General features: G+C 44.7%; 3 protein-coding genes across 7 annotated transcripts in view; 2 read left to right on the top strand and 1 right to left on the bottom strand.

The window, feature by feature from the left end:
• The first annotated feature begins 13626 nt into the window (after positions 1–13626).
• On the top strand, positions 13627–28514 carry LOC125890856 (disabled homolog 2-interacting protein-like). Of its 2 annotated transcripts, none has more exons than XM_049579707.1 (18): positions 13627–13733; positions 22021–22165; positions 22266–22438; positions 22520–22791; positions 22911–23119; positions 23321–23465; positions 23585–23729; positions 24462–24698; positions 25104–25293; positions 25378–25613; positions 25881–25972; positions 26075–26563; positions 26828–27102; positions 27236–27349; positions 27437–27559; positions 27646–27725; positions 27808–27895; positions 28025–28514. In XM_049579707.1, exons 2-18 carry the CDS (start codon positions 22028–22030, stop codon positions 28193–28195), a joined length of 3177 nt encoding a protein of 1058 aa, XP_049435664.1. In that variant the 5' UTR covers positions 13627–13733; positions 22021–22027; the 3' UTR covers positions 28196–28514. The 2 variants fall into 2 exon arrangements, with proteins under 2 accessions (XP_049435664.1, XP_049435665.1); XM_049579708.1 differs by lacking the exon at positions 13627–13733 and adding an exon at positions 14896–15146.
• A 2085-nt stretch (positions 28515–30599) lies between these two features.
• On the bottom strand, positions 30600–48754 carry LOC125890863 (gelsolin-like). Its single transcript, XM_049579724.1, has 19 exons — positions 48692–48754; positions 46864–47064; positions 37399–37553; positions 37153–37314; positions 36079–36138; positions 35905–35994; positions 35687–35776; positions 35385–35517; positions 34880–34968; positions 34623–34751; positions 34448–34534; positions 34004–34137; positions 32935–33025; positions 32649–32819; positions 32120–32294; positions 31906–32027; positions 31151–31228; positions 31009–31069; positions 30600–30837 (listed from the first exon to the last, which is right to left on the bottom strand). Exons 2-19 carry the CDS (start codon positions 47054–47056, stop codon positions 30674–30676), a joined length of 2184 nt encoding a protein of 727 aa, XP_049435681.1. The 5' UTR covers positions 47057–47064; positions 48692–48754; the 3' UTR covers positions 30600–30673.
• Positions 48755–59171: 10417 nt separating this feature from the next.
• The window catches only part of fhip2b (FHF complex subunit HOOK interacting protein 2B), a 15616-nt gene continuing 3938 nt past the window's right edge, over positions 59172–70849 (top strand). The window contains exons 1-13 of one of the 4 annotated variants that reach the window (XM_049579729.1): positions 59172–59337; positions 63014–63092; positions 63264–63349; positions 63975–64058; positions 64257–64361; positions 65189–65308; positions 68232–68396; positions 68526–68725; positions 69014–69110; positions 69247–69323; positions 69879–70035; positions 70122–70291; positions 70415–70561. In XM_049579729.1, the coding sequence (XP_049435686.1) occupies positions 59287–59337; positions 63014–63092; positions 63264–63349; positions 63975–64058; positions 64257–64361; positions 65189–65308; positions 68232–68396; positions 68526–68725; positions 69014–69110; positions 69247–69323; positions 69879–70035; positions 70122–70291; positions 70415–70561 (1538 nt within the window). In that variant the 5' untranslated portion in view covers positions 59172–59286. Of the gene's footprint in view, positions 59338–63013; positions 63093–63263; positions 63350–63974; positions 64059–64256; positions 64362–65188; positions 65309–68231; positions 68397–68525; positions 68726–68992; positions 69111–69243; positions 69324–69878; positions 70036–70121; positions 70292–70414; positions 70562–70849 lie in introns of all 4 variants that reach the window. The other 3 variants (XM_049579728.1, XM_049579727.1, XM_049579725.1) reach the window with 3 other exon arrangements.

Raw genomic sequence — 70849 nt, 5'->3', positions numbered from 1 at the left:
CCTCAGGCTCCACTTCCGAGCCGGACTCAGTTAGCCTCCGCTAGTCTCTGAGCTAGCCCCGGCTCTCCGTTTGGATCCAACCGGAGCACCGAGCCCTGGTTTGTTATTCAGGTTAAAGTGGGAAGAAGCAGCGGGTTTATCGGGCAGCTGAGTGAAGTGGAGCCTGCGGAGGAAACACCGGGACCGTCTGGATGTAATAGTCCGTGGAGGTGCTGCGGTGCTCGGCTGCACAGATAGGAAACCCCTCGGCTGACAGGATGTACCACTCTCTCACTCCGCTCTCTCTCACGCAGGCGCAGAACGTACGTGCTACTTGGCCGTCGGATGTAGTCCGTGTAGTGTGTTCAAATGCAACTGACACAGGGCGACGTGAGGCGACGTGAGGCGACGTAGACGACGCAACAGTTGCTTTTGTCGCGGCTAGTTCTTTGATGTTGGTTTGGTGTGTCCGCACCTTTAAGTCTTTTATTGTTTGTATTTTACCTTTCAGCCTGTACATTCAGGTTTAATTCAACATGTCCCAACAGAGACTTCACATTTTGTACATCATGATTTTTTGGACACTGCACCATAAAACACACAGTGTGAAGTTTAGTTCTTCAGTTGTCTGATCATCTGAAGGGATATTTATCTTTATAGAATCGTAACAAACACAGAATATGAATTATTACAAACAAACTCTCCAGATAATAAAAGCTTCTGTAAACATCAGAGAGAGTATCAGAATATATAACAGTGTATCAGCTGTGACACAGTCAGAGAAATAATAATAACAGAAAATCAAATATCAAACTCAATCTGAACAGACTGATGATCAGCTGATGTTTGTTTGTTCAACGCTTCGACATCTGAATTTAAGTAAACGTTCTTTAAGTGTCCAGAAAATATTAACCCATGGGCGATAATGCTGAATTGTAAATCACAGTATAGCTGGTTCATATTGATCAATGACAATAATTATTGATAATTATTTTATAGCCTATTTAAAATAAGGACCAGGAGAAAATAAATATATTTTAACACATTTATTTTAAACTCAGTAGCTTTCTTCTGATTTCAATCACAGTCATCAGTCAGGGCACATGGAGGAAAATGTAATGTCAACACAACCATTAGAAAACACTCAAATAAATGAACATACACAAGATGGTATAAAAACTAAAATAAAAAATGAACAATTTTCTCTTAACATCAAGTAAAGCTAGTAAATATTTTCAGGCAAACATATCTGTAAAAATGAGCAGCTCAACTGAAGACTATGCACAGATGAATAAGTGATTCACATAGTGAGGAAAGTGCGTTGTAGAAATTAGTGCAAACCTGAGGTAGACTTGTAATGACATGTAACAGCTCTGCACACTGCCTTTGAATCATCCCCCTCTTGAAGTTGAATTGTTTAATCTTCTCTCTTTCTACAAACCTGTATTGTATTCTTTCCATATTTCGCCCACTTGTTAGTGAACCTCCATTAATTGCGCAATTTAAATGTGAAAAGTCTCATTGACTGACCGCCACCTGTGTGTATGTGGAGAAGGAGATGGGCGGAGGGAGCGGAGCTGTGGAAACATCCTGCAGGCCGACATACTATCATGCGTTTAAATAACTTATTAGACAGATATATAAAGAGAAAGGTGATGTTTAGACAGCAAGCCCAAATTAGCAACTCCACTTTAGAAACAAGCCCAAAAAACCGCATCCTGCAACTACCAATATTTGTAACCGACTTTACAGAAAAACAATCCCAAAGTCGCAGCTCATGAGCAGACCTAGCAACCCTGCTTGTGTTCACACACGAGGATGGCCCAACCAAACCTGACGTTGTTAGCTGTTTGCGTGACACCGTTGCTAGGTTACCAAAGAGCAAGCGAGTGTGTTCATGCAACCAACCTTGCACAGCCCAACTCCAAGTGTAACTTGTGCGGCTTTCCTTGTGTTTTTTCCCACAGAATACAGTAACATTATCAAATGTTATATTGAACGTTTTTTCTATCAACAGCACATAAGTGTTTATCACAAGATGATATTTTACAATTTTATTGCCCACCACTAAGCTGTCATCTCTGATATCTGTATCAATATCTGTATCAATGTCTCTATCAATATATCTCTATCTGTATAGATATCTATTAATATCTGTATCAATATCTGTATTGATATCTGTATTAATAGCTGCATTGATATCTGTATCGATATCTGTATTGGTATCTGTATCAATATCTGGAGTTACATGTGTCGTACAGTACAGGCCAAAAGTTTGGACACACCTTCTCATTCAATGCGTTTTCTTTATTTTCATGACTATTTACATTGTAGATTCTCACTGAAGGCATCAAAACTATGAATGAACACATGTGGAGTTATGTACTTAACAAAAAAAGGTGAAATAACTGAAAACATGTTTTATATTCTAGTTTCTTCAAAATAGCCACCCTTTGCTCTGATTACTGCTTTGCACACTCTTGGCAATCTCTCCATGAGCTTCAAGAGGTAGTCACCTGAAATGGTTTTCCAACAGTCTTGAAGGAGTTCCCAGAGGTGTTTAGCACTTGTTGGCCCCTTTGCCTTCACTCTGCGGTCCAGCTCACCCCAAACCATCTCGACTGGGTTCAGGTCCGGTGACTGTGGAGGCCAGGTCATCTGCCGCAGCACTCCATCACTCTCCTTCTTGGTCAAATAGCCCTTACACAGCCTGGAGGTGTGTTTGGGGTCATTGTCCTGTTGAAAAATAAATGATCATCCAACTAAACGCAAACCGGATGGGATGGCATGTCGCTGCAGGATGCTGTGGTAGCCATGCTGGTTCAGTGTGCCTTCAATTTTGAATAAATCCCCAACAGTGTCACCAGCAAAACACCCCCACACCATCACACCTCCTCCTCCATGCTTCACAGTGGGAACCAGGCATGTGGAATCCATCCGTCCACCTTTTCTGCGTCTCACAAAGACACGGCGGTTGGAACCAAAGATCTCAAATTTGGACTCATCAAACCAAAGCACAGATTTCCACTGGTCTAATGTCCATTCCTTGTGTTTCTTGGCCCAAACAAATCTCTTCTGCTTGTTGCCTCTCCTTAGCAGTGGTTTCCTAGCAGCTATTTGACCATGAAGGCCTGATTCGCGCAGTCTCCTCTTAACAGTTGTTCTAGAGATGGGTCTGCTGCTAGAACTCTGTGTGGCATTCATCTGGTCTCTGATCTGAGCTGCTGTTAACTTGTGATTTCTGAGGCTGGTGACTCGGATGAACTTATCCTCAGAAGCAGAGGTGACTCTTGGTCTTCCTTTCCTGGGTCGGTCCTCATGTGTGCCAGTTTCGTTGTAGCGCTTGATGGTTTTTGCGACTCCACTTGGGGACACATTTAAAGTTTTTGCAATTTTCCAGACTGACTGACCTTCATTTCTTAAAGTAATGATGGCCACTCGTTTTTCTTTAGTTAGCTGATTGGTTCTTGCCATAATATGAATTTTAACAGTTGTCCAATGGGCTGTCGGCTGTGTATTAACCTGACTTCTGCACAACACAACTGATGGTCCCAACCCCATTGATAAAGCAAGAAATTCCACTAATTAACCCTGATAAGGCACACCTGTGAAGTGGAAACCATTTCAGGTGACTACCTCTTGAAGCTCATGGAGAGAATGCCAAGAGTGTGCAAAGCAGTAATCAGAGCAAAGGGTGGCTATTTTGAAGAAACTAGAATATAAAACATGTTTTCAGTTATTTCACCTTTTTTCGTTAAGTACATAACTCCACATGTGTTCATTCATAGTTTTGATGCCTTCAGTGAGAATCTACAATGTAAATAGTCATGAAAATAAAGAAAACGCATTGAATGAGAAGGTGTGTCCAAACTTTTGGCCTGTACTGTATATCTGTATCGATATCTGTATCAGTATCTGTATTGATATCTGTATCAATATCTGTATTGATATCTGTATCGATATCTGTATTGATATCTGTATCGATATCTGGAGTTACATGTGTCATATATCTGTATTGATGTCTGTATCGATACCTGTATTGATATTTGTATCTGTATTAATATCTGTATCAATATCTGTATTAATATCTGTATCAATGCCTGTAATGATATCTGTATCAATAGCTGTATTGATATCTGGAGTTACATGTGTCGTATATCTGTATTGATATCTATATCAATATCTGTATCGATATCTGTATCAGTATCTGTATTGATATCTGTATTGATATCTGTATCGATATCTGGAGTTACATGTGTCATATATCTGTATTGATGTCTGTATCGATATCTGTATTGATATCTGTACAGATATCTGCATCTATCTTTATTAATGTCTGTATTAATATCTGTATCAATGTCTATAATGATATCTGTATCAATAGCTGCATTGATATCTGTATTGATATCTGGAGTTACATGTGTCATATATCTGTATTGATATCAATATCTGAATCAATATCTGTATCAATATCTTTATCAGTATCTGTATTGATATCTATCAATATCTGTATCAATATCTGGAGTCACATCTGTATTATATCTGTATTGATACCTGTATTGATATCTGTAGTTACATGTGTCGTATACCTGTATTGATATCTGTATCGATATCAATATCTGTATTGATGTCTGTATTGATATCTGGAGTTACATGTGTCGTATATCTGTATTGATATTTGTATCGATATCTAGAGTTACATGTGTCATATATCTGTATTGATACCTATATTGATATCTGTAGTTACATGTGTCGTATATCTGTATTGATATCTGTATCAATATCTGTATCGATATCTGTATCAGTATCTGTATTGATATCTGTATTGATATCTGTATCGATATCTGGAGTTACATGTGTCATATATCTGTATTGATGTCTGTATCGATATCTGTATTGATATCTGTACAGATATCTGCATCTATCTTTATTAATGTCTGTATTAATATCTGTATCAATGTCTATAATGATATCTGTATCAATAGCTGCATTGATATCTGTATTGATATCTGGAGTTACATGTGTCATATATCTGTATTGATATCAATATCTGAATCAATATCTGTATCGATATCTTTATCAGTATCTGTATTGATATCTATCAATATCTGTATCAATATCTGGAGTCACATCTGTATTATATCTGTATTGATACCTGTATTGATATCTGTAGTTACATGTGTCGTATACCTGTATTGATATCTGTATCGATATCAATATCTGTATTGATGTCTGTATTGATATCTGGAGTTACATGTGTCGTATATCTGTATTGATATTTGTATCGATATCTAGAGTTACATGTGTCATATATCTGTATTGATACCTATATTGATATCTGTAGTTACATGTGTCGTATATCTGTATTGATATCTGTATCAATATCTGTAGTTACATGTGTCGTATATCTGTATTGATATCTGTATCAATATCTGTAGTTACATGTGTCGTATATCTGCATTGATATCTGTATCGATATCAATATCTGTGTCAATATCTGGAGTTACATGTGTCGTATGTCTGTATTGATATCTGTATCGATATCTAGAGTTACATGTGTCATATATCTGTATTGATATCTATATTGATATCTGTAGTTACATGTGTCGTATATCTGTATTGATATCTGTATAAATATCAATATCTCTATCAATATCTGTATTGATACCTGTATTAATATCTGTACTGATATCTGGAGTTACATGTGTCGTATATCTGTCAGTCGTGTTCTTTGTGACATCACTGACGATGACTCTGATCTTCGTCCAGTCACCCAGCAGCAGGTGATCACAGTTGCGGCTGATAGTTAGTGATGGAGCTCAGTCTGAGAACATGTAGGTCGCCTTGGATACGAGGGGGAGGAGCTTAACTTCAGCTGTAACAGGAAGTCAGACTGACTGATGGTTCAGATTCACAGCTGCTGTTTTAATCAGCTCAAATCTCTGAATAAAAAGTTTGTTACAGTCGCGGCGGCTTTAAATAAAGAAACAGTTTCTGTTTCATTTAGAAACTGTTGAATCATCATCGTGTTTACGTGTTAATGTGACCTGGAGCTCAGGTGACTCGAGGATCACACCTGAACGACTCGTCACCTCAGGTTTAATCCAGGAGTTAAATTCATCAGGTGATTAAACAACATTTCTCTCACTTTGCGTTTATTAATTATAAAGACACAGGAAGTGATGTCGTTTATGAAAACACAGGAAGTGATGTTGGTTAAGGCAGAGTTATGTTTTTACTCTGGTTATTTACTTGTTGTTTTGTACTTTTACATATTTGGTTGGTTGGTTGTCTGTTAGGTTGTTCGCTGCTACTTATGTGTTTTAATCTTCTTGGATTGTGAAGCACCTTGAGAAGTCATGTGACTTGACTGTGTGCTATATAAATATCATTTATTATTATTATTATTATTATTATTGTGTGACTGATGGCTGCCTCTGAGCGTGGCGTGTCCAAGCTGACAGTGTCATGTTTCCACAGTGTGAACAGATACACACTTTGTTTACTGTCAACAACATGATGTGTTCAGTGTGACGTGTTTTTATTCAATGGTGTTGAAACATTTTGGTGACATCACTGACACAAACATCACACGTTCAGCTACAGCTGGTTACCATAGCAACAGCCATTGAGCTGTGAACACGGCTCACTGTCAGGACTACAAACACTCCCATGATGCTCTCTGTGTGTTCCAGATGTTCCAAAGAGAGGCGTCCGCCGACAGAGCATGCCCAGTGGCTCCACCATGGACACACCCACCGCCAGAGTGACTGTGAGCACACACACACACACACACACACCTCCTCCTCCTCCTCCTCCCAACTGGGCTCAGTCTGCTGTTTCCATGGTAACAGGGCTGAGCTGCTCTAGATCAGCTGACTGGCTCCACCTGCAGGTGAAACAGGTGGAGCACAGACTGAGGTCAGAGATCCTCATGATGACCTGACAGAGTGATCACTCTGTCAGGTCATCATGTAACACCTGTACGCAGCCTCGGAGAGGAGGCGACGCCATTTTGGACTGAAGAAGGAGCAACATGGTAAAAACAGTCATCACATGATCTGTTTTTACTGAGGACAGGAAATAATTCTGTTTATACTAGGGATCGACCAATAATTGGCACTGCCGATAATATCGACCGATATTCAGCATTTTTATGATAATCGGCATCTGCCGTTTTTTCCACCGATAGCTGATAAAATACGTTTATTTTAATTAAAACAAGCTCCTTTGGCTCTCATGCAGCCGTCTCTCTCTGCCTGTCTGCCTGAAGTCTGAATGTCCCACTGATTGGCTACACGGCACAGGTGAGTGACAGCCAGTCAACACTGAAGGTAGATGCAGCGCTGCAGCAGCACAGAGAGAGAGGAGCAGAGAGAGGATTGTCCGTGAAGCAGCAGTGTGATGTTTGAAGGCAACGCAACAGAAAATGTCGAAGTTGCAATAAGAAATTCTCTATGCTGAAGTTTTAAAGACACCACTGTTGATGCTTGATAAACATGCCATCTTCATACTGTATCTCAGTGTCTGTTCCCCCCCTCACGCGATTGTTCACAAGTCGCAACAGGCAGCCATTGGAAACAATAATGTTGTCTAAAACTACTTCACATCGGCTGCTAAAGCTAATGGACATGTAGAAGTTTACTTCAGTGCATTTCAGCTGTGTATGGTCAGTATGGTGCTTGCTTGCTTGCGTGTGTGTGTGTGTGTGTGTGTGTGTGTGTGTGTGTGTGTGTGTGTGTCACGCTGAGAAGAAACTGTTGTCTGTGTGCAGCTATGTTGACATGGACTGTGTGTGGGTGTGTGTGTGTGTGTGTGTCTGTGTACATGCACGCTAGCTTCAGCGACTGATGTGAAGTTGTTTTGCAGGCTTCATTAGTATAGAAGAATATCAATTAAATTTACTTGGCATTAAAGTAGAAGTACTTATTTTGCTGAAAAAAATGAAATGCGACTGGTATATTAAAAACATGTAATTACAAAATACTTTAATAAAAATAAGTCTGGCAACCACTGAAAGTGTAATCTTTATTTATAAACTAATTATGCTATTTGATGTAAAAAAAAAATAAATAAATAAATAAAAAAAGTAAAACTACTAAAGCTATCAATAAATGAAGTGAGCCGAGGTTCCTGTTCCTGCCACCCTCTTTATTGGTTTGCACTTAATCAGGCTGGATCAGATGTACCTGAGAGAGAACATAAGACATCATTAATTTACTGTTTTTATTTCAGTGAACTTTTATAAATGCTTCTAGAAGATACCTGAACGTTTTGTTTTTAGATAATTTAACTTATTGCCGAGACTCAAATTTCAGTAATGTGCAGTTAAATTTTTACTTTGATCTTATAAAAAAATCAGGGAGCCATTTCATTTTCAGTGAACTTTAAGAGATCTCTGCACTTTTCGTTTTTTATATAATAAAACAACCAGCCATTTCAACCAAGATTTGCGTCAGAGTTTGTGTTATTCTACAAAAGTTGAAGGTCTTTTTATCACAGATTTTCAGTGTACAAAAACAAACAGTATACTGTTGTATTCAGTCTAACCCCAGGTGTGTTATTCTAAATTTTGACACCAAAATTTTAATTTTTACTGCAAATGAATATCAGTTCTAAATATCGGTTATCGGTTTCCTTGACTACTAATAATTGGTAACAGTATCGGCCCTAAAAAACCCATATCGGTCGATCTGTAGTTTATACCTGTCAGAGAACGTCAGGTCACCTGTACCTGTCTGTAGCTGTCTGCAGCCTAACCTGTGACATCACTGTTTGTTTACCTGTAAAATCAACTCTGATTCGTCCACAGAGAGGAAGAGTTATGAAATATAACTGACAAACATCCTGATGAGTTTCAGAAACAAATTAATCTCCATCACTGGTTACAGACAGAAAACAAATCAAACTTTAATCAGACTGACGTTTTTCTAATAATTAAACAGCTGTTTGATTCGTCAGGTAAAAATAACAACATGTTTCAGACTGAATGTTTATCTCTGAATTATTGACGACTGATGATCAGAAATGATCAGTTTGTCTTTTGGTTTTCAGATCAGAAGGTGACGTTTTTCTCCATTTATTACTGTTCTATTAACGTTTAACAACGTGTAACGTTTTATTAATGTTTATTAACATTTTATTAATGTTTAACGTTTTATTCATGTTTATTAGTGTTTATTAACGTTTTATTAATTTTAACATTTTATTAATGTTTATTAACGTTTTATTCATGTTTAACATTTTATTAACGTTTATTAACGTTTTATTAATATTTATTAACGTTTTATTAATGTTTATTAACATTTTATTAATGTTCCATCAAGGTTTCATTAATATTTATTAACGTTTTATTAATGTTTATTGACGTTTTATTAATGTTTATTAACATTTTATTAATGTTCCATCAAGGTTTTATTAATGTAATAAAAACAGTAGGACTGTCCTGATTATAAACTGAAAGTTTCAAGAAATGTTCAAAAATGCAGTCCAAACTGAAAAGTCCGAGGCACTCCAGGGTAATATTAAAAATCCTTTATTAAGCACAAGGATATCAACGTGTTTCGACTCAACAAGTCTTCATCAGGATATGAGCCAGTCAAATTACAAACAGGTGTTTAAATCACATTAGGAATGTGTGAAAAGATCATGTGACTGGATCATGTGACAGATCAATCAGCCTATGCTGAGAACAGGAAGAAAATAAGTAAATAAATGTATAAATGACAACAATTGCATGACTATGTGTGAATCACAGCAATCGTCAGAATAATGAAAAATACAAATACAAAATTTGTACACGTGTGACTGTCAGATTACAACAACAATGGATAACAAGACATTGATGCAGAAATGTATAAGTAACGCAGAACCTGTGACCAGTCGTTCAGAATACGACCAAAAGTAGAGACAGGCAGGAATAGCACAACAACAAAGTTTAAAACATCATAAAAGGGTTGTCAAGCAGAGTGTACATAGACAACTATCACAAGACAGTCAGCACACTACATGTGTAAAAGGCCATTGGTATGCCACAAAAAACACAAAAAATATACTCAGTGCCAAAAAGGCTGTCTACAATAGGCAGAAGGGCAGAGAGACTAAATTTAGAGACTAAAAGACAGTCGTACTGCAAATCCAGAATAATGAAAATATTTAAACTGAATATTTTATAACAAAAACTACAGTGACTGAATGATCCATGTGACCCTGCAAATAAACAAATGATTCCTGTCACTTTAAATGTATTGAGTAGTCCATATAGTTAAACATATACACACCTGTAACAGAGAACAATAAATACAAGCAATATTACAAGAAGGGAGAAAAGTCTATCTCTTCATTGAGACCAGGATGAGCAGTGGCCTTCAATGTGCAAATCCAAAAGCTCTCACGCTGTAGGAGGCGCTTCAGTTTGTCCCCTCCTCTTAGGCTACTGGGGACTACCTCAATGGCCATGCATTTTAAAGTGTCAGGACTGGTGTGACCAGTAGTTTTGTAATGTTGGGCCATGGGGTAGTTTGGGTTTTGAGTTCGTATGGCGTATTTGTGTTCAGCCAGTCTTTCTTTGAGCTTTCGTTTTGTGCGGCCAACATAGAAGCAGCCATTCACACTCCAGTCGATACACAATATATGTTGTGTTACAATTAGCAAAACTGCGGCAATGAAATGTCTTTTGACTGGAAACATCAAAGAAGGCATTGACTCTTGAAGAGCCCACCCAACAACTCAACTACAGCAGACTTCTTGGCAGGAGGAGAGGAATTATCAGCCTCCTTTCTCTGCAAAGAATAAAACATAAAAACAAACAAAAAATGAATAAAACATAATTAATACAGATAAAAAAAATAATACCAATGACACTGCAGCAGAAAATTGTTCAAAGTAAGCAATGAAGACATTTATGCAAAATAAAATTAGCACAATACCTGTTCCTCCATGGTAATCTCAGTGATGAGATATTTTCGTAGATTCTGTTGCAGCAGGCGTTGTCCACATGGGGAAGGGACTTGAATCTTGGGTCAAGAGCTGCACATTTGTTGAGGAAGTCTTGAGTGTCCATGTCTGGGTATCTGCCCTCCAGGTTCTCCCTTATGGCCACTATGATGTCCCTCACAGTTGGACTGTCTTCATCATTGGGTTGCACAGCCATAAGCACTGTGGTTTTGGTGGGCAGGATCATTGATGCTGATGGTGACTTTGCTGTGCTAATTATTGTTGTGGCACTTTTGAGTGGCTTGAGTACCTTAATTATCTCCTCTGCCGGGTTCACATCCTGAGCAGACAGTGCAGCTGTGTTACTTTTCTTGAGGACTTTTTCAGTCAGGGCTGAGTACACTGGTACTTGCTGTTCCAGGTATCTCTCCAGCATATCATAGCTGGAGTTCCAGCGGGTGGGAACATCATGGATAAGCTTGTGTTTTTTTATGCCCAGCATCTCTTGTTTCGTCTGCAGTATGTGTGCTGCTGTTGTGCTGTGGTGAAAAAAGGACACAAGTTTTCTCACTCTTCCTAGCAGCCTGGACACTTGGTTGACAGCTGTTCCTTTTTGAGAAGCTAAATTGAATGTGTGAGCAAAACAACCAATTTGGGGCCCAAGTCCAGCTTCACTCACTGCTTTTACAATATTTCTTGCATTGTCAGTGGTAACTGTTATTGGTGATCCTGATCTCTCCAACTTCCACTCCATGACTGTGGCCTTAAGCTCTGCCAGGTTTGTGCTTGTGCGTTGGTCATATATAGGGCGAGTTTGCAGAACATGGCTTTTAATCTCCCACTCAGATGTGATGTGCTGTCACCGTTAAGAAGCCCTCTGTTGCTTGGGATGTCCACCCATCCGTTGTGAGTGCTACTGAGGGAGCCTTGGACAGATCGTGGACAACAGTGGCTTTAACGTGTTTATACAGACGTGGTATGATGACTTCACTCATGTAGTGACGAGAAGGCATTTTAAACCACGGCTCAATCACCTTCATCATGTGTATGAATCCTCTGTTTTCAACGACGGAGTACGGTCGCAGATCGGCTGCTATGAAAACTCCAGTGGCGTTGATTATTTCTTTAGCGCGATGGTCAGGGAAACGCTCTTTCTTTTTAAACGACGACGATATCGTAGTTTGCACCAAATTGCTTTTTCTAGTCGTGCCGGTAACGTTCAAACTGGGGTGGTGTTGCTTTAGATGCGTTAGCATGTTAGGCGTGTTTCCAAGTACATACCCGACCGCTGTTCTGCAGTGTCGGCACACTGCTTTGGTCTTGTCAACTTCTTTATTTCCATCTTCGTATTTTACCCTGAAACCAAAGTGTTCCCAAACGGAGGACTTAAGGTTTGCGGGTGGGTCTTCAAGTTTGTCAGGCTCACTTGCCATGTTGCGCTACACAAAGTGAAAGCGGAGATTTACGGTCGAACTCGGTCCGTCACTCAATTATGTCCATCGGGGAACTAGATATTTTAAATGGTTCGGCTCACAAAAACTGAATTAAAATGAAATAAAATAAAATAATATCCTGCACCTAATAATTCGGTACAGGGTCATGCCGAACCGGAAGTCGCGTACCGAACGGTTCGACACAAATACACGTACCGTTACGGCCCTATTATTAATGTTTAATTAATGTTTTATTAACGATTTATTAATGTTTATTAATGATTAATTAATGTTTTATTAATGCTTTATTAATGTTTATTAACGTTTAATTAATGTTTTTACACTTTATTAACGTTTTATTAATATTTATTAACATTTTAGTAACTTTTTATTAACATTTTATTAGTTTTTATTAACATCTTGTTAATGTTTTACTAATGTTTTATTAACTTTTTATTAACATTTTATTAGTGTTTATTAACGTCTTGTTAATGTTTTATTAACGTTGTGTCTGATGTTTCATAAGTGACACAAAGATGGTGAAACAGTTTTGTGTAATTTTTACCTTCCAAAATTTGTCTTCTACATTTTGGAGATTTTTCCAAATTGTGTCTTTTTTTTTTTTTTTTTTTTTTTTTAAAAAGCCAAAATAACCTAATTTATCAATGAGAAACTGTAAAAATAGAAATTATTGTGGGATTTTCAAATTTCAGATGGTCCGTGAACACACGTGCAACAAAACGCTTCATCACAAAAGAAACAAAATATTTTAAAATAGTGATATTATATAAAAATTCATGTTTCATTTAAAATTTGTCCAAAAACAAACTTTATGAATGAAAATGGTGAAAAACTGAAGGTTTTATCAGCTTTAAACATTCGACATCAAACGTGCCTGTGGAGGTTCAACCCACATCAGGACTGTGGTCACATGACATCACCAACAGTAGTGACATCATCAGCGGACTGATCAGGTGTTCCTCTGCTAAGACTCTGAAGTCAAACTGGTCCAGACCAGGTGAGGTCTGCAGCATCTATTACCATGGAGACAGACTCATGCTCAAAACACACTGATGTCATTTCCTGGTTCACTTGACATCACATGTTCAGAGGGGATTAATGTTTGATGATGTCATCAGTCAGAGCTCAGTGTTACTGATGAAAGACGAATGTCTGACTCTTTCCTCCTCTTCCTCTTCCTCCTCCTCTTCCTCTTCCTCCTCCTCCTTCTCCTCCTCCTCTTCCTCCTCCTCCTCCTCCTCCTCCTCCTCCTCAGGGTTTCCTGTCCCGGAGGTTGAAGCAGTCTCTCCGTCGGACTCGTTCTCAGCCCAAACTCAGTCGTCCTGGCAGCGTGAGGATTGACCAGACGTCCTCTGCTGACTCCAGGTAACTGATATATCACTGATAATCAATCAAAACCCTCCATCAGTGATCAATCAGCTCAGACCTGGACCCTGCTCAGACCTGGACCCAGCAGGGGGCCATGTGCCAGGTGAGTCCACCAACCTTACAGTGGATCCAAGGTGTTCAGAGTCCAGGTCTACCAAACATTCACAAACAGCCAAACAGGGTTCATCAGAGTCTCTGAAACTGGAACTACATTTCCCTCAACATGTCAGAGAACCTTATCACCTGAGACCACATGAACCTTATCACCTGAGACCACATGAACCTTATCACCTGAGACCACATGAACCCTATCACCTGAGACCACATGAACCCTATCACCTGAGACCACATGAACCCTATCACCTGAGACCACATGAACCCTATCACCTGAGACCACATGAACCCTATCACCTGAGACCACATGAACCTTATCACCTGAGACCACATGAACCCTATCACCTGAGACCACATGAACCCTATCACCTGAGACCACATGAACCAGACCTCGAGACCACCTTTTCAGGTGGACCCAGTCATGGGTTGACCTATCATGCTCTGGGGTCAGGCTGTTAAAACCTTCTCAGATTGTTGTACCTCTCTGTTGAGCTGACGGGGCAACATAGGTGTGTCATCAGGTGTATTGTCAGGTGTAGGCCTTGAGGTGCTGGCCCCGCCCCCTCGGGTGGAGAAGGAGACCTGGTGTGGGAGTCAGAGATGCGTTACTGTCTGGGGGGGGCACTGAGTAGTCTTGATGAACCAGACCAGAATCTGTGGTGTCCCTCAGAGAGGACCTCACCTGCATGGGGACGAACCATCACTGACACAGTGTTGAGAGGTTGTGATGATGTCACTGGATGGGTATCACCATGGTAACCATGAAAGAAGGGTTGACTGTTTTCCTACGAGCACGTTTAACAGGTTCAAGACAGAGAGGGCTGAGACCACATCTGTACAACAGGAACTGAGACAGGGTGGGGGAGCACTGAGAGGAAAGAGGAGAGGAGAGGAGATGAGGAGAGGAGATGAGGAGAGGAGAGGAGATGAGGAGAGGAGAGGGGAAGTAGGGCAGCCTCACTGCAGGGGAGGGGCCACTGCTGACAGAGAGGGAGGTCGAGGCTCATAGAGACAGAGCTGCTGAGCTGTGTAGCATTGATAGCAACGAACTGACAGACAGACACAGACAGACAGACAGACACAGACAGACAGTCTTCAGCGTTTCAACCAAACAACATCAGGATCAGCAGGTCCTCCATCTTCCTTCCTCTCTCCTCCTCCTCCTCCTCCTGCTGCTGCTGCTTGCTTCCGAAGGAGAACATGGATCCATAACCCCCCATCCTCCTCCTCCTCCTCTTCCTCCTCCTCCTCCTCTTCCTCCTCCTCCTCCTCCTCAGCATTCACACAGGATGCTCGGTGAGTATCTGCACAGACTCTGCATGCATTAAACAGCCTTTGTCCTCTGAACAGATAAATGAGCTGCAGTGTGTGTGTGTGTGTGTGTGTGTGTGTGTGGAGGGGGGGTGGCTGCGTTACCTGATTTGCATGACCATACATGCTGCGTTTGTGTGTGTGTGTGTGTGTGTGTGTGTTAGCCTTCAGTCTGCACACAGCTAGTCTGGTACATTAGCATGTGGCTAAGCTAGACACACGCTGTTAGCCAAAATGTTCAGCTAAACCATGTTAACACACACACACACACACACACACACACACACACACACACACACTCAGACGTCCCTGGCGAATTAGCTCAGTAAGCTGCTAACATTAAGCAGCTCGTTAAGATAATGACCAGAGCTAACAAGCTAACGGAGGGACAGCAGATCATCCTGAAGGCTTTAGACCTGTGTGTGTGTGTGTGTGTGTGTGTGTGTCAGAGGTCACAGTCCCCCCCCCCCCCGTCAGCTGTGTTTTTATAATCAGCTGTTTTAATTTGACAAAAAATGTTTGATTGTGTTTTTAAAGATATTAAATTTCATCTGACACATCTTTGTTGACTCGACATGACTTCATCTGAAAACATTAAAGCTGGGCTGTGACTACGTACAGATCAACACCGGGGCTGTGACTACGTACAGATCAACACCGGGGCTGTGACTACGTACAGATCAACACTGGGGCTGTGACTATGTACAGATCAACACTGGGGCTGTGACTATGTACAGATCAACACCGGGGCTGTGACTACGTACAGATCAACACCGGGGCTGTGACTACGTACAGATCAACACCGGGGCTGTGACTACGTACAGATTAACACCGGGGCTGTGACTACACACAGATTAACACCGGGGCTGTGACTACGTACAGATCAACACCGGAGCCGTGACTACATACAGATTAACACCGGGGCTGTGACTACGTACATCGGGGCCGTGACTACGTACAGATCAACACCGGGGCCGTTACTATGTACAGATCAACACCGGGGCCGTGACTACGTACAGATCAACACCGGGGCTGTGACTACGTACAGATTAACACCGGGGCTGTGACTACGTACACCGGGGCTGTGACTACGTACAGATTAACACTGGGGCTGTGACTACGTACAGAATAACACCGGGGCTGTGACTACGTACAGATCAACACCGCATCATGCCATCATTTCAAACTCAACACTTCCTGTATTTGTTTCAAATTAAAAGCCACTTATAATTTCAGAATTTTCTAAAAACGCTGTTATTGTGAAACATCTGCAGGAACTTCCTGTGGACGGACAGATTTTATGACTCCACCATCACCTGATCTGACACAGAGACTGTAGGAACAGACAAAGATGTGGTGTAGTTTGAACCTGGCGTTACTGTTGCAGTACTTTGCCTTTCTTTTTATTTCCTCTTCCTGTGTTTACTAAATGTTTACTGAATGTTTACTGGATGTTTATTTGATGCCCCAAACACCAAGGCAAATTCTGTGTAACTGAAAACCTACTTAATGATGAACCTTCTTCTTCAGACTGCTACACCCATGTGACAAATAACCAGCATACAGTCTGTTAGCTCCATGATAACATATTATGGGAGTTATCATTAATATGCTAACAGAAATTCGCATCTTGATCTTGATAATATAATTTTAAAAAACAATCAATTTTACTTCACATGCTAAACATGAAAATAACGTGTGCTCGTACTCACAAGACATATTTCCTTTTCTCTGTGGAAACAAACTGACGGCGACTGACTCCACATTATTATGTCTAAGGCTATGACTATGTAGGTATGAACAGTGGGGCTGTGACAACGTACGTACGTAGGTATTAACAGTGGGGCTGTGACTGTACATACGTAGGTATTAACAGTGGGGCTGTGACTACGTACGTACATATGTACGTACAGTACAGGCCAAAAGTTTGGACACACCTTCTCATTCAATGCGTTTTCTTTATTTTCATGACTATTTACATTGTAGATTCTCACTGTAGGCATCAAAACTATGAATGAACACATGTGGAGTTATGTACTTAACAAAAAAAGGTGAAATAACTGAAAACATGTTTTATATTCTAGTTTCTTCAAAATAGCCACCCTTTGCTCTGATTACTGCTTTGCACACTCTTGGCATTCTCTCCATGAGCTTCAAGAGGTAGTCACCTGAAATGGTTTTCCAACAGTCTTGAAGGAGTTCCCAGAGGTGTTTAGCACTTGTTGGCCCCTTTGCCTTCACTCTGCGGTCCAGCTCACCCCAAACCATCTCCATTGGGTTCAGGTCCGGTGACTGTGGAGGCCAGGTCATCTGCCGCAGCACTCCATCACTCTCCTTCTTGGTCAAATAGCCCTTACGCAGCCTGGAGGTGTGTTTGGGGTCATTGTCCTGTTGAAAAATAAATGATCGTCCAACGAAACGCAAACCGGATGGGATGGCATGTCGCTGCAGGATGCTGTGGTAGCCATGCTGGTTCAGTGTGCCTTCAATTTTGAATAAATCCCCAACAGTGTCACCAGCAAAACACCCCACACCATCACACCTCCTCCTCCATGCTTCACAGTGGGAACCAGGCATGTGGAATCCATCCGTTCACCTTTTCTGGCCTCACAAAGACACGGCGGTTGGAACCAAAGATCTCAAATTTGGACTCATCAGACCAAAGCACAGATTTCCACTGGTCTAATGTCCATTCCTTGTGTTTCTTGGCCCAAACAAATCTCTTCTGCTTGTTGCCTCTCCTTAGCAGTGGTTTCCTAGCAGCTATTTGACCATGAAGGCCTGATTCGCGCGTCTCCTCTTAACAGTTGTTCTAGAGATGGGTCTGCTGCTAGAACTCTGTGTGGCATTCATCTGGTCTCTGATCTGAGCTGCTGTTAACTTGCAATTTCTGAGGCTGGTGACTCGGATGAACTTATCCTCAGAAGCAGAGGTGACTCTTGGTCTTCCTTTCCTGGTCGGTCCTCATGTGTGCCAGTTTAGTTGTAGCGCTTGATGGTTTTGCGACTCCACTTGGGGACACATTTAAAGTTTTTGCAATTTTCGGACTGACTGACCTTCATTTCTTAAAGTAATGATGGCCACTCGTTTTTCTTTAGTTAGCTGATTGGTTCTTGCCATAATATGAATTTTAACAGTTGTCCAATAGGGCTGTCGGCTGTGTATTAACCTGACTTCTGCACAACACAACTGATGGTCCCAACCCCATTGATAAAGCAAGAAATTCCACTAATTAACCCTGATAAGGCACACCTGTGAAGTGGAAACCATTTCAGGTGACTACCTCTTGAAGCTCATGGAGAGAATGCCAAGAGTGTGCAAAGCAGTAATCAGAGCAAAGGGTGGCTATTTTGAAGAAACTAGAATATAAAACATGTTTTCAGTTATTTCAAGTACATAACTCCACATGTGTTCATTCATAGTTTTGATGCCTTCAGTGAGAATCTACAATGTAAATAGTCATGAAAATAAAGAAAACGCATTGAATGAGAAGGTGTGTCCAAACTTTTGGTCTGTACTGTAGGTATTAACAGTAGGGCTGTGACTACGTAGGTATAAACAGTGGGGCTGTGACTACGTAGGTATTAACAGTGGGGCTGTGACTACATACGTACGTAGGTATTAACAGTGGGGCTGTGACTACGTACATACGTAGGTATTAACAGTGGGGCTGTGACTACGTACGTATGTAGGTATTAACAGTGGGGCTGTGACTACGTAGGTATGAACAGTGGGGCCGTGACTATTGCTTACCGCAAAGTATCAGACACACATAACACGTGGGGCGGGTTGTATTGTCTTGGTGACATCCTGGTGGTTGGTGCTGTCATGAACAGGTCTCACTGTGCAGACATTACTTCAGTGGACAGTCCTGCTGACTGTGGAACACTGAGGGCCAATAATTTGTCTTAAAGAGGCAACAGATAGGATTTATTTTTTTTAGCTTGGCACCACCTAGCGTTAGCGGTGTTGCTCGCACTGTCGCAATGACCAAATTGACCGTGGGAATCAGAGGTAATCAATAAAATGTAGGCTGTAAAGCCACTAGTATATGTCTATGTATAGAATGAGAAGGTGTGTGGACACCAGTGGCGTGCACAGCCTTTTTGAAGGGCAGGGGCGAAAAGGAAAAAAAAGGGCTCTTTAGCGTGTGTCTCGGCTCCCAGGAGGGCACTTTAACGGGCGTTTTGGCTCCCAAGAGGGCACGTTAGCGTGTGTTTTGGCTCCCAGGAGGGCACTTTAGTGGGCCTTTTGGCTCCCAGGAGGGCACTTTAGCGTGCGTTTTGGCTCCCAGGAGGGCACTTTAGTGGGCCTTTTGGCTCCCAGGAGGACACTTTATCTTGCGTTTTGGCTCCCAGGAGGGCACTTTATCACGCGTTTTGGCTCCCAGGAGGGCACTTTAGCGTGAGTTTTGGCTTCCGGGATGGCACTTTAGCGTGCATTGTGGCTCCCAGAAGGGCACTTTAGTGGGCCTTTTTGCTCTCAGGAGGGCACTTTAGCGGGCCTTTTGGCTCCCAGGAGGACACTTTAGCATGCAGTTTGGCTCACAGGAGGGCACTTTATTATCGCGTGTTTTGTCTCCCAGGAGGACAACATTTCCCAGCAGCTGAGCGTTTTTTCCCTTTCACATAAGGGATAATGTATAGTGAGCCGGTGACTGTTGAAAAATAACTCCTGACAGGGGAATAGAACCCCAACGCACAACGAAGTTATTTTTCAACTGTCACCGGCTCACTATACATTATCCCGCTTAGAACATGGCTTACTACTAAAATATTCAAATGTTTCATCTGGCATCAATATTATTGAATTGCTGGCAGAGTGTTTTTGACAGAGGAGAGGCGTTCACCAGACAAATGGGAGCGGAGGAGAGGATTTTATTCCACTTCTCCCGGTCGGAGATGCTGGGTACCCAGTAGCTGCAAAGGCTGCCCTCACATTTATGGCCAGTGACCGACATGATTCCCCTGCTCTCCAGGCCAACTTCAGAGAGCTGTGTGGACTAACGTTAACTGATTTTGATGCTCCTCAGTCTAAGGCTGTTGCAGTGGAAAGTCCAGTGTTCCCTTAGCTGGGCGTAACTTAGCTGGGCGATGTCCGTGGATAGCTGCCTCCGTGAGAAGAGAACAGAAGGAAGGGACGGGGGTATCACTGTCCAAGGGCTGCCGTAGAATGGCAACCAGGATGTCAGCCGACCAACACTCGCTACCAGCTCCCTGGTTGCGGCGATTTGCGATGCTGGCCAGCTAGGAATGAACTAGCAGCCAGTACAGTCCAGTCCTCTCTGGTCTAGCTAACATTTAGCCGTGTTACTTACTGATCCATTAGAAAGAAAGCTAGCTGGACATGGGTTTTGAAGCCTCTTTGGTCACGGAGCTCCCTCCATCTCTTGAACGCCTGACTGAGGTTTACTCTTGTTTTTCCTCTTCTTTTATCACTCTCCTTTTTGCTCTTCTTTGCCTCCTCACACAGAGGAGCTCCTTTTCTTTTGCTAGGCCGTTTTTCACTTGTCTCCAAACTTTGTCCGTCTGCCATTGTGCTCGTGACTCAACTATCTCATGCCCAACTCCTCATAAGGACCAGCTCCAGTCCCTGATTGGCTGACCAACCAGTTTCGCAATACATGACGCGTTTCCTGCCGTAAAGCAGATTTTTTTCCGCGAAATTTCACCCCCGGTGGCAGAAGCTTATTGCAAAGATTGCAAAGCCACTAAGTAACCTATGTAAACACTGATAGTCTGATTTTACTGTGGATACTACCCTGTGCAACCCACATTATTTTCATCATGATATATTTAGGAAAAGTAGCTATCTGTTGCCTCTTTAACAGGTTAAAACAAAACGTCATCGAGCATCAAATGCACGTTAGGACGACAGGAAATAACCTGTTAACATGAACATTTCTGATGTCTGAACATGTTTAATATTGGGTGAAACCATTTCACCAGTTTCGGAGGGGAATCTGTTTTAATAGTATTTGGTATAAATTATGTTCCCATATCTGTCCACTCGATGGCACAATCAGAGTAGAGCACACTGGACTGAGTGTTTAGTCATCTGTTCTGAGTCTTAATGATTTACCTTCATTCTTTTATATCATGTAAAATGAATGGTATTTGTTTTACCACTACTTTATATGACTGATATTACTGAGCTCTGCTGCTGAATTCAGCGTCATGTTTCACTCAACTTAGTAAAACGCTGATTTATTAAGTCAGCAGTTATAAAAAGCCTATACTGTTATTAAGACAGACGATCTGGGTGTCAGCTGGTAAACATCGGGTTTTTTAACTTTACATGGGGCTAAAATTAAGTCTGAATTATGTAAACTGTCTGTGTCATGTGTTTCTGTCTGTTTATGAGTTATAAGACATCATAAATCATCTGATTGGAGTAGATGTTTACTGCGAGCTAGCTCAGGCTCTGTTAAATTTAACAATATACTAACGGAGCAGGGGAAGCTAATCGCTAACGCTTGGTTAAAAAGGAAAACAGCCGATGCTTTGAGACACCTGTCAGAGACGACAGAGATGTGATCACATTATACCGTCTGAGGTGGAACAGGAAGTGTGTTCCACATGTTTTATTTCACAATAGCTCCAGAAAAGAGGAATAGCATACTGTTAGCATACCGTTAGCGTACTGTTAGCGTACTGTTTTGAACAGCTACAATAGGAAAACACCTGTTCCAGTTCAGTGCTGGAAGCTGCGTCTATAATAACGTAAGGTATGATGGGAGAATAATGTGGAGACACAGCTCAGATCACCTGAGTAAAGTAAAGTATCACGTCACATATCAGTTATCAGTCCCCTACATTCCCTCTCCACCTCCTGTGATTGGCTGTTACCTGTCTTTCAGGTGTGTGATGCGGCGGCTGCGTTGTGGTAGCCAGGAGTCGTTGCTAAGCACCGGCTGTGTGTCGTCTCTGGAGCTCAGGATGGACCAATCAGTGATCATCAAACCCGTTCACTCATCCCTGCTGGGTCAGGACTACTGCTTCGAGGTGACATGCCCACCATGACCACAACCACATATCAGCCACGCCCATACCTTAACCACACCCCTTGTCTCCATGGTGATAACCTCCACCCTTTGTCTCCTAGGTAACCACCACCACAGGGACAAAGTGTTTCTCCTGTCGTTCGGCAGCAGAGCGAGACAAATGGATGGAGAACCTGAGACGAGCCGTCCACCCCAACAAGGACAACAGCAGGAGGGTGGAGAACGTCCTGACGGTGTGGGTCATCGAGGCCAAGGACCTGCCCGCTAAGAAAAGGTGGGGGCGCTACACCTTGCGTCTTTATAACATGTAGGAGGGGCTACACCCGTATGTGACAATAGTGTGTGTGTACTTCAGGTATTTCTGCGAGCTGTGTCTGGACGACAGTCTTTACGCTCGGACGTCATGTAAACTGAAGACAGACAACATCTTCTGGGGAGAACGATTCGACTTCAGTAGTCTGCCCTCCATCAACGCCGTCACGCTCCACCTGTACAAAGACACCGACAGGAAGAGGAAGAAGGATAAGAGCAGCTACGTCGGGTTGGTCAACATCCCTGTCGCCATGGTGACAGGCAGACAGCTGGTGGAGAAGTGGTACTCAGTGAGCACGCCCAGTACCAGCAGGGGTAGGTTGATCAGACTTTGTTTGTGTCACTGAAGTCAAAGGTCAAAAGGTTTTAGAGAATGAATCAAACTGAAAACAGGAAGTGAAGAAATGATCATTTTGAGGTGTTTCCTGTTTCAGGTAAGTCGTCGGTGCCGACGGTCCGGATCAAAGCTCGCTATCAGAGTATCGTCATCCTGCCGATGGAGCAGTACAAAGAGTTCGCAGAGTACATCAGCTCCAACTACCTGCTGCTCTGCAACACGCTGGAGGCCTCCATCAGTCTGAGAGCCAAAGAGGAGCTCGCCGCTGCGCTCGTCCACATCCTGCACAGCACTGGGAAGGCCAAGGTAAACCCGCCGATCACAATAACCCCGCCCCTTACACCTGACATACAGCCTGCCCACCACCATAACTCCGCCCCCCTACATCAGACATACACCCCGTCCATTTCACCTGATCAGACCACCGCACAAACTTCCTGTGACCTCATCACATCACATGACCTCTGTACGCCCACAGGCTTTGAATAAAGTTTTCCCTCTCTGCAGGACTTCCTGACTGACCTGATGATGTCAGAGGTGGACCGTTGCCGTGACAATGACCAGCTGATCTTCAGAGAGAACACGCTGGCGACAAAGAGCATCGAAGAATACCTGAAGCTAATTGGACAGAAGTACCTGCAGGATGCCCTCGGTACACAACACACAATATACTACACACAATACACAACAACATACTGCACACACACTGAGGCCGAGCTTTAACCTGAACCCTGTGTGTGTGTGTGTGTGTGTGTGTGTGTGTGTGTCCAGGTGAGTTCATCAAAGCTCTGTACGAGTCAGACGAGAACTGTGAGGTCGACCCGTCTCGCTGTGCAACCTCTGACCTCTCTGAGCATCAGGCCAACCTGAGGATGTGCTGCGAGCTCGCCTTCTGCAAGATCCTCGACTCCTACAGGTACACACACACTACACACACTACACACACTCTGAAACACACACTGTACACACACTACACTCTCTGTGATATACTCAGGTACACAGACACACACACACTACGCACTCTACAATACACAAGTACACACACTACACACTGTAATACACACAGTGTAAACACACACTACACTCTCTGTGATACACTCAGGTACACACACATACAGGTACACACACTACACACTCTGTAATACACACAGTGTAAACACACTACACTCTCTGTGATACACACAGTGTAAACACACACTACACTCTCTGTGATGCACACAGTGTAAACACACACTACACTCTCTGTGATGCACACAGTGTAAACACACACTACACTCTCTGTGATATACACAGGTACACACACTACACTCTCTGTGATGCACACAGTGTAAACACACACTACACTCTCTGTGATATACACAGGTACACACACTACACTCTCTGTGATATACACAGGTACACACACTACACTCTCTGTGATATACACAGGTACACACACTACACTCTCTGTGATGCACACAGTGTAAACACACACTACACTCTCTGTGATACACACAGTGTAAACACACACTACACTCTCTGTGATATACACAGTGTAAACACACACTACACTCTCTGTGATACACACAGTGTAAACACACACTACACTCTCTGTGATGCACACAGTGTAAACACACACTCTATAACTCCACCCCTCGGCGTCTCTCAGGGTCTTCCCTCGGGAGCTGAAGGAAGTGTTTGCGTCATGGCGACAGGAGTGCAGTAACCGGGGGCGACCAGATATCAGCGAGCGTCTTATCAGCGCCTCGTTGTTCCTGCGCTTCCTGTGTCCTGCTGTGATGTCACCGTCGCTGTTCGACCTGATGCAGGAGTACCCCGATGAACGCTCGGCAAGAACTCTGACCCTCATCGCCAAGGTCATCCAGAACCTCGCCAACTTCAGCAAGTGAGTCTACGCTCTTATTGTGAAGCAGCTACAGGGCTTTTATTGTGAAGGAGGTTGGGGCTTTTATTGTGAAGGAGCCGCAGGCTTTTGTTGTGAAGGAGGTTGGGGCTTTTATTATGAAGGAGCCGCAGAGTTTTTATTGTGAAGGGGCTGCAGGGCTTTTATTGTGAAGGAGCTGCAGAGCTCTTATCGTAAAGGAGGAAGGAATTTTTATTGTGAAGGACCTAGAGGGCTTTTATTGTGAAGGAGCCGCAGAGCTTTTATTGTGAAGGAGATAGGGGCTTTGACCTTTAGGTGAGTACCTGTATTGTTTGTTCACCTGTATCAATACTTACCTGTGTGAGTCACCTGTGTGTGTCACCTGTCCCCTGTGTGTGTCCCCTGTGTGTGTCACCTGTGCATCAGGTTTGGGACTAAGGAGGAGTACATGTTGTTCATGAACGACTTCGTGGAGCGTCAGTGGAGCAGCATGCAGCGCTTCCTGCAGGAGATCTCCAACCCTGACGGACTGAACCACACCGCCGGCTTCGACGGATACATTGACCTCGGCCGAGAGCTGTCCACCCTGCACACCTTGCTGACCGAACTCGACCAGGTAACACGTCTGACCAGGTGACTTCATGTTCATTATGCAGATATGAGAGTGAGCTGAAGTGTCTCTGTCTTTGTCCTTCTCCAGTCATGTCTGGCGAAGCTCGGTCCTCTTCCTCGGATCCTCAGAGAAGTGTCGGTGGCTCTGGCTAACCCTGGGGGCGTGGCTAATCCAGGGGGCGCATCTGTTTCCTCTCCGGAGCCTCAGCGTGTGGTGTCCCCACCGCCTCTGTCTCCGCCCCCTCTGTCCCCGCCTCTGTCCCCTCCTCTGGCCACCTGTAATCCCTCCATCGGCCTGCAGGGCGGCGTTGGACTGGATGGAGGGTTAGCATCATGTTTCCTGTTAGCATTAGCATCCAGCACCTCTGCTAAAAGGAACACTGACCAATCACAGCTGAGTGGGGGCGGGGCTTCAGGGCAAAACATTGTTATATAAACAATCAATAAACAACAATGATCAGTGATAATTTACATAAGATTTATTATTCATTTATTATTACAATTATTAAGACTTATCAATGAGGTGTTGTCATGGCGACATCAGACAGGCACAGCGTGTAACTGTGTGTGTGTGTGTGTGTGTGTGTTTAGTTTGGTAGATTTCACCAGACTTCCGTCTCCGACTCCAGAAAACAAAGATCTGTTCTTCGTCACTAAAGGATCCAGTCTGCAGCCCGCATCAGGTGACCTTTGACCTTTACCCCTCACATAACCCCTGACCTCGGTCTGTGACCTTTGACCTCTGAATCTGACCTTTCCTTTCCTGCTGGTGTCACTTCCTGCAGGCGTGCAGGGCTCTCCAGCGCCAAGCTCGTCGTACTCGGAGCCCAATGAGAACGAGGGGGGGTTTGAGATGGCCAATGGGGGCCGGAGGGAGGGGCCAGAGCTGACCAATGAGAGCCGCAGTCTGTCTCTGGTCGATCTACAAGACTCCTCCCCTAGCGACGGCCTTGACGACAGCCAGTGGCAGCGCAGGACGGGGCTCCTCCCCCTCTCCTTCCAGAACCCCGTGTATCACATGACCACCACGTCACCACGGCAACCACAGCAGCAGCATCAGCAGCAGACAGACGTCACACCCTCAGACGGCTCGGCGGGGTCGCAGGGAAACGCCGAAGACAGGAACACCATGGCAACCAAACCTGCGTTTCTTACCCAGATGTCTGTGGGGCTGGGAGGGGGCGAGAGAGGGGAGAGGATGTCGGCCATGTCAAGCAGCAGCAGCGGCGAGGAATACTCGAGACGTGCTCTGTCTCTGTCAGAGACGCTCACAGGTACAGGAAGTCACTTTAATGTCCTAAACAAAGCTCCTCCCACATGAGAACACACCACTCACTGTGGGCGGAGCTTAAGGCTCCATCAGGAGGTGCTGAGGTGAGTCCCTTCAGGTGGACACAGTGAGACACTCGTCCTGTTGGACATCCACCTGGAGGGACTCAGTGTCTACTGGTTTCTATCTATAGCAACAGGCTGGTGGTACAACATGTGCAGCTCTCTGATGGGATGATTCTGATGATGTCAGTGCTGTTGCTCCTCAGGTAGCTCCGCCCCCATTCGTCAGAGCTCCTCAGGTCCTCAGAGACGCATTGATCAACCTCCTCCCCCCTCCTCTGCTCCGCCGGGACCTCCTCGTGGTCGGACACCTCCCAGCATGCTCAGCGGTGGTGGAGGCTCCGCCTACCCTCCTCGCCCCGCCTCCGGCAGCATGATGTCATCAAGTCCTGATTGGCCAAGCAGCGGTCAGTCGCGGCTCAGACAGACATCATCATCATCTAAAGGGGACAGCCCCGAGAAACAACGCCCTGCTGCCAAGGTAACGGGGCGGTTACCATGGTAACCTATCCCCACTGGTGATTAGAGATGTTGTCATGGAGATGACAGACAGGCGCAGTGTGTAACTGTGTATATATGTGTGTGTGTGTGTGTGTGTGTGTGTGTGTGTTCAGGCTCCGTCCCCCTGTGCCTTGGACCGCACCGCCGCCTGGCTGCTCAACATGAACTCCGCCTCCTCCTACGGCGAGACAGAGGATGATCGTCATGATGATGCCCTCATAGAGAAGGTAGGAGACTCTTACTGGTTCTACTGGGTCTGATCTGGTTTTAGTGGGTCTGACACTGTGTGTGTGTGTGTGTGTGTGTGTGTGTAGTACCAGCAGGAGATTGCGTTGCTGCAGGAGAAGTTGCGAGTTGCTGCATTGCGTCAGGACGAGTGTGAGGCCCGACTGCTGGTCCAGGATCAGCAGAACCAACGCATGCTGCAGGAGTACCAGGTGAGTCCCACACCTGAGCACCTGGACTCACACCTGACCTGTCCGTCACACCTGATGGTCACATGACTCTGCTATGTGTGTCTCAGGTGCGGCTGGAGGACACAGAGAGTCGACTGAGGAGACTGCAGGATGATAAAGACCTCCAGATGAACAGCATCATCAGCAGGTCTGTCCCCACACACCTGTCTGTCCCCACTTCTGTCTCCTCTCACCTGCCTGTCACTTCTCACCTGTGTGTCTGTGTGCAGGTTGATGGCTGTAGAGGAGGAGCTGAAGAAGGATCACTCTGACATGCAGGCTGTGGTCGACTCCAAGCAGAAGATCATAGAGGCGCAGGTACCTGTCTGTCCGTCTGTCTCTGTCTCTTTTCAGGCTTGTTCTTGCTCAGTGACTTTATGATGTCTTCTCTTGATGTGTAAATAAACTTCCTGTCTGTCTCTCTCTCTCTGTCCGTCTGTCTCTCAGGAGAAGAGGATAGCGAGTCTCGATGCAGCGAACAGTCGTCTAATGGCGGCTCTGACTCAGCTGAAGGAGCGGTACGCTGTGACATCACAAAGGAACGGCCTGTCTCCTAGCAACACGTCATCTCTGCAGATCACAGAGAACGGAGAGTTCCGTAACTCCGGCAACTGCTGAGCTCTGATTGGCTCTTACTGCAGGCGGGAGGAGGGGCTTACTCATTAACCACGCCTTTAAATCAACCAATCAATGCTGTCGTAGTCGCCACAGACCTGTCAATCAACTGTCACCTTCTACAGAGGTGGATCTGACCTGACTCCGCCCTTGTTGCTAGGTTACCCCTCAGTCCCTGACTGCATCCTAAGTCTCTTAATTGTATACTGCTAGCTCCTAACTCCTGACTTGAACCGGAAGTCATTCAAGGTCCGCCATCTTTAAGGCCGTCACATGTCTCTTATTCCTGCCAGTGAGGAGTCAGCGTTAGGAGTTAGGAGGGATCTGTTAGGTGCGATGAGTAAGGTAACACGAGAGGTTCCTAACAGGAACTCTTTTTCAGCTTGAGGCCATGACGTATAAATACCCGCCCCCTACATCTGGCTCATTTGAACGAGATGGCGGAGAAACAGCTCAAGTGTACCCGTTGCATGCATCCTTTGCAATGACACGCTGTAATTCACATGCCTACGTGACTACGAAGAGTAACGAGTAACGGTTTGCCCATCATTAATTGTCCTGCATGTCATGTGAATGGAATAATGTTTAATAGCCTGTAGGTAATATTAATTATTAATATTAATATTGATTAATATTACTTTCATTAATGTTGTTGTAAGCTACTGTCATTACCGTCTGTCCTGCATCTCTCTCTCTCTCTCTCTCTCTCTCTCTCTCTCTCTCTGTCTCATTGTGTCATATGGATTACTGTTAATTTATCATGCTGATCTGTTCTGTACGACATCTATTGCACGTCTGTCCGTCCTGGAAGAGGGATCCCTCCTCAGTTGCTCTTCCTGAGGTTTCTACCGTTTTTTCCCCGTTAAAGGGTTTTTTGGGGAGTTTTTCCTGATCAGCTGTGAGGGTCATAAGGACAGAGGGATGTCGTATGCTGTAAAGCCCTGTGAGGCAAATTGTGATTTGTGATATTGGGCTTTATAAATAAAATTGATTGGTTGAGGCAGACTGACAGGTCTGATATGTCTTATTCACTCAGCAGCTGACTTGTTGAATGTTGGCGAGTGGATTTAATAATAGTGATAATAATAATGATAATGATGCTCATCACAGTGACAATGGCAGGGCTACAGACCGTTCTTTAATTGCGACAAACTTCGGCAAATGACTCAGTAACAATGGTAATACATGCAAAAGTGTGTGACCAAAGTCATGCTGGCGGGGGGGACTTGGGATGTACGCCAAACGCTGGCTGTTATTTCAGCAGATCCAGCTGTCGCGCCGTCACCAGAATAGGACGTCGCTTTACGTGTCGCTTCAGAGTAAGGCCGTCTCATGTCTCTTAATCAGCAATCCTCGCTCCTCACTCCTAACTCCTGACTCCTTACATGTTTTCCTAAGTGGGAGGGACTAAACAGTTAGTTAAGGTGGCTAGATAAGGTGGTTAGCAGTAACTTTAAGAGACTTGGGATGCAGCCCCTGTATTTGTTTGCATGTTTCCTTTTTGAACATCTTACAAAGTCTGACATCATATCCTGTTTCCTTTTGGTACTTCCTGCTGAGAGCCAGAAACTTCCAACAGACTGCACGTCTTTCTGATCGCTCAGCTCCACCTGTAAATGGCTCTGGTCCGATTGTTGGAACTCTCAGTGTAAATAGCTCTGCTCTGATTGGACGGACTGGAACAGCTCCTGCTCTACAAGGCTCTGGTTCAGTCACACGTTCACATATGAGGATCAGTCCAGTTGGACCAACCCCACCTGTATATGGCTCTGGTGTTTAGCTGACAAAGTGAAACTTTATTTAAAGAGACGACGCGTCAACAGTTTGAATATATTGATCTTTTTTTAGGCTCTTTGTGTTTAGATTTTGTCTTAAAGGAACAGTGCGACACATTTGTCTCAGACTCAGATCACGTCCAGGTTAGCCTAGGTTAGCACAAAGACTGGAAGCAGGGGGAAGTGTTAGCCTAGCTCCATGTGTTGGCTGCTCTGGGCTTCCGTAGCGTTGAAAGAGTTTGACATTAGTTTGTGTTTCAGAGAATTTACAGATTTTAATGTAAACAAGAGATTTTATTGTAAAACAGTAAAAACTTTAAATTGTGATGAATTGTTTGTGAACACACGCACGTCTGCTGTCCTGGACCCATCTGAACTCTGCCGAACTCAAATGAACTCTACTGGACCCATCTGGACTCTACTGGACCATCTAGACTCTACTGGACTCTATACTGGACTCTGCTGGACTGTGTAGGATTCTGCGGTGTTCACTGTGGCTTCTGTCTCTGTTCTTCCGTTCTTGTTATTTATCATCTGTATTTATAAAGAGATGCTCCAATAAACTATTAATGACCTGACTGTTACCATGGAGATCACTCACACATGCACACACACACACACACACACATCACTGATGACACACTTGGTTTATTTATCAGATCAAAGCAGTGACACACAGGTGTGAACAGGAAGTGATGTCAGTCTGTCACAGGCCGGCAGTGGCGCGCTCCAGCGGGTTGTCGCTCCAGTACTCTTGGTTCCAGCCCAGGAACCAGCCGGTGAAGGTCGGCGGTTCAAAGCCCTGTTTCACCATCACAGTCGGGGTCTGAGGGTCTCTGTCGGCCTGGTCACTCTCCAGGTACCTGACAGCTACACACACACACACACACACACACACACACACACACACACACACACACACACAGTTAGCTGTTAGCAATATAATTTTAACTACAGAAAGTGTTAGGAAGTTTTCTAGCTTCCACATTCATCCTGCTAACTTCCTGTCTCTCTTTCAGACTAACTTCCTGTCTGTCTCACCTGACGCTGTCGCCTCCGTCTTCTCATCCTCACGAGCTTCGTTTCCGATCCAAACAAACACCTGCAGGAGGACACGGGAAGTGAGGAGACACAGAGGACAGGCAGGCGAGACATGTAGCCATGGTCATGGCTGGAGACTCACCTGGTCCCAGGTATCCAAAATCATGACATCATCAGGGGCGAGGTCATCCTGCGTCAACTCACCTGGAACCTCCTCCATCTGAACACACACACACACACACACACACACACACAGAGTGAGATGATGTAGCACCACCTGAGTCCAGCCTAGCAACCACTGTGCAGTGTAATAATAATAATAAATTTTATTTGTATTGCACTTTACATTTTAGCAATCTCAAAGTGCTGGTGTTACCACCAGTAACCAGGAAACACTGAGCCTCTTTTGGGTTGTGAACCAACAACATAGAACCCACTGTGATCATGTAACCAGGTCATGTGACCAGGCTGATGTACACACCAAGGCTATTCAAGAGAAGGCTGAGACACGGGGTCAAACATGGGGGGATTGCACATGCGCAGTGTAACTTGAGCTGCGATGCTGGAGGGTGACAGCAGGGGCGCTAGATAAAAAGCGCAGGATCCGCTCAGGCGATCAAGGAGTGCGCTTGGTGCGGTCTGCTTGGACTTTTGGACGGCGGCTGCTTAAAGTTGTCAGAATTGCATCTCTGTCATTCTCACCCACAACGCAGGCCACCAGTGACAGTCCAGTAATAAGCTGTGAAAATGACATGCATGCACATCCCCCTTATTCTGCGGTCTCACGCCATCTACTGAGCCTTTGAGGAAGTGCAGACCAGATTTTACTGCGCATGTGCAATCCCCCCATGTTTGACCCCGTGTCTCAGCCTTCTCTTGAATAGCCTTGATACACACCAGGAAGTTTCCGGTCTTGTTGGAGCAGGCAAACAGACGAGGAGGATGAGCCTCCATGTTGTTCTTCAGACGGGGGTAGTGACAGTAGTCCTCCTGCCCCCCCAGTGCATCCCAAAATGCACCTGTAACACAGAGAAACTCTACGTTCAGGTTCAACAGAGTTCATCGTGGACCAAGCATCACCTCCAAGACCTCCATGACCCCGCCCCCTCACCTTCCTCCTCACCCTCCTCCAGCTGGGTGGGGGTCACCTGCAGGAGTTCAGCCAAGTGTTTGGCTCCCTGAGATTCAGCTGAGGTGCTGCTCCTCCCTCTCCACATCCACGATCCACCAGAAGAGACCAGAAGGAACACGTCACTGGAGTTCAGACTGGGCGAGGACGGCTCCACCTGAGGACAACACCACAGAGACACTGGTTATACTGGTTATACGGGCCTAACGCTGTTTATATTGTTTATACTGGACTAACACTGATTATACTGGTTACACTGGTTATACTGGACTTACTCTGGTTATACTGGACTAACGCTGCTTATACTGGTTATACTGGACTAACACTGCTTATAGTGGACTAACACTGATTATACTGATGATCCTGGACTAACACTGGTTATACTGGTTGTGCTGACTAACACTGGTTATACTGGTTGTGCTGGACTAACACTGGTTATACTGGTGATACTGGGATAAGACTGGTTACACTGGTGTAACTTAGACTGTGTCTGACTGGTTTTCTGTCTCACCTCCACAGCTCTGGTGTCTCCCGCTGGATTGGCTCGAACCTGAAACAGACGGGTATCTGCCACCTCTGATTGGCCGCCCTCTCTGGAAGTCCCGCCCTTGTACACCACCATTGGTTTTCCTCCAAACAGACTCATGAGGTGGGCGGGCTCTTTGCCCTGTATCACACGAACCTGCACAGGCAGACCGACGAGAGACGACCAGGTCATGGTCCAGAGGGTTACAGTCAGAGTCTGGAGGGTTAATGGTGATAACAATAAGTGGGTGTAGTGTTCCCAGTCACTGTACCTGTACAGCTGCCCCGCCCATTTCATCATCCAAAGCTATCGCCAACAGGGCCGACGCTCCGACCTCATCCTGACTGGACTCCGCCCCCTGCCTGGGGACAGAGACACATGCTGAATATTAACATGGTGTAACTTTAAAGGTTGAAGGATGTTGATGTCACATTTGAAACAGACACCGACACCAGGGGGAGCCGCCTTGCACCTGATCACACCTGAACCAGACCCAGTCCAACTAGACCCAATCCATCTAGACCCAGTCCAACTAGACCCAATCCATCTAGAGCCGCTCCATCTAGATCCAGTCCAACTAGATCCAGTTCAACTAGAGCCACTCCATCTAGATCCAGTCCAACTAGATCCAGTCCATCTAGACCCAGTCCATCTATACACAGCGAGATAGCCACTTTAAGACCTGGTGTGATGATCTTGTATCAAACACGAAACAAACTAAACAGATGATCTTCGACCCTGAGGGAACTGTAGCTCATGACCCTATGATTATTGATAACACCGACATACAAACACCCAGGACTAATGTTGGCTAATAATCTGAGCTGGAGCGTTCATGTCGACCACTTGTGTAACACATTAGCAGTTTAGGTGTGTTAGCTGCGGCTGTTTGAGGTCTGAACTGAGATCATGTTAACATTCTACAATGCCGTATTAGCCAGCATTATATGGTATGACGGTGTGGTTCGGCTCCCCTACAGTCCAGTGTGAGGCTAGACCTCAAGAAATGGTGACAACTGCCATGAAGTTAATGGGGAAACATGACCAACTCCAGTCTCTCCAGTCACTTTATGAGGGTAGTCAGACAAGCCAAAAAAATCCTGAGTGACCCCTCACATGTTCTTTTTTTCAAATATGAACTGTTACCATTGGGGAGGCGCTACAGAGCCGGCAGACGTAAGAGTAACCGTTTTATCCGTGGATCCACTACCCTTGCTATCCTAGCTACACTATGTGCCCGAAACAAATTTCCCACTTGGGACAATAAAGTTTATGTTATCTTATCTTTTACAGTCCAACTAGACCCAGTCCAAACTGTTACTAGAGACGTGGTGTCTCACCAGATGTAGATGATGTGTCCTTGTCTGCTGTCGTGTTGGTACTGATAGAGGATGATGTAACTGTCTCCTCCATAGAACTGACCAATGACTGACGAGTCCACCGGGACCTTCTCTGATCTTTCAACACGCCAGATCTACAGAGGGGACAGGCAGGCAGACAGACTTTTTTTTATTTTTATTTTACCTTTATTTAACCAGGTGAGTCAGTTGAGAACAGTTTCTCATTCCACTAAAAGTTCTAGTGCTGGTCCAGAGAAGAGAAGACAGACAGACAGACAGACAGACAGACAGACAGATGGACATTTTATCATTATCATGAGACCAGTAGTAGCTTGTCTGTAGTGAAGAACTACATCTCCCATGAGTCTTAGTGACACACACTGATTGTGGTTGTTGAAAGCTGTCAGCTGAGCTCTGATTGGTCAGACAGACGTCATCCCTCACCTTTTTCTCTCCGTCTCCTCCGTCCACCATCCTGTGCTGCGCCGCCATGGTGTCTGATTGGTGGAGCTTGGACACGTCAAAGGGAACCTGTCCAATCAGAGGGGTTAGTTTGTGGAGGACAGTTCTCTGGACCTCTTCCTGAACCTGGTCCCAAACCTGATCCTGATTGGTTTACCTTCTCGATCTTTGCAATCTGATTGGACACGTAGGCCGTTCCCATGCCGACAGTGTCCTCAGGATCCCTCCAGTCCTTAAAGAACTGTTTGAAGAGTGGCGTCTCTCCGTGCTCAGGGAGGATCTGAACCTGAGGAGGGACGACCATGTCAGACACTGTGGACAGGTGTGTCCACCTGCAGGGACAGCTGAGGTCACATGTCCTCTCAGGTGAGACACACTGACAAGCTCTGCCTCTTTACCTATCTGTGTGTTTACCTGGGTGTACTTTGGATAGTTCATCTTACAGATAAACTGCTCAGCGCTCTTCAGACTAGCGTGACGCTCCTCAGTGTTCGCATCCTTACCTAAGGGTTTACACATCATCATCACCATCATCATCATCATGACCACCATCATCACCACCACCATCATCACCATCATGACCACCATCATCATCATCATCATCATGACCACCATCATCACCACCACCATCATCATCATCATGACCACCATCATCACCACCACCATCATCACCATCATGACCACCATCATTACCACCATCACCATCATCATCATCACCACCATCATCATCATCATGACCACCATCATCACCACCACCATCATCACCATCATGACCACCATCATCACCACCATCACCACCATCATCATCACCACCATCACCATCATCATCATCATCACCACCATCACCACCACCATCATCATCATCATCACCACCATCATCATCACCACCATCATCATCATCATGTCACACAGTTCAGACCTTTCCAGACGAAGATGTTTCCATTGGCTCCGTTATCGAGGATGAAACACTCGTTGGACTGCAAAGCATCCTGGGGAAACGGGTTTTGCTCTCCTACCATGGTAACCTCGATATCCCCATCAGCGTTGGACACCTGACAGACAGGAAGACAGACACTTGAACACTTCCTGCTGGTACTTCACAATAAAAGCCTTCCAGTGGACACTGATCCAAGGTTATGGATTAGTGACATCAGCAGCAGCTGCAGTGATCTGATTGGATGTATCAGAATATCACCGTAATACCATTTGCAGCAGTGTTACCTTGTAGAGCTGCACCAACTTCCTGTTGGAGGCGTCCATCTTGGCGTCGTCACTATGAGTGTCAGACAGCTCCGGCTTCTCCCCAAGAACCTGAGCACAGAGGTCACAGGTCAGTGGGAAGTGGTCACCACTCATCAGGAAGAGGTCACAGGTCAACTGGAAGAGGTCAGCAATCAACATTCATCATGTCATGTGACACACTCTACTTGTGTCATCACCTCCAGCATCCTGTCTGGCTCATCCCCCTCGTCACAGAACTTCAGCTTGGCCCGCCCACACCGTTCGTCATCGCGGATACCCTTAGACACCTGTCACTCAGTCAGTTAGTCACATGACATGGGACCATATGATGTCACTGAATAATGATGTCATTGGGTGATGTCACCACTCACCATGGTCGCCTTCAGCTTCTCAAAGCAGTTGCTATGGGAACCAGACCACTGAATGATTTCCTGGAGACGGAGACAGAGACAGGTTCAGGACCAGTGGCGGCTGCTGGTCTTTCAAACAGGGGAAGCTCACTTTAAGTTTACATCATAATGTGTGTCATGTTGTAGCGAGGCAGTAACTTATAAAAGGAACATTTAATTGAAGCTCACTCATGCCGTAGAACCACAGCAACACACACTTCAAGGATTTTCAGATGGGTTTAAACACCTGAACTGTGTCTACATCACCAGAACTGATTTTCTCTCAAAATAAGTTTGAGTCTGTGACCCTGTCAAACCAGCTACGCACACACAACTACAGCTTTGTGATTCAACGAACAAATGAACTAACTAACGACACTAAACAGGGTGCAAACTCAATAACGCAACATTTATGTCTTTATTTACAGTGTGTGTTATGTTTTACTGTACAAACGGTGTAAATGAGCTGTATGGCTTATGGAAATAAGGAACTCTGGACGGCACTCTGTCAGACAACTCCACTCGCCGATGCTGGTGTGTATTTCCAAAGCGCTGTCAGTCACAAAGGGGTTCAGCCTTTTAGACACTTCCTCCAATCATCATGCAGACACCGAGCGTCCTCTCCCGCCTACCGCTCCATCAGGTCCCAGGGAAGCTGAGCGTCCCTGGAAGTGACGATCTTGTCGCATTTATCCAATGAGCTTTGCTGCATGAAAAGAACCTGCTCAGGGCTGTCTCATAGGAATGCTTGGAGGCTCCGTGTCCACCGTGCTGACACGAGAATGTATGGCAGGGAGGTCGCGTTTGAAAACTGGTGACAAACAGCTGACGTTTGAACATCATAGTCATGATGTGAAACGCATCCTAGTGCACATTTAATGTAATTTACATTCTTATTTTAATGTAAATTCAATAGTGCATATTTGACCATTTCTTCTATGAAGTTTTAGGGGAAGTTCAGCTTCTCTCATTGTCTCAGAGCAATCGTCCCTGTTCAGGACTGTCTCACTTTCTTACCTGTCTCAGCTGTCTGTCTCACCTGTCTGTCTGTCTCACCTCTCCCAGGTCCAGTATGAAACTGTCTCCATGGTTGAAACTGTCCCAGCTGACAGGGACCTCCGTCGCCCTGACGATGCATCGACCTTTGACATGCAGCAGCCTCTGGACCTCCACTTCATTGGTTACCACATGTTTGAACCCTGAGGCCACGCCCCCTTTCTGTGTGAGAGGAAGTGATGTCATCACACGATCTTTGAGTCAACATGAGGTAGAACGTGTGTTTGACACTTCTCGTGTAGTTACCATATACTTGATTCCTTTTTTGAAGTACCCAGTGAAGGCGTTGGACTCGTGGTCCTGGACTTCTCGGTACTGGATTGGCGCCCCCTGCAGGAAGTCATCCATCTGCACTGCAAATATGGCCGCCGAAGCACTCTCATCCTGGGAGCAATGTGATCCTGCATGACAACCAACCAATCAGAGAGCAGAACTCTGAATGTTACTGATTGTGATGATTATTACTCAAACATATATCCATATTTGTATGTGTGTGCACAGAAGGTGTCGCAGTGCCAGTAGTGTCAGTGGTATTAATGGAATTAGTAGTTTTACTGGCATTAGTGGTATTGGTGGTTTTAGTGGCATTAGTGGTATTGGTGGTTTTAGTAGTTTTAGTGGCATTAGTGGTATTAGTAGTTTTAGTGGCATTAGTGGTATTGGTGGTTTTAGTAGTTTTAGTGGCATTAGTGGTGTTAGTAGTTTTAGTGGCATTAGTGGTATTGGTGGTTTTAGTAGTTTTAGTGGCATTAGTGGTATTGGTGGTTTTAGTAGTTTTAGTGGCATTAGTGGTATTAGTAGTTTTAGTAGTTTTAGTGGCATTAGTGGTATTAGTAGTTTTAGTGGCATTAGTGGTATTGGTGGTTTTAGTGGCATTAGTGGTATTGGTGGTTTTAGTAGTTTTAGTGGCATTAGTGGTATTGGTGGTTTTAGTAGTTTTAGTGGCATTAGTGGCATTAGTGGTATTGGTGGTTTTAGTGGCATTAGCGGTATTGGTGGTTTTAGTAGTTTTAGTGGCATTAGTGGCATTAGTGGTTTTAGTGGCATTAGTGGTATTGGTGGCTTTAGTAGTTTTAGTGGCATTAGTGGCATTAGCGGTATTGGTGGTTTTAGTGGCATTAGTGGTATTGGTGGTTTTAGTGGCATTAGCGATATTGGTGGTTTTACTGGCATTAGTGGTATTGGTGGTTTTAGTAGTTTTACTGGCATTAGTGGTATTGGTGGTTTTAGTGGCATTAGCGGTATTGGTGGTTTTAGTGGTTTTAGTGGCATTAGTGGCATTAGTGGTATTGGTGGTTTTAGTGGCATTAGTGGTATTGGTGGTTTTAGTAGTTTTAGTGGCATTAGTGGTATTGGTGGTTTTAGTAGTTTTACTGGCATTAGTGGTATTGGTGGTTTTAGTGGCATTAGTGGCATTAGTGGTATTGGTAGTTTTACTGGCATTAGCGGTATTGGTGGTTTTAGTAGTTTTACTGGCATTAGTGGTATTGGTGGTTTTAGTAGTTTTAGTGGCATTAGTGGTATTGGTGGTTTTAGTGGCATTCGTGGCATTAGTGGTATTGGTAGTTTTAGTGGCATTAGTGGTATTGGTGGTTTTAGTGGCATTAGTGGTATTGGTGGTTTTAGTGGCATTAGTGGTATTGGTGGTTTTAGTGCCATTAGTGGTATTGGTGGTTTTAGTGGCATTAGTGGTATTGGTGGTTTTAGTGACATTAGTGGTATTGGTAGTTTTAGTGGTATTGGTTTTAGTGGCATTAGTGATATTGGTAGTTTTAGTGGCATTAGTGGTATTGGTGGTTTTAGTGGCATTAGTGGTATTGGTAGTTTTAGTGGTATTAGTGGTATTGGTTTTAGTGGCATTAGTGGTATTGGTAGTTTTAGTGGTATTAGTGGTATTGGTGGTTTTAGTGAAATTAGTGGTATTGGTAGTTTTAGTGGCATTAGGTAGTACTGGTTAGTGGCATTAGTGGTATTGGTAGTTTTAGTGGCATTAGTGGTATTGGTAGTTTTAGTGGTATTAGTGGTATTGGTTTTAGTGGCATTAGTGGTATTGGTGGTTTTAGTGGCATTAGTGGTATTGGTAGTTTTAGTGGTATTAGTGGTATTGGTGGTTTTAGTAGTTTTACTGGCATTAGTGGTATTGGTGGTTTTACTGGCATTAGTGGTATTGGTGGTTTTAGTAGTTTTAGTGGCATTAGTGGTATTGGTGGTTTTAGTGGCATTAGTGGTATTGGTAGTTTTAGTGGTATTAGTGGTATTGGTGGTTTTAGTAGTTTTACTGGCATTAGTGGTATTGGTGGTTTTACTGGCATTAGTGGTATTGGTGGTTTTAGTGACATTAGTGGTATTGGTAGTTTTAGTGGTATTGGTGGTTTTAGTAGTTTTAGTGGCATTAGTGGTATTGGTGGTTTTAGTGGCATTCGTGGCATTAGTGGTATTGGTAGTTTTAGTGGCATTAGTGGTATTGGTGGTTTTAGTGACATTAGTGGTATTGGTAGTTTTAGTGGTATTGGTTTTAGTGGCATTAGTGGTATTGGTGGTTTTAGTGGCATTAGTGGTATTGGTAGTTTTAGTGGTATTAGTGGTATTGGTTTTAGTGGCATTAGTGGTATTGGTAGTTTTAGTGGTATTAGTGGTATTGGTGGTTTTAGTGACATTAGTGGTATTGGTAGTTTTAGTGGTATTAGTGGTATTGGTTTTAGTGGCATTAGTGGTATTGGTGGTTTTAGTGGCATTAGTGGTATTGGTAGTTTTAGTGGTATTAGTGGTATTGGTTTTAGTGGCATTAGTGGTATTGGTAGTTTTAGTGGCATTAGTGGTATTGGTAGTTTTAGTGGTATTAGTGGTATTGGTTTTAGTGGCATTAGTGGTATTGGTAGTTTTAGTGGCATTAGTGGTGTTGGTAGTTTTAGTGACATTAGTCGTATTGGTAGTTTTAGTGGTATTAGTGGTATTGGTTTTAGTGGTATTAGTGGTATTGGTTTTAGTGGCATTAGTGGTATTGGTAGTTTTAGTGGCATTAGTGGTGTTGGTAGTTTTAGTGACATTAGTCGTATTGGTAGTTTTAGTGGTATTAGTGGTATTGGTAGTTTTAGTGGTATTGGTGGTATTAGTAGTTTTAGTGGCATTAGTGGTGTTGGTAGTTTTAGTGACATTAGTCGTATTGGTAGTTTTAGTGGTATTAGTGGTATTGGTAGTTTTAGTGACATTAGTCGTATTGGTAGTTTTAGTGGTATTAGTGGTATTGGTAGTTTTAGTGGTATTGGTGGTATTAGTAGTTTTAGTGGCATTAGTGGTGTTGGTAGTTTTAGTGACATTAGTCGTATTGGTAGTTTTAGTGGTATTAGTGGTATTGGTTTTAGTGGTATTAGTGGTATTGGTTTTAGTGGCATTAGTGGTATTGGTAGTTTTAGTGGCATTAGTCGTATTGGTGGTATTAGTAGTTTTAGTGGCATTAGTGGTATTGGTGGTTTTAGTGGCATTAGTGGTATTGGTAGTTTTAGTGGTATTAGTGGTATTGGTTTTAGTGGTATTAGTGGTATTGGTTTTAGTGGCATTAGTGGTATTGGTAGTTTTAGTGGCATTAGTCGTATTGGTGGTATTAGTAGTTTTAGTGGCATTAGTGGTATTGGTAGTTTTAGTGGTATTAGTGGTATTGGTTTTAGTGGCATTAGTGGTATTGGTGGTTTTAGTGGCATTAGTGGTATTGGTAGTTTTAGTGGTATTAGTGGTATTGGTTTTAGTGGCATTAGTGGTATTGGTAGTTTTAGTGGCATTAGTCGTATTGGTGGTATTAGTAGTTTTAGTGGTATTGGTGGTATTAGTAGTTTTAGTGGCATTAGTGGTGTTGGTAGTTTTAGTGGCATTAGTCGTATTGGTGGTATTAGTAGTTTTAGTGGTATTGGTGGTATTAGTAGTTTTAGTGGCATTAGTGGTGTTGGTAGTTTTAGTGGCATTAGTGGTATTGGTGGTATTAGTAGTTTTAGTGGTATTGGTGGTATTAGTAGTTTTAGTGGCATTAGTGGTATTGGTAGTTTTACTGGCATTAGTGGTATTGCTGGTTTTAGTGGCATTAGTGGTATTGCTGGTTTTAGTGGCATTAGTGGTGTTGGTAGTTTTAGTGGCATTAGTCGTATTGGTGGTATTAGTAGTTTTAGTGGTATTGGTGGTATTAGTAGTTTTAGTGGCATTAGTCGTATTGGTGGTATTAGTAGTTTTAGTGGCATTAGTGGTATTGGTTTTAGTGGCATTAGTGGTATTGGTGGTATTAGTAGTTTTAGTGGTATTGGTGGTATTGGTTTTAGTGGTATTAGTGGTATTGGTTTTAGTGGCATTAGTGGTATTGGTAGTTTTAGTGGCATTAGTCGTATTGGTGGTATTAGTAGTTTTAGTGGCATTAGTGGTATTGGTGGTTTTAGTGGCATTAGTGGTATTGGTAGTTTTAGTGGTATTAGTGGTATTGGTTTTAGTGGTATTAGTGGTATTGGTTTTAGTGGCATTAGTGGTATTGGTAGTTTTAGTGGCATTAGTCGTATTGGTGGTATTAGTAGTTTTAGTGGCATTAGTGGTATTGGTAGTTTTAGTGGTATTAGTGGTATTGGTTTTAGTGGCATTAGTGGTATTGGTGGTTTTAGTGGCATTAGTGGTATTGGTAGTTTTAGTGGTATTAGTGGTATTGGTTTTAGTGGCATTAGTGGTATTGGTAGTTTTAGTGGCATTAGTCGTATTGGTGGTATTCGTAGGTTTAGTGGTATTGGTAGTTTTAGTAGATTTAGTGGCATTAGTGGTGTTGGTAGTTTTAGTGGCATTAGTCGTATTGGTGGTATTAGTAGTTTTAGTGGTATTGGTGGTATTAGTAGTTTTAGTGGCATTAGTGGTGTTGGTAGTTTTAGTGGCATTAGTGGTATTGGTGGTATTAGTAGTTTTAGTGGTATTGGTGGTATTAGTAGTTTTAGTGGCATTAGTGGTATTGGTAGTTTTACTGGCATTAGTGGTATTGCTGGTTTTAGTGGCATTAGTGGTATTGCTGGTTTTAGTGGCATTAGTGGTGTTGGTAGTTTTAGTGGCATTAGTCGTATTGGTGGTATTAGTAGTTTTAGTGGTATTGGTGGTATTAGTAGTTTTAGTGGCATTAGTCGTATTGGTGGTATTAGTAGTTTTAGTGGCATTAGTGGTATTGGTTTTAGTGGCATTAGTGGTATTGGTGGTATTAGTAGTTTTAGTGGTATTGGTGGTATTAGTAGTTTTAGTGGCATTAGTGGTATTGCTGGTTTTAGTGGCATTAGTGGTATTGGTAGTTTTAGTGGTATTGGTAGTTTTACTGGTTTCAGTGGTATTAGTAGTTTTAATGGTTTCAGTGGTATTAGTGGTATTAGTACATGGTACAATATAAGGAGATTGCTACATCTTGTTTAGTTTAGTTCAGATTCACAGGCCCAATCTCTTGTGATCTCCCTGGACGCAGAGAAAGCCTTTGACAGAATTTTGTGGCCTTATTTACTGGGAGCTCTCTCTAAATTTAACCTAGGTGACAACTTTATTATTCTCCTTCATGCTGCTCCATATGCATCAGGTATCACTAATAGTTTGAGGTCCCCTTCTTTCATAGTGCGGCGTGGCTGTAGACAGGGCTGTCCTGTTTCACCTTTGCTCTTTGCCCTTGTGATCAAGCCCTTGGTTGAAGTCTTGAGAAATGACCCATTAGTGTCAGGTATAGACATAGGTCACATACATCATAAAATTTCTTTATATTGACATCTTATTATATCTCAGCAATCCCGAGACCTCTGTGGCCAGAGCAGTTGAGATAATTAACTCCTTCAGTCAGTTCAGAGGCTATAAGATTAACTACTCTAAATCTGACGGCTGGGCTCCACCAGCTGCAAACGTAACTCTGCATTTATACCAAAAGCGTCATGAGCATCATAAGCGGCCAGCAGCCATTCATTTTCAATATACGCTTGCTACGAAGGACGTCTGGAGCGTCGGCGGCAGCGAGCAGCGCGATGCCAGCGACCGGAAGCGTCACTGTGAAGTTGAGAGAAGCTCAACTTTATGCAAATGAGCAGCGACGCCGCCGAAGCAGCATCGAGCAGCAGCCAATTACAGACTGTGAATATTCTCAAGGTGGGACAGTGAAAGAAAAAGAAAGAGAAGACGAAAATGGAGGAGAAGTTGACTGTGGCGGTCTCTGGTTTCCCGGAGCTATATGATGTGTCTCTGTTTATTTACAGAGACATCCAGAAGAAGTCAGATGCCTGGAAAAGGGTATCTGAAATTGTTGGTTTGTCTGGTAAGTAAAATAGGCTCGTGTCGATCCTACGATTCATCCTGTGCACAGCTGATCAGCCCCGCCCCTTGGCAGCCTTCAGCAAGCCCTGCCAGAGCTGCCAGGCAGCGCGATGCCAGTGACCTGAGTGACCGCTGGCACTCATGACGCTTTTGGTGTGAATGCACAGTAAGCGTCACGTCAGTGTAGCGTCACGGTGTATTCATTTGGGCTCCACTGACAGCGTACGGAAGCGACACGTAGAGAAGCCAGCGGGGTTGTTTACCATTTGCTGAGCCGAGAGGCTGCATGTAGGCTGCATGAAATGTTAAAGCATTTTCCACCTCCAACAACAAGCAGGTAGCAAACTCCACACACCTCGCTTTCCCACCCCTCAGATCGGTTTCATTGCCTGCATAGGCCTATTGACTTTTTTATTTTATTTTTTTTTTTTTATGCAGGGTTCCATAGAATACAATAAACAGTTTCAACTGTATTAAAATACATAGTTTAAACGGTAGGATCAGGGATAAACATGGGTAAATGCATGAAAAAAATCATCACATATCACCTCTGATAATGGTTTATTCATTTAAAAACACGTTGTGCTCGTTTAGCACACTATTTCATATAGTTTTTATCTGCTGGAGGGTCGCGTAGGGGAGCGTAGCGCGACAAAAGTGGAAGAGCTGCATAAAATAAAGAGTTGTCGCGCCGCTCCCGTTGCCGGTGGAGCTGCTGTAATTGATTAACAGGGAGGCGAGCTGCCACGGGACTCGTGCTGCAGACGTGTCACACCACTGATGTGCCCGGTGGAGCCCGACCATGAGGCAATGCCATTGACCCCTGAACTATCCGGGCCCCCTACTTGTTCTGCCTCTTTTCACTGGTCACTGTCTGGATTCGTGTTCACACCGGACCTGTTTTTTTTTCTTTTTTTTTTCGCTAGCGACAATTTTACATACAAAGTCAATGCAAACGGGAGATTGAGCGTATATTCGCCCGGGAGAAAAATCGCTCGGGTTCTGAGCGACAGCGACAGAGCAATTTTTCGCTCATCGCTTGAGATGAGAAATCTCATCTGAAGCGGTATTTCGCTGGGTCCTGTCGCTTGCAGCTCAACGCTGATTGGCTGCCGTAATCCCGGAATCCTGGGGGGGTGCTTGACTGTCATGACATGTCAGCTTCATTAAAAGTATAGCTGCAAATTAAAAGCAACAATAGATGTAAAAACACACAGAGACAATGCATCTTTGATCAGTTCCCTAATTTAATTTTAACAATTTTTCCAATCTTCTCCAATTTCTCGTTTTATTTTATGGAAGTGATCAATGTAAGTGCACTTGTCCTAGAGCCACCACAACGGTTTTTATAATGCAAATAACTCTGTTTAGATAAAACCTACAAGCTTCTCTTCCTATGACTTTTACTAAAAATGTGTCTTGTATGTTTTCTGAAGCCTTTAAAGTACAAAAATGAAACACACTACACTTCTGAGCATTTATACCTCCGACCGAAATTATACATTTTGATACAAACAGGACATATTGCAAAACTCTGTAAAAGTACACCAAAGCATACATTTTCGTTTCCAAATGTTTATTTGAAAACTAAAACATTCATACTGTCAGTAAAAAAAACAGTTTGTTGATAATAAAAAACGAATGTAATCTCAACAGTGACCGCGCCAGCCGGCGGGACTGCGGCACTTGGAGGGGCACTGTAATCTTGGCGGTCCCAGTGTAAAGCACCACGGACAGCATCAATGCATCTATCGCTGTGGCTCAGAGGCTCTGATACCTGAGTCAGAGCACGTGAGCGGAGTTGGAGCCGGAGCTGCCTCAACCATAGGTTATTGGTAGGAAGAAAAATGGCTGCTGACAAAACTGTCACTGTCAACTGCATCCAAGCGCCGCAACGATCTGCCAGACCATCATATGTGACTTCATTGTTTATGCTGCCCGTGTGCTCAGAAGCACACAATGAATGCATTTTTGAGTAATTTCCGAGAAGTTATGATAAAATTAAAAAAAAGTATTACAGACTATAGAATAGGACTGACAACCTCTCCAGTGTCTCATGTCAATTGATTAACAATATCTGTCGACTTTTTATAATGCCTTTGTTTTTGCTGCTGCTGCACTGTGTCCCCAGTTGAAAGTGGTGATTTGATAAATACATTCTACAATAACCGAAATAATTAGTGGAAACTTTTGTTTTTATTGATACTCCACCTCTCTGACATACTAACAACACACACACACACACACACACACACACACACACACACACACACACACACACACACTCAACACGCAACTGAATGAACACTAGAAGTGGTTCAGCCGCAGTCCCGCCAGCTGGCGCAGTCACTGTTGAGATTACATTCGTCTTTTATTATTAACAAAATGTTTTTTTATTGACCGTATGAATGGTTTCGTTTTCAAATAAATATTTGGAAACAGAAATGTATGCCTTGGTGTACTTTTACAGAGTTTTGCAATATGTATACTTGTATGTATCAAAATGTATAATTTTCAGCCGCTGCTGCGGTCGGAGGTATAAATGTTCAGATGCATTGTCTCTGTGTGTTTTTACATCTATTGTTGCTTTTAATTTGCAGCTATACTTTTAATGAAGCTGACATGTCATGAAAAACAAACCATTCAAATTTTTCAATATCTGGAACCCTTTTTTGAACTATACTGGGGAAGATGGGGCCCATGCCCTTTGGAGGGGCTTGACTGGTTTGGCATGGACTGAAATAACTGGGCACAGTCATTCTTAGTAGGTTATGATTTAGTTACTACTTTTCAAATCTAGACTGAAGACATATTTATTTAGGATGGCTTTTAATACCCAGTAGTGTGGTGACTCTTTTACTTTTACTCTGTTTTACTTTATTTTATTGTATTTTATTGCTCCTATTGCTTTTATTATTTTCATTGCTTTTATTGTTTTTATTGTTGTTATTGCCTCTATTTATTTTTAATTGTTTTATTTATTGCTTCTTTTGCACCTATTGTAAAGCACTTTGGTTCACTGAAAGGGTTGTTGTAAAGGGCTGTATAAATAAAGAACATTTACATTTACATTTACATTTACTATATCTGATGACTCCCGATGCTACATTTTGTATCTGCCTTCTGTCTGTTTGACGCTTTGTGGGTGTTTTTGTGTTAGTCTGTTTTTGTTTCTTTTTTTTTCACTTTTCTTTTTCCCTCTCTTTATTATTATTATTATTATCATTATTGTTATTATCATTATTCATTCAGCCACTTATTTACTTATTTTTATTATTATTATTATTATTATTATTATTTCCACGCAGTGATTTGTATGTCTTTTGTTGTCCTGATGTTTCTGACTTGTTAACTTTAAAATTGATAAAAAATTAGTGTAAAAAAGAAAAAACAAAAAAAGTACATGGTGTACTGCAGTACCTTGCCAGTAGTGCAGGTCGTACTGCATCTTTCCTCCACGAGTCTCGGTGCTGTGGAGAATCAGGTAGGCGTCTCCAGTGTAGAACCCTCCAATCAGACTCTCAGGAACAGGAACCAGATCCATGTTCTCCACCCGCCACACCTGAAGCCCCGCCTTCTTACCCGCATGGTCGAACTCTGGATGGTACACCATGATGTCACCTGCAGGGGGCAAAGCCAAACAACACCTGAACAACATGATATCATATGAAGTGGGTGGAGCCACACAACACCTGAACACCATAGTGTCACCTGGAGTGGGCGGAGCCACACAACACCTGAACACCATAGTGTCACCTGGAGTGGGCGGAGCCACACAACATCTGAACACCATAGTGTCACCTGGAGTGGGCGGAGCCACACAACATCTGAACACCATAGTGTCACCTGCAGTGAGGAAGGATCCTCGACTTTGAGACACACCCACAGTCTCTGAAGTGCAGTTCCCAAATTTTTACTGATTGTACTTATATTTTATTTTCTGTTTTAAACAGCAGCTGTGAACACGACGGTGTGTCCGACACACCTAAGTTTCTGTTTAAATAAACGTTTTGTTGCGTTGTGTCCAGGCTGAACCCAGCTCATGATGTCACCTCCAATGGGCGGAGCCACACAACGCCTGAACACCATGATGTCATCCGTTTGATAGTGAGTCAAACCTTAATGAAAACTTTTAAAGTCCTCTTCATCTTTTTCTAATTTATTTAATGATGTGACTTTTTAAGTAAAACGACTTCTTAAAAAGTCGTTGATTTAACGACTTGATTTATTTACATTAAACGCCGACTCTTTAAATTAAATGATAACATTTGAGTAGTCATTGATGACCTGTGTGTCCGATCGACATGTTGCAGTCTGCAGAGCAGGAACTCGTAAAATTTTTCAGCTGTTGTTTTCGTCTCAGGTTTGTTTGTTAAAGACTAAAATAAACAAACATTAGTTCAGAGAAGAAAAAGTGGAAAAGTTTCTGTGAGTTTAGTTCTGAGTTCAGCTGTCACAGCCTCTGTGGAAAAAACCAGCACAAACTGCAGCTGAGAGAAACAGGAAGTGACTCACCCAGAGAGACAGACAGACAGGCAGAGACACAGAGACACAGACAGAAGGTTTAAACAGAGCTTCTGGGGCCATATTCACAAAGCCTCCTCGCTCTGAGTCGCTCTGAGAACTTTCCTAAATCACTCCTGAGCTCAGACTCCTTACTGACAGTCAGGAGCTCTGTGAGAGAGTTCTCAGGATGTCGGTGAAGATTCTCAGTCATCCAGGTCATGGTAATCATAAGTGCTGTGTTGTAGGCAACTGGACTCATCCAAGAGTCTCCTTCAGTTCTAAATGACTGGTACGAAGTTGCAGGCTATGAACCCTGTGTGGGTGGGAACCCTTACAGAGTCGTAGGGGTCATGTGAGCTCTTAGTTTCAGAGTCAGTACTCTGCAACTTGGTCCCAGTCATTTAGAACTGAAGGAGACTCTTGGATGAGAGGCGAAACGTCCTCAAGAAACGCAAGCAAGTCCAGTTGCCTACAATATAGCACATACAAGTTCTCAGGATGTTTGTGAATACGACCCCAGGTGTGTTAATTTGCTGCAGCTCTCAGGTAGAAAATCATGAGTTTTTCAGACCAGAAACTTTGAGCAAAAATGAACACATGAATGAATTCATCAGCTGTCTGTCTGTCTGTGAGCACAGAGTCAGTCTGAAGAAGAAAACCTGACATTTGGTTTCAGACAATGAACGGATGAATGACAGAATAAATGAGCAGCAGCAGGTGAAGGAGTGAAGTTTAAACTCACCGTTCGTGATCAGCTGGACACAAACTGCTGCAGAGACTCAGCTCACCTGAAACACTGACAAAGGAGGGCGGGGCTGTGGGGGAGGGGCTGCAGGTAACTCTACCTGTCCAACACATCATCATCAGTGTGTGTGTGTGTGTGTGTGTGTGTGTGTGTGTGTGAGAGAGAGAGAGAGAGACCCAGCGAGCCTGAAACTGTTCAGCTCTGACGACTGCTGAATAAATCAGCAGCACATACACACCATCTGTGTGTCACATATATGTTCTGTGTGTGTGTGTGTTCATACACAGCAGCAGCAGGATGACAGGGTGAACACCTCCTCTCTGTTTGTTCACATTTAAATATATGACACCATGAACACTTCACTTCCTGTTCTTCCCAAAGTCTCTCTTTGTGTCACACCTGGAAACTTTGCATCTTAGGAATGCAAAGGAACGTCCCGCCCCCCTCTGCCTCTGATTGGCTCATACTCGTTGCCTTGGTCGATGGGATTGGTGAGGGTGAGGGTGAGCACAAGTGAGATTAGTCAGGGTGAGGGTAGGAATGTCAGGGTGAGCCAATCAGAGGCAGAGTAGGGCGGGACGTTCCTTTGCTGTCCCAGGATTCCCACCTGAGCTGCAGCTCACAGAACCTGTCAGTCTGACCTCAGGGAATGATAACACACAGTCAGATAAAAGGACATGATTTCCTCACCTGAGGTCTCATGTCTCAACACTGCGTACACACAGAACGAGTCCTGACGGAAGGGTACGCCCCCTCATACGCTAATGTTGTGATATATAAAAACAGACTTGAAACTCTGACCCGTGCTGACAGACATGTAGGAGACGTTAAACTGGTGACACAGGCGGCGAGGAGCGGCCTCATGGTGGAAAGTGACACATCATTTTTGGTGCACAGTCTGGGTCCTACACACAGTTTGATAAATGAGACTTCTGATGTGTTGTTAAATGTTTCATCATAAACTCAGAAGAAACATTTCAAACATGTTTCATGTTAACAGCTCTCACGTTTCATCATGTTGTTTTATTGACTTGTATGGCATCTATTGCACGTCTGTCCGTCCTGGAAGAGGGATCCCTCCTCAGTTGCTCTTCCTGAGGTTTCTACCGTTTTTTCCCTGTTAAAGGGTTTTTTGGGGAGTTTTTCCTGATCAGCTGTGAGGGTCATAAGGACAGAGGGATGTCGTATGCTGTAAAGCCCTGTGAGGCAAATTGTGATTTGTGATATTGGGCTTTATAATCAGAATCAGAATCAGAAATACTTTATTGATCCCCGAGGGGAAATTGTTTATGTTACAGATGCTCCTTGCAAGAGAGGAAAGATACGAGAAAATATAAGAAATTTAAACAATAGTATTTACAAATATATAGTTAAATAAACAGGAATTATTAACAAACATAAACGTAAATAAATATATATATATATATATATACATATATATATATATTGTAAACTGAACAAGATTATTTACACAGACAGAATATATACAGTCAGGGTGAATGGGGTTATTGCACAAGTTAGATTAAATTATTGCAGTGTGTGAAAGTGTCAGGGCCACTCAGAGGGAGGAGTTGTACAGTTTGATGGCCACAGGCAGGAATGATTTCCTGTGGTGCTCAGTGGTACATCTTGGTGGTATGAGTCTCCCACTGAAAGTACTCTTGTGCCTGACCAGCACATGGTGGAGTGGGTGTGAGACATTGTCCAAGATAGTTCGTAGCTTAGACAGCATCCTCCTCTCTGACACCACCATCAGAGAGTCACAGTCCGTTCCCACGACGTCACTGGCCTTGCGGATCAGTTTGTTGAGTCTGTTGGCGTCCGCCACCCTCAGCCTGCTGCCCCAGCACACAACAGCATAGAGGATAGCATTGGCCACCACAGACTCATAGAAGATCCTGAGCATAGTCCGGCAGATGTTGAAGGACCTCAGTCGCCTCAGAAAATAGAGACGGCTCTGGCCCTTCCTGTAGAGAGCGTTAGTGTTCTTAGCCCAGTCCAGTTTATTGTCAGTGTGTACCCCCAGGTACTTAGAGTCCTCCACAATGTCCACACTGACCCCCTGGATGGAAACAGGGGTCACCAGTGTCTTGGTCCTCCTCAGATCCACCACCAGTTCCTTTGTCTTTGCCACGTTGAGCTGCAGATGGTTCTGCTCACACCATGTGACAAAGTTATCCACAACAGTCCTGTACTCATCCTCATCACCCTTGGTGATACAACCAACTATAGCAGAGTCATCAGAAAACTTCTGAAGATGGCAGGTCTCAGTGCGATAGCTGAAGTCCGTGGTGTAGAGGGTGAAGAGGAAGGGAGAGAGGACAGTCCCCTGCGGGGCCCCAGTATTGCTGACCACTCTGTCTGACACACAGCGTTGCAAGCGCACATACTGTGGTCTGCCAGTCAAGTAGTCTACAATCCAGGACACCAGGGGGGCATCCACCTGCACTGCTGTCAGCTTGTCACCCAGTAGAGCTGGACGGATGGTGCTGAACACACTAGAGAAGTCAAAAAACATGAACCTCACAGTGCTCGCCGGCTTATCCAGATGGGCGTAGACACGATTTGGATAAGCCGGCGAGCACTGTATAAATAAATAAAATTGATTGACTTCAGAAATTCATGAATGTGCAGGCTGGTCCACAGCAGCACAGTGGGGAAGTGCTCTGCTCTGTTGCCTCACAGTAACAGGGTTGGGGGTTTGAACCTGTTTTCATTAGGGCTGTTTCCACCACAGGAACTTCGGGGTAATTTTACAGGGCTGGGGCCATTGGTGCATGTCTCCACCGCAGGAACCACCCCCGAAGGACAGAGTTCTGGAACTTTTACGGGGGCTAAACAAGTCCCTGCCTCGAGGTAGGTACTCAGAACGGCCCTGAAAGACTCCTGGCTGGGGATTGGGGATTACTTGGTGCTGATTGGATATACTCAAGGAGGGATGTGACGTCAACAGAAAGCAACAAAATGGCCGGCATTTTTAAAACTCAGCAGACAAGGGTGAGCTCGTTCATACAGCTTCTGCCGCCATGTAAAAACACTCACTAAATGGCCCATGAAAAAAATATCTTTTCCGGCGGATATCTTAGTTACAACATGACTGAGCTAGCAAAGCAGCTTTGTGTTGCTATGTGTGGTATTTATTCAGTTTTGGGAAATCACGATGTCTAGAAAGCATCAGCTGACAGGGACAGCTAACAGCAGCAGCAAAGCTAACATCAATCATCAATCAATCAAACTTCATTTATATAGCGCCTTTCGTACATCAAAAATGCAGTTAATGTGTGTGTAATGTGTGTTGTGAGTTTAATATGTATTTCTGTGTCTCTGTGTGTCTCTGTGTGTCTGTGTCTCTGTGTGTCTGTGTGTCTGTGTCTCTATGTGTCTCTGTGTGTCTCTCTGTGTGTCTCTGTGTCTCTGTGTCTCTGTGTGTCTCTATGTGTCTCTGTGTGTCTCTGTGTGTCTGTGTCTCTGTGTGTCTCTGTGTGTGTCTGTGTGTCTGTGTCTCTGTGTGTCTCTATGTGTCTCTGTGTCTCTGTGTGTCTGTGTGTCTGTGTCTCTATGTGTCTCTGTGTGTCTCTCTGTGTGTCTCTGTGTCTCTGTGTCTCTGTGTGTCTCTGTGTGTCTCTGTGTGTCTGTGTCTCTGTGTGTCTCTGTGTGTCTCTGTGTGTCTGTGTCTCTGTGTGTCTCTGTGTCTCTGTGTCTCTGTGTGTCTGTGTGTCTCTGTGTGTCTGTGTCTCTGTGTGTCTCTGTGTCTCTGTGTGTCTCTGTGTGTCTCTGTGTGTCTGTGTGTCTCTGTGTGTCTCTGTGTGTCTCTGTGTGTCTCTGTGTGTCTCTGTGTGTCTGTGTGTCTCTGTGTGTCTGTGTGTCTCTGTGTGTCTCTGTGTGTCTGTGTCTCTGTGTGTCTCTATGTGTCTCTGTGTCTCTGTGTGTCTGTGTGTCTCTGTGTGTCTCTGTGTGTCTGTGTCTCTGTGTGTCTCTATGTGTCTCTGTGTCTCTGTGTGTCTGTGTGTCTCTGTGTGTCTCTGTGTGTCTCTGTGTCTCTGTGTGTCTCTGTGTGTCTCTGTGTGTCTGTGTGTCTCTGTGTGTCTCTGTGTCTCTGTGTGTCTCTGTGTGTCTCTGTGTCTCTGTGTGTCTCTGTGTGTCTCTGTGTGTCTGTGTGTCTGTGTGTCTGTGTGTCTCTGTGTGTCTCTGTGTCTCTGTGTGTCTGTGTGTCTCTGTGTCTCTGTGTGTCTGTGTCTCTGTGTGTCTGTGTGTGTCTGTGTGTCTCTGTGTGTCTGTGTGTCTCTGTGTGTCTGTCTCTGTGTGTCTCTGTGTCTCTGTGTGTCTGTGTGTCTGTGTGTCTCTGTGTCTCTGTGTGTCTGTCTCTGTGTGTCTCTGTGTCTCTGTGTCTCTGTGTGTCTCTGTGTGTCTGTGTGTCTGTCTGTGTGTGTCTCTGTGTGTCTCTGTGTGTCTCTGTGTGTCTGTGTGTCTCTGTGTGTCTGTGTGTCTCTGTGTGTCTGTGTCTCTGTGTGTCTGTGTCTCTGTGTGTCTGTGTCTCTGTGTGTGTCTGTGTGTCTCTGTGTGTCTCTGTGTGTCTCTGTGTCTCTGTGTGTCTGTGTGTGTCTCTGTGTGTCTGTGTGTCTGTGTGTCTCTGTGTGTCTCTGTGTGTCTGTGTGTCTCTGTGTGTCTCTGTGTGTCTGTGTGTCTGTGTGTGTCTGTGTGTCTCTGTGTCTCTGTGTGTCTGTGTCTGTGTCTCTGTGTGTCTGTGTGTCTCTGTGTGTCTGTGTGTCTCTGTGTGTCTGTGTGTCTCTGTGTGTCTGTGTCTGTGTGTCTCTGTGTGTCTGTGTCTCTGTGTGTCTGTGTGTCTGTGTGTCTCTGTGTGTCTGTGTCTCTGTGTGTCTGTGTCTCTGTGTCTCTGTGTGTCTGTGTGTCTGTGTGTCTGTCTCTGTGTCTCTGTGTGTCTGTGTGTGTCTGTGTCTGTGTGTCTCTGTGTCTCTGTGTCTCTGTGTGTCTGTGTCTGTGTGTCTCTGTGTGTCTCTGTGTCTCTGTGTGTCTCTGTGTGTCTGTGTGTCTCTGTGTGTCTCTGTGTGTCTCTGTGTGTCTCTGTGTGTCTCTGTGTGTCTCTGTGTGTCTCTGTGTCTCTGTGTGTCTCTGTGTCTCTGTGTGTCTGTGTGTCTGTGTGTCTGTGTGTCTCTGTGTGTCTCTGTGTCTCTGTGTCTCTGTGTGTCTGTGTGTCTCTGTGTCTCTGTGTGTCTGTGTGTCTCTGTGTGTCTCTGTGTCTCTGTGTGTCTCTGTGTGTCTGTGTGTCTGTCTCTGTGTGTCTCTGTGTCTCTGTGTGTCTCTGTGTCTCTGTGTGTCTGTCTCTGTGTGTCTGTGTGTCTCTGTGTGTCTGTCTCTGTGTGTCTCTGTGTGTCTGTGTGTCTGTGTGTCTGTGTGTGTCTCTGTGTCTCTGTGTGTCTCCGTGTGTCTGTGTGTCTGTCTCTGTGTGTCTCTGTGTCTCTGTGTGTCTGTGTGTCTCTGTGTGTCTCTGTGTCTCTGTGTGTCTGTGTGTCTCTGTGTGTCTCTGTGTCTCTGTGTGTCTGTGTGTCTGTCTCTGTGTGTCTCTATGTGTCTGTGTGTGTCTCTGTGTGTCTCTGTGTGTCTCTGTGTGTCTGTCTCTGTGTGTCTCTGTGTCTGTGTGTGTCTCTGTGTGTCTGTCTCTGTGTGTCTGTGTGTCTCTGTGTGTCTCTGTGTCTCTGTGTGTCTGTGTCTCTGTGTGTCACTGTGTGTCTCTGTGTCTGTGTGTGTCTGTGTGTCTGTGTCTGTGTGTCTCTGTGTGTCTCTGTGTGTCTGTGTCTGTGTCTCTGTGTGTCTCTGTGTGTCTGTGTGTCTGTGTGTCTCTGTGTGTCTGTGTGTCTGTCTCTGTGTCTCTGTGTGTCTCTGTGTCTCTGTGTCTCTGTGTGTCTGTGTGTGTCTGTGTGTCTCTGTGTGTCTCTGTGTCTCTGTGTGTCTGTGTGTCTCTGTGTGTCTGTGTGTCTGTCTCTGTGTCTCTGTGTGTGTCTCTGTGTGTCTCTGTGTCTCTGTGTGTCTGTGTGTCTCTGTGTGTCTCTGTGTGTCTGTGTCTGTGTCTCTGTGTGTCTCTGTGTCTCTGTGTGTGTCTCTGTGTGTCTCTGTGTGTCTCTGTGTCTCTGTGTCTCTGTGTGTCTCTGTGTGTCTCTGTGTCTGTGTGTCTGTCTCTGTGTCTCTGTGTGTCTCTGTGTGTCTCTGTGTCTCTGTGTGTCTCTGTGTGTCTGTGTCTGTGTCTCTGTGTGTCTGTGTGTCTGTCTCTGTGTCTCTGTGTGTCTCTGTGTGTCTGTGTCTGTGTCTCTGTGTGTCTGTGTGTCTGTCTCTGTGTCTCTGTGTGTCTCTGTGTGTCTCTGTGTCTCTGTGTGTCTGTGTGTCTCTGTGTGTCTGTGTCTCTGTGTGTCTCTGTGTCTCTGTGTGTCTCTGTGTGTCTCTGTGTGTCTGTGTGTGTCTCTGTGTGTCTCTGTGTGTCTCTGTGTGTCTCTGTGTGTCTCTCTGTGTGTCTGTGTGTCTCTGTGTGTCTGTGTGTCTCTGTGTGTCTCTGTGTGTCTGTGTCTCTGTGTGTCTCTATGTGTCTCTGTGTCTCTGTGTGTCTGTGTGTCTCTGTGTGTCTCTGTGTGTCTCTGTGTGTCTGTGTCTCTGTGTGTCTCTATGTGTCTCTGTGTCTCTGTGTGTCTGTGTGTCTCTGTGTGTCTCTGTGTGTCTCTGTGTCTCTGTGTGTCTCTGTGTGTCTCTGTGTGTCTGTGTGTCTCTGTGTGTCTCTGTGTCTCTGTGTGTCTCTGTGTGTCTCTGTGTCTCTGTGTGTCTCTGTCTGTCTCTGTGTGTCTGTGTGTCTGTGTGTGTCTGTGTGTCTCTGTGTGTCTCTGTGTCTCTGTGTGTCTGTGTGTCTCTGTGTCTCTGTGTGTCTCTGTGTCTCTGTGTGTCTGTGTGTCTCTGTGTGTCTGTGTGTCTCTGTGTGTCTGTGTGTCTCTGTGTGTCTGTCTCTGTGTGTCTCTGTGTCTCTGTGTGTCTGTGTGTCTGTGTGTCTCTGTGTCTCTGTGTGTCTGTCTCTGTGTGTCTCTGTGTCTCTGTGTCTCTGTGTGTCTCTGTGTGTCTGTGTGTCTGTCTGTGTGTGTCTCTGTGTGTCTCTGTGTGTCTCTCTGTGTGTCTGTGTGTCTCTGTGTGTCTGTGTGTCTCTGTGTGTCTCTGTGTGTCTGTGTCTCTGTGTGTCTCTATGTGTCTCTGTGTCTCTGTGTGTCTGTGTGTCTCTGTGTGTCTCTGTGTGTCTCTATGTGTCTCTGTGTCTCTGTGTGTCTCTGTGTGTCTCTGTGTGTCTGTGTGTCTGTGTGTCTCTGTGTGTCTCTGTGTCTCTGTGTGTCTCTGTGTCTCTGTGTGTCTCTGTGTGTCTGTGTGTCTGTGTGTGTCTGTGTGTCTCTGTGTCTCTGTGTGTCTCTGTGTGTCTCTGTGTCTCTGTGTGTCTGTGTGTCTCTGTGTGTCTGTGTGTCTCTGTGTGTCTGTGTGTCTCTGTGTGTCTGTCTCTGTGTGTCTCTGTGTCTCTGTGTCTCTGTGTGTCTGTGTGTCTGTGTGTCTCTGTGTGTCTGTCTCTGTGTGTCTCTGTGTCTCTGTGTCTCTGTGTGTCTCTGTGTGTCTGTGTGTCTGTCTCTGTGTGTCTCTGTGTGTCTCTGTGTCTCTGTGTGTCTCTGTGTGTCTCTGTGTCTCTGTGTGTCTTTGTGTGTCTGTGTGTCTCTGTGTGTCTCTGTGTCTCTGTGTGTCTCTGTGTGTCTGTCTCTGTGTGTCTCTGTGTGTCTCTATGTGTCTCTATGTGTCTCTGTGTGTCTCTGTGTGTCTCTGTGTGTCTCTGTGTCTCTGTGTGTCTCTGTGTCTCTGTGTGTCTGTGTGTCTGTGTGTCTGTGTGTCTCTGTGTGTCTCTGTGTCTCTGTGTGTCTCTGTGTGTCTGTGTGTCTCTGTGTCTCTGTGTGTCTGTGTGTCTCTGTGTGTCTCTGTGTCTCTGTGTGTCTCTGTGTCTGTGTGTCTCTGTGTGTCTCTGTGTCTCTGTGTGTCTCTGTGTCTCTGTGTGTCTGTCTCTGTGTGTCTGTGTGTCTCTGTGTGTCTGTCTCTGTGTGTCTCTGTGTGTCTGTGTGTCTGTGTGTCTGTGTGTCTCTGTGTCTCTGTGTGTCTCTGTGTGTCTGTGTGTGTCTGTGTCTGTGTGTCTCTGTGTCTGTGTCTCTGTGTGTCTCTGTGTCTCTGTGTGTGTCTGTGTGTCTCTGTGTGTCTGTGTGTGTCTCTGTGTGTCTGTGTGTCTGTCTCTGTGTGTCTCTATGTGTCTGTGTGTGTCTGTGTGTGTCTCTGTGTGTCTCTGTGTGTCTGTCTCTGTGTGTCTCTGTGTCTGTGTGTGTCTCTGTGTGTCTGTCTCTGTGTGTCTGTGTGTCTCTGTGTGTCTCTGTGTCTCTGTGTGTCTGTGTCTCTGTGTGTCACTGTGTGTCTCTGTGTCTGTGTGTGTCTGTGTGTCTGTGTCTGTGTGTCTCTGTGTGTCTCTGTGTGTCTGTGTCTGTGTCTCTGTGTGTCTCTGTGTGTCTGTGTGTCTGTGTGTGTCTCTGTGTGTCTGTGTGTCTGTCTCTGTGTCTCTGTGTGTCTCTGTGTGTCTCTGTGTCTCTGTGTGTCTGTGTGTCTGTGTGTCTCTGTGTGTCTCTGTGTCTCTGTGTGTCTGTGTGTCTCTGTGTGTCTGTGTGTCTGTCTCTGTGTCTCTGTGTGTGTCTCTGTGTGTCTCTGTGTCTCTGTGTGTCTGTGTGTCTCTGTGTGTCTGTGTGTCTGTGTCTGTGTCTCTGTGTCTGTGTGTGTCTCTGTGTGTGTCTCTGTGTGTCTCTGTGTCTCTGTGTCTCTGTGTCTCTGTGTGTCTCTGTGTGTCTCTGTGTCTGTGTGTCTGTCTCTGTGTCTCTGTGTGTCTCTGTGTGTCTCTGTGTCTCTGTGTGTCTGTGTGTCTCTGTGTCTGTCTCTGTGTCTCTGTGTGTCTCTGTGTCTCTGTGTGTCTCTGTGTGTCTGTGTGTCTGTCTCTGTGTCTCTGTGTGTCTGTGTGTCTGTCTCTGTGTCTCTGTGTGTCTCTGTGTCTCTGTGTGTCTCTGTGTCTCTTTGTGTCTCTGTGTCTCTGTGTGTCTGTGTGTCTCTGTGTGTCTGTGTGTCTGTCTCTGTGTCTCTGTGTGTCTGTGTGTCTCTGTGTGTGTCTGTGTGTCTCTGTGTGTCTCTGTGTCTCTGTGTGTCTGTGTGTCTCTGTGTGTCTCTGTGTGTCTGTGTCTGTGTCTCTGTGTGTCTGTGTGTCTGTCTCTGTGTCTCTGTGTGTCTGTCTCTGTGTGTCTCTGTGTCTGTGTGTCTCTGTGTGTCTCTGTGTGTCTGTGTCTGTGTCTCTGTGTGTCTCTGTGTGTCTGTGTCTCTGTGTCTCTGTGTCTCTGTGTGTCTGTGTGTCTGTGTCTCTGTGTCTCTGTGTGTCTGTGTGTCTGTGTCTCTGTGTGTCTCTGTGTGTCTGTGTCTCTGTGTGTCTCTGTGTCTCTGTGTGTCTCTGTGTGTCTGTGTGTCTGTGTCTCTGTGTGTCTCTGTGTGTCTCTGTGTCTCTATGTGTCTGTGTGTGTCTCTGTGTGTCTCTGTGTGTCTCTGTGTGTCTGTCTCTGTGTGTCTCTGTGTCTGTGTGTGTCTCTGTGTGTCTCTGTGTGTCTCTGTGTCTCTGTGTGTCTGTGTCTCTGTGTGTCTCTGTGTGTCTGTGTGTCTCTGTGTGTCTTTGTGTCTCTCTGTGTGTCTGTGTCTGTGTGTCTCTGTGTGTCTCTGTGTGTGTCTGTGTCTCTGTGTCTCTGTGTGTCTCTGTGTGTCTCTGTGTCTCTGTGTGTCTCTGTGTCTCTGTGTGTCTCTGTGTGTGTCTGTGTCTCTGTGTGTCTCTGTGTCTCCTGGACGATGGACGATGGTCTCTGTACACTTACACACATTGTTTTTGTATTTGTCTGTTTCTTGGACAGTGTTTGTCTCATTACTGTCTTCACTCGGCTTTTTATTCTTCCTTCACATGAAGTGGACACACGTTATTGTTATTGTCTTCTCTTCTGTATTTGTGTCCCCAAAGTTTTGCAAAACTTGCTTCAGAATCAGATTTATGACCAATAAGTTTCCACCTGTGGGGAGTTCCCTCTGCTCTCTTCAGACAAAGTCCTGCCACACCTGAGAACTGAGACATATTACAATAAATATATGAGAAAAACTGCCACAACATAATAAATATGTAAAATATTACTGATGCAGAATCATTTGTACAGTTTTGTTTCTGATGTGTAAAATATCACAACTGATTAAGTTCTTATTTATTTGTTTTATTTGTATTTTACGCAACAAAACTCCAAAGCTTTACAACAATAACAACAATTGGAGCTCTTATTGTGAAACCGGATGTTATAAAACTCCTTCATTCGGTGTTGTTTTATTTTGAAAGTGGTGGCGGATGTTTTGACCCGGGGGCGGGGCGGTCAGCTGTTCGGCACAGTTGTCAACATGTGTCTGATCCGGTAACGACCCGGGTCGAACCGGGCTCACGGACAGGGGACAACTTTGGCGGGAGGATGGAGACGTTCAGTAAACTGAGCAGCATGTTGCTGCACGCGCTCGAGACGGTGAGTCCGTGACGTAAACGTCATTCCGTTAGCTCCTGTTAGCCTCTGTTAGCTCCTGTTAGCCTCTGTTAGCTCCTGTTAGCCTCTGTTAGCCCCTGTTAGCCTCTGTTAGCTCCTGTTAGCCTCTGTTAGCCCCTGTTAGCCTCTGTTAGCTCCTGTTAGCCTCTGTTAGCTCCGCGGGCTAACGGTACAAAGTTGGACAAAGTTCCAGAGAGTGAAGACGGAGGACAGACAGACGGTCTGAGGACAGACAGACGGTCTGTCCACCTGTCTGTATCTCTGAGCACCGGAAGTTCACCGACAGTCTCTAACACGGACACTAAAACAAAGTGAAGCAGTTTATCTGTGGTTGGAGAGGAACTAACTGCAGCTAATGCTAACTCAGTGTCTCCAGGTGTTTCCGGTTCACCTGCAGCAGGTATGTGTGTGGGGGCGGGGAGGAATGTGTCCACGGGTTCAGACATGATGAAGGGGACAGTCTGTAATCAATAAGCTCATTGATCACGTGATGAGACAGTCCAGATGAGCAGGGTCAAACTTTAGTGACTGTTCTGTACTTATCGGAGGAGGAGGTGAAGCTCCAGGTGGATCTGTCTCTGCTCCTCATCACTGTCCCTCCTGTTCCAAAGCTGACAGTAGTTTGTCTCCAGTTTGTCCCCAAAGACACCTCGTGTCTCCATGTCTCACAGGTTTTTAATGTTTACTATGAGTTTGATGTTTGAACAGAAACAGATCAAACTTCCTGTCAGTGAAAAGCTTCAGGGGAACAAACTCGTCTCTGTGTTCAGGATGTTTGTGGGCGCTCAGGTGAGGGCGGGGCTTATACACAGGTAGATAAAAACAGAGAGTCTGTGCGTGGAGTTTACACACACACACACACACACACACACACACTAAGGCTGTGTCCTGGTTACTGTCAGTACGTCCTCCAGCTGTCCTCAAACTGTCCGTCCTGTCCCCTGCAGTCTGCAAACAGTCAGGGCAGATACTGTCTCCTGACATCACACCCTGACCTTTGACCCTCTTGCACATATATCCGTTACCATGGAGACAAAACAAAATGCCGTTCTCCAGAGACCTAGATCAGCCCTCAGAGCTCTGCTGCTGTTCCTGTGTGATGTGTGTCGTTTCTGACAGACTATATCTGAGACATTGACGTCACAGCTCACTGTTGTCTGCATACCTCTGTTGTTGTTGTTGTTGTTGTTTGTGATCGTTATTGTTTTGTTCATGTAAACAATAAATTAGGGATGCACCAAAATGAAAATTTGTGGCCAAAGCCAAATAATATTAAACGCTTGGCCGAATACAGAATATCATTGTTAGTTGTTCATTAGTTTTTGCAGATGAACCCCCTCCAGATTAGTGTTGTCACGGTACCAAAATTGGGACCCACTGTATGATACCAATGAAAATATCATGGTTCTGAGTAGTATCACGATACCACAGCAAACATGAGGCAGATGTGCCTTTTGTCATTTATAAAAAGATAAATCACTTTTCTATAATACATCAATGATATTTCAATGGAATAAATTACTTATTGACTTATTCATACTTCAAAAACAGCATCAATAAGTGATTAACATAGGGGGGATCAAAATAAAATAAATAAATAAAATCAAAATCAACCAGCCACCCTCCTCCCCTGACAAGTAAAGAACAGTCCCTTCATAAGTAAAGAACAGTCCCTTCATAAGTAAAGAACAGTCCCTGAAGTGCGGTGAGGTTTGTGGATCGTTACCTGCCACAAAGAGAGAAATGTGAACGGCTCGTTTCTCCTCTGACACGTCACATACCTGTGTTCGGCTGGCTCGGCTGTTCAGGTACTTCTGGGCAGTCATGACGCCAAGAAGAGGATATTATTGGAGCCGACTTCTCCGTCGCCGGTAAGCCGATGGCCGCCGTACTTGACAGGAATACATTAACGTTACTGTCTGTGTCTGTGACCCCCGTTCAACCCACAATCGGTGGGATTCGCCTTTCGTTTCTGCTGCTGGTTGAAATCTGTAGGCTGCTCGCACAGCGTGCTGAATGATTTAAGCCTACTTTGCTCGCTCAAAACTATTTTCAGTCGCAAATGCGAGCGCGGTGACGGACGGATCGCCACACTGCCGACATTTTATTCCGCCCGTCGTGGCACGCTGTTTGATTGCGTGATCAAAATGCCGCTATTATTCGGCCTTGCTTTTAACTTATTCCACCGAACACCGAATGTGTGTTTTTTTGCAATATTCGGCCGAATGTATTCGGTGCATCCCTACAATGGTCATCAGTTACTGAATGTGTTCTCATCACTGTGACCTGATGTAGAGGAACATCCTGGTGTTGATGACATCACTGTATCTGTCACACTGTATCTGACACATTATCTGTCTCACTGTATCTGACTCACTGTATCTGACACACTGTGTCTGTCTCACTGTATCTGTCACACTGTATCTGACACATTATCTGTCTCACTGTATCTGACACACTGTGTCTGTCTCACTGTATCTGTCACACTGTATCTGACACATTATCTGTCTCACTGTATCTGTCTCACTGTATCTGACACACTGTGTCTGTCTCACTGTATCTGTCACACTGTATCTGACACATTATCTGTCTCACTGTATCTGTCTCACTGTATCTGACACATTATCTGACTCACTGTATCTGTCACACTGTATCTGTCTCACTGTCTGACACACTATCTGTCTCACTGTATCTGTCTCACTGTATCTGACACATTATCTGACTCACTGTATCTGTCACACTGTATCTGTCTCACTGTCTGACACATTATCTGTCTCACTGTATCTGTCTCACTGTATCTGACACATTATCTGACTCACTGTATCTGTCACACTGTATCTGTCTCACTGTCTGACACATTATCTGTCTCACTGTATCTGTCTCACTGTATCTGACACATTATCTGTCTCACTGTATCTGTCTCACTGTATCTGACACACTGTGTCTGTCTCACTGTATCTGTCACACTGTATCTGACACATTATCTGTCTCACTGTATCTGTCTCACTGTATCTGACACATTATCTGACTCACTGTATCTGTCACATTATCTGACTCACTGTATCTGACACATTATCTGACTCACTGTATCTGACACATTATCTGACTCACTGTATCTGACACATTATCTGACTCACTGTATCTGACACATTATCTGACTCACTGTATCTGACACACTGTATCTGTCTCACTGTCTGACACACTATCTGTCTCACTGTATGTGTCTCACTGTATCTGACGCACTGTATCTGACACTGTATCTGTCTCACTGTATCTGTCTCACTGTCTGACACACTGTATCTGACACATTATCTGTCTCACTGTGTCTGACTCACTGTATCTGTCACACTGTATCTGTCTTACTGTCTGACACACTGTATCTGACACATTATCTGTCTCACTGTGTCTGACTCACTGTATCTGTCACACTGTATCTGTCTCACTGTCTGACACACTGTATCTGTCTCACTGTCTGACACACTGTATCTGACACATTATCTGACTCACTGTATCTGACTCACTGTATCTGTCTCACTGTATCTGTCTCACTGTGTCTGACACACTATATCTGTGTCACTGTATATGACACACTGTCTCACTGTCGCCTCTCTCTCTCTGTCTCTCTGTCTGTCTGTCTCTCTCTCTGTCTGTTCCTCAGAGGGAGCCCACAGTGAACCTGTTGGACTCTTTTGTTGATCACTGGAAGTCAATCACCAACTATTACATCCAGACGACAGGTGAGGAGACATTACCTGTTACCTGTTCACACCTGATCAGCCAGTCACACTCATCTGCTCTGTGTGTGTGTGTGTGTGTGTGTGTGTGTGTGTGTGTGTGTGTGTGTGTGTGTGTGTATGTATCTGTGTGTGTGTGTGTGTGTGTGTGTGTGTGTGTGTGTGTGTGTGTAGATGAGAGTCGTCCTGTCAAACAGACAGACATCCCCTGGCGTCTCAAACAGATGTTGGACATCCTGGTGTACGAGGAGAAAGACCAGGTAACGCACACACCTGATGACATACTGACAAGTTAGAGTCAAGTTCAAGTCAAGTTAAACTTTATTGTCCCTGAGTGGGCAATTTGTGCTGCAGCATGGTACTGACATAATAAGAAAGACAAAGAAACAGACACCAGAACAAGCACAACAGCACTACATCGATGACAGGCAGAAAGCTACAGTAAAAAATAAAACCACACAAGGAAACACACTCTTGTGCTAGTCACAATGCAAAAAACAACAACAGCAACAACAGTTCTGCCATCTCCATAGTTAAAAATTGACAGCTGAGTCAAATCTTACAAACAACATTATCCACAGTGTAATACAAAAACAGCAATAAATAAGTAAATAAATATAAATATGTGCATGTATGGCTATAAGTCCTTTTCCCTGCGTTAAGGAGGGTGATGGCTGAGCGAATGTGTGAGTGTTTGTATCTGTTAGACTTAACTGAGGGGAATCTGAAACCAGAGGGGAGGGACTCAAACTCCTGATGCAGAGGATGAGAATGGTCTGAAAGAATGGACTTTGCCCTCTTCACCACCTGACTACTGATGTATTCATAGATGTATTTATGCATTGATTGTTGAATTGATCAGTGTATTGATGTATTGATCATCAGGGTGTGGAGGAGACAGGCTCCTGTCTGGAGTACCTACTGCAGCACAAACTGTTGGAGACTCTGTGCACTCTGGGAAAGGCTCAGGTAACATCACAGACACCTCCTGATTCTACTGTGTCTCTACTCACACACTGGTTAACATCTACTGCCCCTCCTCCTGCTCCTCCTTCTCCTCCTCCTTGTCCTTTTTCTTCTGCTCTTTCTCCTCCTCCTGCTCCTCTTCCTCCTCCTCCTGCTCCTCCTCCTCCTCCTCCTGCTCCTGCTCCTCCTCCTCCTCCTCAGTATCCTCCAGGTATGGTCCAGCAGGTCTTGTTGTTCTTCTCCAAGCTGTTGTCTCAGATGCAGAAACCTCTGCTGCACCTGGTCAGCGTCTACAGACCTGTACAGGTAAACACACCTCACACCTGTTACTCACACCTGTACAGGTAAACACACCTCACACCTGTTACACACACCTGTACAATTAAACACACCTCACACCTGTTACACACACCTGTACAGGTAAACACACGTCACACTTGTTACACACACCTGTACACACCTCACACCTGTTACACACACCTGTACAGGTAAACACACGTCACACCTGTTACACACACCTGTACACACCTCACACCTGTTACACACACCTGTACACACCTCACACCTGTTACACACACCTGTACAGGTAAACACACGTCACACCTGTTACACACACCTGTACACACCTCACACCTGTTACACACACCTGTACAATTAAACACACCTCACATTTGTTACACACACCTGTACAGGTAAACACACCTCACACCTGTTACACACACCTGTACAGGTAAACACACGTCACACCTGTTACACACACCTGTACACACCTCACACCTGTTACACACACCTGTACAGGTAAACACACCTCACACCTGTTACACACACCTGTACAGGTAAACACACGTCACACCTGTTACACACACCTGTACACACCTCACACCTGTTACACACACCTGTACAATTAAACACACCTCACATTTGTTACACACACCTGTACAGGTAAACACACCTCACACCTGTTACACACACCTGTACAGGTAAACACACGTCACACCTGTTACACACACCTGTACACACCTCACACCTGTTACACACACCTGTACAGGTAAACACACCTCACACCTGTTACACACACCTGTACAATTAAACACACCTCACAGCTGCTGACATCACCTCTTCTCCGTCCCCAGAAGCTGATTCGTCTGTGTGCACTTCCTGGTTCCCAGACGGAGAAGGAGGAAGCTCAGTTCTTATTGGTTGTCTGCTCCAGAGTCAAACAGGATCCGCACACGCTCAGATTCGTCTTAGAGGTAACCAGCAGCTTCACTAACCAGTAGGGCCGGAACGGTACATGTATTTGTGTCGAACCGTTCAGTACGCGACTTTCGGTTCGGCACGACCCTGTACCGAATTATTCAGTGCAGGATATTATTTTATTTTGTTTTATTTTAATTCCTTTTTTGCGAGCCGAGCCATTTAAAATATCTAGTTAACCGGTAACCGAATATATTCGGCCGAATATTGCAAAAAAACACACATTCGGTGTTCGGTGGAATAAGTTAAAAGCAAGGCCGAATAATAGCGGCATTTTGATCACGCAATCAAACAGCGTGCCACGACGGGCGGAATAAAATGTTGGCAGTGTGGCGATCCGTCCGTCACCGCGCTCGCATTTGCGACTGAAAATAGTTTTGAGCGAGCAAAGTAGGCTTAAATCATTCAGCACGCTGTGCGAGCAGCCTACAGATTTCAACCAGCAGCAGAAACGAAAGGCGAATCCCACCGATTGTGGGTTGAACGGGGGTCACAGACACAGACAGTAACGTTAATGTATTCCTGTCAAGTACGGCGGCCATCGGCTTACCGGCGACGGAGAAGTCGGCTCCAATAATATCCTCTTCTTGGCGTCATGACTGCCCAGAAGTACCTGAACAGCCGAGCCAGCCGAACACAGGTATGTGACGTGTCAGAGGAGAAACGAGCTGTTCACGGCCCACAAAACCTCACCGCACTTTAGGGACTGTTCTTTACTTATGAAGGGACTGTTCTTTACTTATGAAGGGACTGTTCTTTACTTGTCAGGGGAGGAGGGTGGCTGGTTGATTTTGATTTTATTTATTTATTTTATTTTGATCCCCCCTATGTTAATCACTTATTGATGCTGTTTTTGAAGTATGAATAAGTCAATAAGTAATTTATTCCATTGAAATATCATTGATGTATTATAGAAAAGTGATTTATCTTTTTATAAATGACAAAAGGCACATCTGCCTCATTTTATCTGTGGTATCGTGATACTACTCAGAACCATGATATTTTCATTGGTATCATACAGTGGGTCCCAATTTTGATACCGTGACAACACTAATCTGGAGGGTTCATCTGCAAAAACTAATGAAAAACTAACAATGATATTCGGTACTCGGTATTCGGCCAAGCATTTAATAATATTCAGCTTCGGCTTCGGCCACAAATTTTCATTTCGGTGCATCCCTACTTTGGTTTCAGGGTAAAATACGAAGATGGAAATAAACAAGTTAACAAGACAAAAGCAGTGTGCCGACACTGCAGAACAGTGGTCAGGTATGTACTTGGAAACACGTCTAACATGCTAACGCATCTAAAGCGACACCACCCGAGTCTGAACGTTAACCGGCACGACTAGAAAAAGCAATCTGGTGCAAACTATATCGATATCGTCGTTGTTTAAAAAGAAAGAGCGTTTACCTGACCATCGTGCTAAAGAAATAACCAACACCACTGGAGTTGAGTAAAATTGTTTAAGCTGCACTTTAGATATAAGCATGTTTTGTTTACTGCACTTTAACAAAGTGGGAAAGCTGAGTAAGTTCCTAGTAAAACTGAATCTGAGCAGGCTTTAAAGCTGACCAGCTGCACTATACCTTTTATTTTAATTGAGTAAAACTGTTAAAGCAGAAATTTATATTTATATTTTTCATTCAAAAAATGTGTTAAAAAAGCAGCAGGATTTTATTTTTCACTTTTATATTTCTATTTTCATTCAAACAATGTGAAAAGCAGGATTTTATATATATTTGTTTCATTCAAAAAAAGAGTTAACTGCTGTGGTGGTATGTTTTAATAAGGTTACCAATAAGTAAAAGATATTTAATAGTTGTCTATTTTTTTCATTACCGTACCGAAAAAAATACGAACCGTGACTTGTGTACCGAGGTACGTACCGAACCAAAATTTTTGTGTACCGTTATCACCCTACTAACCAGCCCACCAATCAGCTGGCTCCGTTCACCATCAGCTGACCTGCTGCAGTCCCGTGTCTCACTCCATGATATTAATGATGTCACTAACAATGATCACAGGAAGGAAGTGAATGTTCCTGTCACTTCCTGTCCAGTCCCAGTCTGTGAGGGCATCGGGCCGTCACACTGTGTTCTCTCAGACATTATGAGCTCCTTGTGAGCACCTCCTGTTAGTTCACACTTCTGAGGGATTTGCCCACAATTCATAGTGTTGTGATGTTAGACGCAGTGAAGACAGTAAGGAACGAGGAGAGTCACATGGTGTTGAGCCTGACTGAATGAATTAACACAGACACAACATTAATGATCTAACATGGAACATATGAACACATGATATCAGAGGAATGTGAACACATCAACCATTTAATTACATTAGTTCTGAACTGTGAACTGATCATGTGACCTGTCCACTCTGTGACATCATGGCTTGGAGGACAGATCAGAGACAGATGGACTGTAAACCAGCTGATTCCAGTTTTACTGTTGGACTCCACAGTCCCACCTGTTGTTTAAAGCACAGTAATGATGTCATATCACATAATGTTTTAATAGCATATTTAAACCAGCACAGTGACTCAATTCAATGTACTGAGTTTATATGAAGAAGACATCAACATCAGGTAAAACCCTGAAGGCTTGGTGTTGAGGCTTCAGGGTGCAGATGGGGACTGGTCCCCCGGGCCAGTGGAAATGGTTATTTCTGCGTTTCATTTGAAGAAACATGAAACTGATGATGTGACTTTTTTCTGGGGTCTGAACCAAACTGGTCTCTGAGCGTCTCTGCAGCTCCACCATGTTTCATCATGTTCTGACATATTTAACCTTCATCACATCACTGCAGCCTCTGTCATCTGGTTATTAGGCCGTGCAGCCCCACCTCTGACTACAGCTACGTGTCACTTCCTGTTACACTTCATCACCATTGAGCCGAACCCCTGTCCTGTGTTTTTAGATTCTGGACCAACCAGCAGCCAGGACACCAGCCTCTGACCAATCACAGCCCTGCACACAGACAGATCCACCACTGCTCTGCAGCCAATCAGATCCATCCGCCTGCAGCCCTGACCAATCAGAGTGCGGCCTGCTGTGGGCTCTGCTGCAGCTCACCAACAGTCAGGTCAGTTAACTGGTTAATTACAGATAACTAGTGTAACCAGTCCAGGTTACTGGTTCATGAACTTGACCTGTCTCCACTGAATGAGTCCTCTCTGAGTGTGTCCCCTGTGTGTCCCCTGTGTGTCCACAGAGGGGCTCAGTGTCTCTGAAGGCCTATGAGAGTCTCCTGCTGCTGTCTGGTCTCCAGTCTGGACCTTCAGGGGACCTCCTGTCCGATCAGACCCAGCTGGGAGAGCTGCTGACTGGGAGGCTGCTGCAGCTGTACTCCCTGCTGCCTCTGGAGGACCTGGATCCTGGAGAGCTGCAGAACTGGCCTCACACACCCTGGAGGTAACACACACTACACACACACACACACACTGGACACACACTGAACACAGTGTCTCAGCAGTGTGTCAGGTGGTACAGCAGGTTGTACATTGATTAGAAGGTTGGTGGTTCGATCCCTGGCTCCTCCTCCTCTCTGTGTGTCACTGAACTGATGATACTGATGCTATGAAGTCTGCTGTTACTGTTACCATGGAGATGACTGTGTGTGTGTCACTACAGTGCAGCAGGATCAGTGTTACAGTCGTTCTGTCCCCTTCGTGTCTCCAGCTCTCAGTTCTCTCGCTGCAGCTCTGATCTCAGGTCAGACTCACCTGCTGCTGATCACATGACCAACTTCTTCTGCTGGTTGGACTTCCTGGATCACCTGATCAGAGAGGCCCCTCAGGTACACACACACACACACACACACACACACACACACGCACACAGTGTTGGAGCTGTTTGTCTGATACACATTAATGTGTGTGTGTGTGTGTGTCTGTGTCTGTGTCTGTGTGTCTGTGTGTGGTGTGTGTTAGCAGGTGTTAGCGGTGAAGCTAGCTCAGTGTGTTCATCACTTATGGTTGGTGAACGTTCTTCAGCCTCAACTGCTACACACGTAAGTCTGAATTACATCATCACACACGACATCATCACACACACACGACATCATTACACGCATGACATCATCACACACACGACATCACACACGACATCATCACACACACGACATCATCACACACGAGACATCATCACACACGAGACATCATCACACACGAGACATCATCACACACACGACATCATCACACACGAGACATCATCACACACACGACATCATCACACACGAGACATCATCACACACGAGACATCATCACACACACGACATCATCACACACGAGACATCATCACACACGAGACATCATCACACACGAGACATCATCACACACGAGACATCATCACACACACAACATCATCACACACGAGACATCATCACACACGACATCATCACACACACGACATCATCACACACACATGACATCATCACACACATGACATCATCACACACACACATGACATCATCACACATGACATCATCACACACGACATCATCACCTGTTTACCTTGTGGTCGTTGTCATCATGTCTCTGACGTCCAGGTGTGTCTGTGTCCTCAGGAGTGAACAGGTGGTCCTGTCCTCCACCTCTGTCCTTTGTGCTGTGGTCAGACTGGTCCAGTCATCCTCTCTGCTGGATCAGCTGGTCCACTTCCTGTTGAGGACGGACCCACTGACTCACCTGCTGCTGCAGCGCTGCGACCACATCTCTGACCAGGTGAGTCCAGCTACAGGAGCCCAGCAGGGACAAATTACTCAGATTAGTCTGGTGTCTCTGGCTGATGTCTGTCTCTGTGTCCTCAGATCAGTCTGGTGTCTCTGTCTCTGGTGGACGAGTTACTACAGAAGCCTCACAGGGACATTTTGGACGTCCTGGTCTTGAGTTTCCTGCAGAGTCGTAGTTACCTGTCTCCACCTGCTGCGGGACAGGAGGACAGACACACAGAGACCAACAAGGACCACGAGGACAGCGAGTGAGTCCAGCACGCTGTGTGACATCATCACATGACATCGCAGGTTAACAGCAGACAGGAGGAAGTAGATATCATGACACAGCACATGCTAATGAGTGTGTGTGTGTGTGTGTGTCTTCACAGTGACCTGGAGGATGACCCGTTCTTCTCCGACAGTTTGTTTTCAGACAGTCAGCAGCTCCTTCCTCCTCCTCCTCCTCCTCCTCCTCTGTCCTCCTCTGCTCCTCCTCCTCCCTCTGGACTGGGATCAGCTGCTGACGTCGTCAACAGGTATCACACACACACACACACACACACAGTGTGTGTGGAGGCTTTATTGTCTTTATGGTTTATTGTTTCTTATCTGTTTGTTTCCACTGAGGGAAATGGTGTCAGCTCACAGAGACAGACAGGAGGTCTGCGGCGTCAATTGCACGCAGAAGTATGAGTCCTGCATTAGGCCCCACGTCACCTGCGTTTCTCTAAAGGTTGTTCTCGTCCTCAGAAATAAACGCCAGGTGTAACACACACCAACAGTCAGAGCAAGAGACAGAAACTCACTGTTGTATACGTACCATC

This window comes from Epinephelus fuscoguttatus, linkage group LG6 (genome assembly GCF_011397635.1).
Source record: "Epinephelus fuscoguttatus linkage group LG6, E.fuscoguttatus.final_Chr_v1".
NCBI lineage: Eukaryota > Metazoa > Chordata > Actinopteri > Perciformes > Serranidae > Epinephelus > Epinephelus fuscoguttatus.
The sequence above is the reverse complement of the archived record's forward strand: the minus strand, read 5'-3'. Positions and strand labels throughout refer to the sequence as shown.

What these genes read in the sequence shown, in the direction of transcription:
- LOC125890856 (XM_049579707.1), top strand. Translation starts at nt 22,028, where the DNA reads ATGCGGCGGCTGCGTTGTGGTAGCCAGGAGTCGTTGCTAAGCACCGGC. An exon ending in ACAGCACTGGGAAGGCCAAG is followed by an intron (nt 23,120 to 23,320) that starts GTAAACCCGCCG and finishes CCCTCTCTGCAG; the next exon opens with GACTTCCTGACTGACCTGAT. An exon ending in GGCGTTGGACTGGATGGAGG is followed by an intron (nt 25,614 to 25,880) that starts GTTAGCATCATG and finishes GTGTGTGTTTAG; the next exon opens with TTTGGTAGATTTCACCAGAC.
- LOC125890863 (XM_049579724.1), bottom strand. Translation starts at nt 47,056, where the DNA reads ATGGTGTACCATCCAGAGTTCGACCATGCGGGTAAGAAGGCGGGGCTT. An exon ending in TCATACTGGACCTGGGAGAG is followed by an intron (nt 36,139 to 37,152) that starts GTGAGACAGACA and finishes CTCCGTCTCCAG; the next exon opens with GAAATCATTCAGTGGTCTGG. An exon ending in AGTTGGTGCAGCTCTACAAG is followed by an intron (nt 35,518 to 35,686) that starts GTAACACTGCTG and finishes CCTGTCTGTCAG; the next exon opens with GTGTCCAACGCTGATGGGGA.